We start from the raw sequence: 72,089 nt of genomic DNA, 5'->3' as shown, positions 1-72,089 counted from the left end.
TTGATGAGGGCAGTGAAGGTTTATACAAATTTTTTTCCTGCTTGAGCTTTGTTCTCTCTGTCTCTCTTCCTCCCCCTCCCTTCCCCCAACTTCTTTCCTCCTTCATCTTCTCCCCTCTCCCTTTTCCTTCCTCTCCTCATAAAACGCTGTTTGAGTTTTTGTGTCACCCTACAATTTCCCAGCGCGTGTGTGGAAAGAAAAATAGTAACATCAACAGATTATCCTGGTGCTTCTGTAATTTGAAAATTACATCTGCAGATGTGTCTCTGATCTGAAAGAAAAAAAAAAAAAAACCTAAATATTTGACCAAGTTTCTCGCAAAAGAAACCTGGAAAATATATGGGATGGCAGGTGGTGGGAGCCGAGACGTGACAGCCCAATGGAGGAAGCCACATCCTTACCTAGAGGGCACACTCAGCTTTCTGGTAGCCCAGCACCTCATCTGGGGTGGGAGAGAAGCTTTAACAACTCCTTGTTTGTGAAAACAGACCTCGTGCTTCTAAGAGTCTATCATATTTGCCGGAAGAACAAAAGGCTTTATTCCAGTCTGGGTCAGATTTTGGTATTTGGAAACCTCACAGCTCACATGGCTGGCCTGGGGCAGGCTGCCCTCCCCTGTGATTTACAAGAAGACCCAGTGAAAATGGTGTTAAAATGGCTAACTTCTGCCTTGAGGAGATCCTGCTTTTACGATTCTGTGGCTGGTCAGCTGAAAGTGCTCGGAGGATTAAGTTCTTTTATCCTTCATTATCCTTAGTTTTTGCTTGGCAAAGACGGATGTTGGCACTGGCAGTGGTCACTTACATCTTCTCATTTCACTGTTCCCTCAGGGTCAGAAGTCTAAATTAAGAGCCACCTCTGCAGATGCCAGTGAGGTCTCTGAGACCCTCCCTTCTCTGTTAAGGTCTTTCAGAGATCGGGCCTCCTTCGCTGAGTGAGTTAAGTCACAACCTTCTCCTTGCATAAAGTCTCTGCCTGCTGGGGATTTTTTGAGAGTGGGTTTTAATGAGTAACACAGTGTGGGGTTCTGTAACCTCTGCTCACGTTTTAGACCCAGTTTACTCTGACACGGGAGGCCTCATTCTAGAGTTTTTCTTTGGGTCTGGATATATGCGGTAGACTTCTACAGGTGGTCGTTGGGTGGATTTGGGGGCCGAGTGGACCAGTTCGGTACAGTTGGCCATCTCAGGCGTCCCCACTTGCCATCTGACCCTGGTGTATTGAGGTCCTGTATAAATATGTGAGTATGAAAGTCCTTCTGATAAACCGATTTATCAATACTAATTAGCACATTGCTTCAGAGATCCAAGTTCTGGAAAGCAAAGCAATTTTTATTGCTGAAGAATTCCATGACAACAAAATCTCTTTACCTTTGTCCTATAACTTGTCTTTATTACGGTTCCTTTTATTAGAGAAATTCTCAATTTCATTCTCTAGTTTTGATGGGTTTAGGACGATGTTTACTCAGCAACACATCAAACAGAAAACCTTCCTCTACCCTATCCTTAGGAAACCAGAGGGACTGCTGCTGACGTGGTCCTACCTACTGCAGAGCCTTTTTCTCTGCTTTCCTTCATGTACACGCTCTGTTCCATTCCTAGAGCCAACACCCATCATGAGGCGTGCTGGCCTCTGCTCCCACCGTCTTTCTCCCCCAAACTTACCTGCCCTTCGGGATTGAGCTCTCTTTCTTGTCTCTGGCATAAAAACTTACCTGATTGTTCTAGTTCCCTGGGCTTATTCTCACTCTGGACTCCTGTTGCCCTCCGTCAGTTCTGCATAGTTTAGTCTTTGTTCTCTAATAGCTTGATATTAGCTTTTTCAAACCTTTGTATTTAGTGACAGTAATGACAATACTTATCTTGAAACTTATCTTAAAACTGGAAGCTTGTACCCTTTCACCAGCATCTTGCCATATCTCCTACCCATCAGTTCCTGGAAACCCCTACTCTTTCCTGTTTCTATGAGCCTGGCTTTTTTTTTTGATTCTAAATATAAGTGATATCATACAGTATTTGTCTTTCTTTGCCTGATTTTATTTGACTTAGTATATTGCCTTCAAGTTTCATTCATGTTGTTGCAAATGCCAAGATTTCCTTCCTTCTCATGGCTGAGTATTATTCCAACTCACACACACACACACACATACACACACACACACACACACACACCCCACATCTTCTTTCTCCATCATCTGTTGATGGATACTTTGGTTGTTTCTATATCTTGGCTATGTGAAAAATGCTGCAATGAACACGGGAATGCAGATAGCTTTTAGAGATCCTGTTTCTGTTTCCCTGGGATATATGCCGGAAGTGAAGTTGCTGGGTCATATGGTACCTCTATTGTTAATTTTTTTTAAGATTGTATTAATTTATTTGACAGAGATCACAAGTAGGCAGAGAGGCAGACAGAGAGAGGGGGCAGCAGGCTCCCTGCTGAGCAGAGAGCCTGATGCGGGGCTCGATCCCAGAACCCTGAGATCATGACCTGAGCCGAAGGCAGAGGCTTTAACCCACTGAGCCACCCAGACACCCCTATTGTGAATATTTTGAGGAATCTCCACGCTGTTTTCTATAGTGGCTGCACCATTTATATTTATACCAGCCGTACTCAAGGATTCCCTGTTCTCCATCCTTCCAGCACTTCTTGTTTCTTGTCTTTTTGATAATAGCCACTGTAACAGGTGTGAGGTGGTACCTCCTTGTAGTTTTGATTAGGGCCTTTCTGATGATTAGTAACATCGAGCACCATTTCAAATACCTCTTCACTACTGATAACATCTTCTGTTCAATTCCTCTGCTGATGTTTAGATTGGATTGTTGATTTCTTTTTGCTCTTGAGTTGTACAAGTTCTTTGTGTATTTTGGATATGAATCCTTTATCAGATATATCATGTGCAAATGTTTTCTCCTTCGTACATTGCCTTTTCATTTTGCTGATGGTTTCCTTTGCTGTGCAGAAGCTTTTTAATTTGACGTAGTCCCACTTCTTAATTTTTGGTTTTGTTCCTCATGCTTTTGGTGTTACATCCAAAAATTCTTGCCAAGATCATTGCCAGGAAGATTTTCCCTCTTTTTTTGCTTTCTAGGGGTTTTACAATTTCAGTTCTTATGTTTAAGTTTTTAATCTGTTTCAAGGCAATTTTTGTGAGTGGTATAAGGTAGGGGTCTATCTCTTTCTTTTGTATGTGGCTATCCAGTTTCCCCAACACCATTTATTTATGAGGCTATCCTTTCCCCACTGAGTATTCTTAGCTCCCTTTAAAAATACTAAGTTGACCATATATGTGTGGGTTCGTTTCTGGGCTCTCAATTCTGTTTCAGTGGGAGACTATATGTTTTGAGTATAACATGGTACTCCTGTGAGTTCATGATATGTAAATGTATGTACAAATGTTTGTACAAATATGGAGTTAATTAAGAGACATGCTAAGTGGAAATATTTTAGTTTCTATCATTTCTGGATCATCACATGAGAATTTTGCATTATGATTTTGTTCACTCTATGCTCCTGGCTTGTAGCCAATAAGGTTTTCTTGCAAATTTACCTTCTTTTATTAAGGTGAAAGATTTGTCCCTCTTGCCTACCCTAGTCTGTGTCTTCCTAGAAGAAATTTGCCATCATTCCATGAAAAATGCCTGTAGCACAGACATATGCAAAGTATTACGACTTTGCTTTAATCACCAGAGCAGACTCACTCCATGAATAATTTGAGCCACAAACATCCTGCTGAAAATCAAGACCTCTGGGTTGAGTCATCTGTTCTTTCTGTGGCAGGTGTTAGGGTCAAAGCACTTTAGATCTTTACTAGGGTTTGGAGAAAGGACATTGAGCTGTACAAATCCCAAAGCTACTGCAGTCAGTGTGCTTTCATTAGACGAATACTCATTTAAGATGGACTACAGAGTGTGCCTTTTTCCCTGCAGACCTGGGGTTTTTTTAGGTTTTCTCTGTAGTATTTCATGTAGAAGCAACTGTTGATGGATTCTCATCTCTCAGAGCTGGACCTTTTATCTGACTCACTAAACCACAAAGCGTTTTAACATGCCTATAAATGTGTCAGTGTCTGTTTTACGGTGCGCTCGGTATGGACAAAGTTTGCAGAGACATGTACTGCCACCTAGATCCCACATTTGTGGTTGAATCTTGCTGATAATGACATGTAACAATTGCCGTATCAAAAGTGAGTGGGAGGGAAATCTATATAGTACTATATTTTTATTTGAGAGGATAGTATCAGTACATGAAATACTGATTAAAAACGATATAACTCTGGCTAGAAAATATCATTCATTAATACATTTCTTTTTTCATTCACTTGTTCATTCAAACTGTTCCTGATGGGTAGCTTCAGGAGGTTTATAAAATATGGTGCTAATTTGTAAGTGGCGTAATAATGAATTCTTATATGTGTAGAAACCCCAGGAATTCCTGAGAATGCTTCAAATTTCTCCCCAAAGATCTATAATACATATGAATATAATGGTAGATAATTTTTTGAAATGCCTTTGTTTTGGTTTTTGATTAAGAGACTGAAAAAAGGTAGAAAAGCCATTATTCTACCCTCTTGCAACCATGGACAGTGTCTGTTCTGGAATACCTTGTCTCTGGAGAACTAATTGCTTCCTTAGATTTTTATGGTCAGCTAGAGAAAGCCCCCAGCGTCTTTGTTTGGAAGCCTTAGGATTTCCAAAGGAGGAGGCTGGGATTTCCTGTGACATGGGGAACAAGAAGTGTGGCTCTCCTGTGCCTCAGGGACTCAGGGAGAATGGCAGTGTGAATTCCCAGGATAGAACACTAAGTAATGTTTGTCCCCGGGCAAAGGACCTGGGGGTTCAGACAGAGAAGGTGCTGTAAACGGACAGGTGCCACCTTCAAATGGGCTGTGCTTGCTTAAACCAGGATGATCTCAGGGTGCCCGCTGAGATGCTTTTCAAATAGCAGAGGACGTTCTCCAAGCTCCCGAGACTACGTAAACCCCAAGGTTGCCTAGGATCCCAGAGACAGAGGAAGTGTCCTCAACAAGTGAATAAAATGAGGTTTCTCGCTCACTCTGCTAAGAATGGGCCTAGCTAGCTTTAACTGGATTTAGAATAGTGCTTCGGTGGCTTTGCTGTGTGTGCACATTACTGGCGTCTTGTTGAAGTGCAGGTTCTGATTGAGTAGATCTGGGATGGGGCCTGAAATTCTGCAATTCTCACTCCCAGGTTGATAGAAATGCTATTGGTTTATGCATCACATTTTGAGCAGCAAGGTATAGAAAAATAATCATGGCATTTTCCACACTGGAATAATTAAGAACAGATTTGTATGTACACGTCCATATACATGTGTATGTATAGACGTATATAATAATAGATATGCACACACACTTTTTTTTTTCCAATTAAATTCAAATGGCAGACGGTGGACCACCTGCTCAGAACAAAACTTCCTAGAAGCGTGTGTTAAGGGTGCAGACCCCTGATCCCGCCCCAGGCTTGCTGCATCAGAGTCTGGTGGAGCCTCCTGGCAGTCAGAGCTGTAAATTGAGACCCTTTGGCTAGGCTTGCAGATTCTCAGTCTGGTTATACCTTAAACTTATGTGGGGAGGTTTTTGTTTTTTGTTTTTTTTTTTAAGAAGATGTGTCTTCATTGCCAGAGATTCTGATTTAATTGCTCTGGGTGCAGTCTGGGCTTTGGGATTTTTTTTTTGTTTTTTTTACAAGCTCCCCAGAAGATTGTAATCGGCCATCAGCATTGAGATCCTTAAAGAGGTTACAGGCTGTGCAGTGGGAGTTGGACTTGGCTTTGAGGCGAGGCAGGCGTCCTTCCTAGTAGGATGGCCTTCAAGAGTTTCTTATCCTTTGAGTCTCAGTTCCTCACTTGTAAAATGGGGGCATTGTAATGAGAACGTCACAGGTGAGAGAACACATGGTAAATATGTGACAATAGTGCTCTGCATGTGGTCATAAGAAGTGTTAGCTTGTGCATTTTCCTCTTATAGTTATACTTTTGCCGTTCATGTTTTCTGTCTCCTGTGAAAGGTTTACCAAACAAAGCCAAACTTTATTCTTTGTTCAGATTTCTACAGATCCAGAATTATGAAAACTTGAATTTGGATTATAAATATTATCAATATTGCTATTTTTTATGATAAGGTTAATTATGCCTTTATTTCTGTTACACTTGAAATTAATTGTCACTTAAAAAGTGATTCGTACTCACTATGAAACTGTTTGGAAGACTTAGGAGAATAAAAGAAAAGTAGAATTCACCTATGATCCTTTCACTTAAGGTTAACTCTTAATGATTTTCATATATTTCCTTCAGGTATTTTTGAATACATGTATAGGGTAATATGCATATATAATAAAATTTGATATATGTGTATATTACAAAATTGGAATCATTACCCTATATAATTTGTACCATGTGTTTTTAACATTAGTATTTTGTCATAAACATTTACTTATGCTATTAAGTGTTCTTCAAAAATATGACTTTTAATTTCTACCTAATATTCTATTACAGGGCACACTATAATTTACTGAATCTTTTCCCTTTTGTGGGGTTATAACTGAGTGATAAATAGTTTTGTACATAAATCTTTTACTACATTTCTCATTTACTTAGGATAGATTTCTAGAAGTGGTATTATTGATTCAGAAGTATGAGCACTTTTATGATTCTTAGTACATATTGCCAAATAGCTTTCCAAGTTAAACTTCCAATAGCAGTACATGGGAATACTTAAGCAATATATGAGAATAATTGGTTTTCTCACTAAATATTACCTTTAAAAGTATATTTCCATCTGCTCGGAATTTTAATTTGTATTTAAAGAAAGATCTGAACATGTTTCCCTTTTAGCACATGTTAATGTCGATTTTATTCTTTGATGAATTTTCTGCTCATTTTATTTCTTTTCTTTTTCTGTTGACATATGAGTGTTTTTCTTGTTGATTTGGAAGAATTTTTTCATTTAGTATAGATACTTCCCTTTTATCATATTTATAGTGAATAAATTTTCCTGATGAATCATTTAATATTTATTTAAATTCTTTTTCAGTCTTTGGAAGTTTAAAAAAATTATCGTATTTAAATATTGCCAATTTTACTTTGTGATTTGATTGTTTTATACTTTGAATGGCTTTCCTTAGCCTCAGATAAGTTTTCTCATGCTATATTTTAAAAAGTATGTGACTCTAACTTCTGTGAATGTTGTTTTGGCATGATAAGATAGAAGACAAGAGTTTAGGGTTTTTTTTTAAATTTTATTTTTTATCTTTTTTAAAAAAAAGATTTTATTTATTCATGAGTTGTGGTGGAGGGGGGCAGAGTAAGAAACAGACTCCCTCCTGAGGAGTCTGATGCAGGACTTGATCCCAGGACCTGGGATCATGACCCAAGCTGAAGGCAGGTGCTTAACCAACTGAGCCACCCAGGTGCCCAAGAGTCTAGGTTTATTTGAGTTGACTGGCAGAGACCCAAGCTCTGGAGCTGGAGGCTTGCATAGGTCTCAAAGGACAGGGTTCTAGAAACATTTTTCTTTCTTTCTTTCTTTCTTTTTTTTTTTTTTTTTTTTTTTTTGCTATTGTACTATTTTGCCCAGAACTAACCAAGAAGGGTTCATTTTGTGCTAACCTTGATGGAAGATTATTCTTGACATCTCTCCTTGCCCCCACCTTGATTGCTAGGTTGTTCATTTTTTAACACTGGTTGATTAATATCTAATTATTCTGTATTGTGTTTAAAGACATGGCCTCCGTTTTCCATTTGTTGAGATTTCCATTGTGTCTCATCGGGTAACCAAACAATTTTCTTACTTACCTTATTTTTAACCCATTTGAAAGAATCAAGTAGTTCTGTAGATCTTGTTACAAAGAGCAGTGGTCACTGCTGGTTCCAGCTTCCTGCTATCACTGCCTTCTCAGAGGCCGCCATGTCTGGCTTCTCACGAGATTCTTCTAGCACTTACCACGGTGGCTCCATGTGACATGTTTGTATGGTCACTCACTTCCCCACAGTGGAGCACGAGGATTTATCTTTCTGGTTTAGCCCGGTCCACCAGACACCCAGACATTCTCAGGGTCCTCCCTCCTCACACACAGACACACACTTTCCATTTTCCTCTGGGTATGTTTATATATTTATGGGATAATTTTGATTTCTCTTCAGCTTGTTTGTTCTCGCTACGGCATCAATACTGTTCATAGCCAAGGAACACTGATGGGGCTTATTGACTGTTGGTGTCACTGTTCTTTGAGCTGATGGGATTGTTTCCCTGGAGAACCCCTGTCATTCGTTGAAGGCTTTCTTTTTGTACTTTTCAGACACACTCTTCTCATTTCCTGCTTGGAGGGGCCATAAGACCTAGTGACCTGCGTTATGGCAACTGCTCGAGGAGGGAGGGCTGGTTGCATTCAAAATGTGTGCCTGGTCCCTTTATTTTCTGTAGGGCTCCGTACCCTCATCCTTACCCGTATCTAATAACTTCTTATGCAGGACTTTCTGTTGTATTTTGTCTGGAGATGAAACTTGCAGTGTTAGGCATGGGTTGGAGGGAAGCTTTGGGGGAGAGATGGGCAGTTGCCTGGCCACGTGAAGTAGGGGAGGGGATTTGGGGATCTCATTACTTGTTAAACAGACTTGCACAAATCCTTCTTTAGTCCGACCTTCACCTCCCACTTACAGAGGTACCTGGTGCTGCCAATTTCTGAGTCTTTAGGGTGTTCCTCAGGGTAAATTGGGTTTTTCATGGGTTTTCCCACTGTCAGCTTAGGACTCCGCTTTCTTGGGTCTGCTAAGTCAATTACCACGGGCCATCTGCTTTCCAGCTTCCACGATTTTGTTGCTGTTGTCTTTTCTTTTGTTCTCTTTATTCTAATGGGTTTATATCTTTATAAAAATCCCTTTATGTCATGTTAGTAGGGAGTGCTGGGGGTAGTATATTTAGGTAGACTATTTAAAAATCACCCATAATCTCACTTTCCAGACATACTCATTGTTAGTGTCATTTTGGTACAGAGCTTTCAAGATAGATAAATTTTTACTCTTGAATATATTTGTAAGGAAATGGGATTATTACATTCAGACTTTTGGTGACCTCATTCAAGATCATCCTAACTTGGGAATAAATATAAATTTACTTATATATTCATAGTACTATTATTTGAAACAAGTAAAAAAGATGGTCTAAATAATTCTGTAAATATGTTTGGAATGCTGATTGTAAATGTCAAACAATGTTCAAAGGTAAATAAGTTAAAAATAATTATCTCGTAACTATATTTTGGCTTGAAGCTAAACTAAAATAAATAAGACTAGGACATGGAGGTAAAGAGCATTATAGAGTACAACCTGCCAAATCCCTTGTTTAGACAATGGGATGTCAGGAAATTCCATTTTATTCTTGATTTTGATAATTAGAAAAATAGAGCTTAAAATATTTTGTTGTGTTTAATTTATGTAGTGAAGACACAGCAAAGACAATGTGGGGAAAAATGCAGTGAATCAAATACAAAGGAAAAACACAAAGACAAAATAAATGGCGAAATAATAATTTCTTAAGCAAAGTTTTCTTTTTCCATGTGTGTAATTTCCCGTCAGTCTCTTGCAAGTTAAGTGAGTTGATTGGACCCCGATGCCAACCATGGCAAAAACCATTTTTCTTATTCTAAAAGTATTTCATGGAGAAGTGACTCTGTCAATTGTTTTGTTTTGTTTTGTTTTTGAATGTCATTTCTCCGAGGCTCTCCGGTAGAAATGTGGATGGCTGGCGGCTCTAAGACCTTCATAAATCACAGGACAATAGATTAGAATGCATGTATTTTTCACTGTGGGTCAGCTATACTATGTTCTGTATTTTATTTTATTATTTTTTTAAAATATTTTATTTATTTGTTTGACAGACAGAGATCACAAGTAGGCAGAGAGGCAGGCAGAGAGAGAGGAGGAAGCAGGCTCCCCGCTGAGCCGAGAGCCCGATGTGGGGCTCGATCTCAGGACCCTGAGATCATGACCTGAGCTGAAGGCAGAGGCTTAACCCACTGAGCCACCCAGGCGCCTTTACGTTCTGTATTTTAAAATGGGCATCATTTAAGGTGCATTTGTCTGTCAGACATTTAACATTGTACGCACATGATCTCTAGCCTTCACAGTAAGTGCCAGGTGTGTGTCATCCAATTCATTGACTACATAAGGACGTGAAGACTCAAAGAGTTTAAGTGACCCGCTCAGGTTTACCTGGCTAGTGTGTGGCAGTTCATGGACTTCAACCAGGGTCTTCTGAGATCAAGTTCTCCACTTCTCAGTAAGGTGGTAACTTGAATTAAAGGCCCATCTCTTTCCCCCCAGTCAAAATAGTAATCTATTCCCTAGTGCAATTCTTCCTCTACATGCCAATATTTGGGAAGCTGTTCCAGTTGAATATTCCAATGCTTGAAAAAGTGTAGGGTGTCCTCCACTGAGCAGTGTTAAAGAAATTCTTCTGCGAGCCTTCAAAATGCCGGTATGTGTTGCGAATCATCGGAGTGGAATGCTGTGTACCCATTTTTGTGAGCTGGCTTGGCTGTGGAACCCCTCTTGTTCCCGATATGCCTGGAGACCTGGGGTTGACTCAGCTTGAATAGTCCTCTTTGATTTGGGACATGATATGGGACATTATGTTCCACTGATGGCTGTGCATTGCCCTATAGGATCACGTGTACTGAGTGCTGTAAACCTTTTCCTCCTGTTAAAGAAAGAAATGGAAGGAAGAAAGGGAAGAAGGTAAAAGAGAAAGAAGAAGGATTATCAAGCATAGGCAGTGTCCCCTTCTTGCCATGATTAGGTCATGTCATTCAAAGAGATTTTCTCTGATTTTGGAGATTCCATTAGACAAATGATACAAGCTTTCATGAGTTGGCGTAGGTGTTTTATTTGACTCTATGTCTGTGCTGCCTGACATGGAACCTGTCATGGGATTGCTGCTCAATGAATCAGTGAGCAAGTGAAGGGATGAGGGACCCAACTGCGAAGTCTGAGGTGTGGAAGCATGGGGTGGGCTTGGGCACCTCCCTTGAACTCCCTGCTCTTCCTGGGTAAAACGGAGATGAATTCTCTGTTGCAAGGTGTTGAGAGGGTAGCCCAGGTGCTAGAGTCCTTACCACAGTGTCTATAAGAGGAAGACCTGCTCTATCTCAGTCACCTTCCTGTTTTCTTCTTGGTGGCCATTTCACGCTTGATCCTGGCGTCTTACTTTGGGAGTCCCTCTTTCTTAGGGACATTAAGGTGAGGTAAACAGGCGTCTATAAATTAATGTGTATTCTTAGCACTCAGCCATCTTGTTAATATCTCAAGGATTTTTCCTTCAAACATGTAGTCTCCAGCCCATTCTGTTATCCTGTTTTTGGGCAAGATAATGAGCTATCTAAATCCATATGCTAAGTATTGATTGAAGCTACATAATGTACAAATTTCTCCTCAGTATAAATACGGGGATTGTCTTTGTGACCATCACTCAGCTGGTAACCAGCAGGGTAGCCCTGTGTGAGGCTTGGTTAGGAAAGTTAACACATAAAAAATAATGGGCTCTTCATTACACGAGGTACCCAAAGAACCCCTTGGGAAAAGACAGGCCAGAAGCAGTCGGGGGTAGGGCAGGTTTCATGGGCTAGCTCCTAATTATCATGGCTTCTGGCTAAAAACTGGCCGAGTCCATGCAGACACTGGGTGCAACATTCTCTTTCCACCGTGTGTTTGTTCTTTCTCACATGTCTGTTCCCAGCCATGGTTGTGCCACCAAGCATTGAAACATAACTTGTTTTTCCTCCTTACATCTGCTCAACATTTGCAAAAGAAACAGAGAGAAGCGGTCAAAAGATACCTAGTAATCCTTCAGTGAAAGCAGTGATTTTTTTTCCCCCCTCATCATCAGGTGGAACAATTCTGTACAACTTGCATTTGTGCCTGTGTCATGACACACACAAAAAGAAAATGCCTTTCAGGGCAGACCACAGAGTGTCTGATTACCCAACCCGATAAGGCCTACGAATGGAAAGAGGAGAAAGAGAGTTAATTTTCTGTGCCGAATGCAAATACTTTTTGTTGTCTCTGTGGTCCTGCATTCCGAAAGGGTGCCCAATTGGACCTTCTCAGATTTCCTTACACTTCACAGCTCGGTTTTTGAGCTGATGGTATGTTGACGTCTCTCTCACCAGCAAGGGCGAAACTTTCTGTATGTGTGCTTCTTTCATTTCCATGGATGGATTATTTTCTTCAAAAAGGCTTTAACTGCTACAGATGGATATCCTTTTGAGACAGTGTTTTCATTATTTTTCACAGGACGTTAAGGCTAGGGCCTTTGACTGAGAGTGTGTCTGTCCTTGAAGACCCAGCGGGCCATAGGGCACGCGTTTAGTACGTTTGGGATATCTCCACATGGTCAGTGCTCAGCAGATTAATTGCTTTCAGGATAAAGGCCAGATTCCCTTCATTCTGTTCTTAAGGCCTGCCATCACTTGGCCTCCCTTCCTTACTACCACACCTCCTTTTTGGGCCCAAAGACTTCCTTTCTTCCAACACTGTTCGCTGAGGTGTCTGTCTCAGGGACAAGCTTTGGAAGTCATGGAACGCAGTGCTAAGGCACATGAGGGACTCCGCAGGTTCTAGTCCTTCTTCAGGGATAAGTGTGGTAGAGAGACCTCTGGACTGAGTTAGAGACCTGATTCTCCCACTTACTGGCTCCGACCACAGAGGAAGCCAGAAGTCTCAGAACTAACATTTAGTTTTATAATCTCTACTGTGGGTATTAACATTCCATTTTCTTTTTTTTTTTCCAAAGATTTTTTTTTATTCATTAATTAGAGAGAAAGAGAGAGAGAGAGAGCATGCTTGAGCAGGGGGGAGGGCAGAGGAAGAGCATCCCCAGAAGACCCTGCACTGAGCACAGAGCCCAGCGTGGGGCTTGATCCCGTGACCCCGAGCCCAAATCGAGAGTTGGATGCTTGACTGACTGAGCCACCCAGGCGCCCCCTAGCAGTTTTCTAATCTGTAAGATGGGCTAGTAACATCTGGATATATGGTTTGGGGAGAATCAAAATAATAACAAAGGCTATGAAAGCACTTTGTACTTGGGAAAGCCTTGGGCTTTCATAACTCTCATGGCTTAAAACCAAAGATGTCCCTGCTGATGTTCTCCGCCCACTTCTCTGCAGTCCTCCCCTTTCCTCTCTGCCTGTAAAATTCTTTCTATCATCAGGGCCGTTCTTGGTTCGGTCGTCTTTATAACAATATATCCAGGCACTTTTCTCCTGTTGGTTTTTCATTGTTCGAATCACCTGTAACCTTTACTATAACAATATATTTTGTTGCTTAGATAAATAGAGCTCTGTGTTTAGTTTAACTTCTCAGCTTGTAACTCATATTACATTAATCCTACTTCTCATCAGAGTCAGAAGATCATATTCAGAAAATACATTGAACATCTATTAGATTTTTCCCTACAACCTTCCTGCAAACCCCAGAGGGCCTGGTATTGCATGACAAACCCAAGTGTCTCCTCCTCTGATGGCTTCTCAGCCTCTCCGCTCCCCCTTAGAACTCGTCGTGCGCCACAGCTTGGCACCTGACTCTCCAACTGATTTATTCTTTCCTTCCCATCTCTTTTCCTTTTTCTCAACAAGTGGCTCTCTGACATTTCCAATGCAGATGAAGTCCGACTGTTTGGCTCTTGGGTGACCAGGAAATAATGTTGACCTTACCTTTACCACCTGGCACCAGGTCAAGGCTCTCACCCTCTGTGGGGCCAGTGGTTGGTGGGGCTGTAGGAATGGGGCCCAGCCATCTTGGCCTGCTGTCTCCTCCTCCGTCTCAGCCAGCCTCCTGTGTAGGCTCCCCTGAGTTGACCAGATGACCAGGGCACACAGACTTGCTTCTTCCAGGGGGAGGAACTTTCAGAGCCCATCTCCCACAGTGTCATTTTACTACCCAGACAGACCCTTGGAATTCTCACCTCTGCACAGAACTCCTCGTTTTCAAACTGATTTCATGTGCATTGTTAGGATTTGATTCTCAAAACCACCATGGAAAACAGTGCAGAGTTCTGGATCTCCCCCTTTCATAGGTGAGAGGTGGCACACGGAAGAAGTAGGAGGCTTCCTTTCCCTCGCTGGCCACAGAACGTACGTCTGAGACCCTCTGCAGTCTACACCTACCCCAGTCCTCTGACTTAGTTTTATCTAGCCCTTCCCTATTATTTACTAGTTAAACGAATGCCATCGCCTATTTGTCCTCTACCTTTTAGGTCTATCAGCACTGGTCTGCCTGAGCTGTATATTTTCCTGAGGGCAGACTCCTATCCTCCTAGTCTCAGGGAAGGGGAGTCAGAAGACTATTTTGCTTCAGTTAGGGAAAATGCTTCTGTCTTAATGGTGTTGACAGTTGCATATGTGTTGGAAGCAGGATTTGGGGTCTCAGACGGTGACCAAAGGAATAAGGATCATGTGGAAAGAGTCTTCCTTGGCCTGTAACAAAGAGGAAGGTGCTCCTGGACTTTTATTTGGGGCGGTGGGGACGAAGGGGTAATGATCCCAGGAAAGATGCATCTCTAACCAGCTCCATGCACTTGATCTGGATTCACATTTCAACCTACGCCCTGCACCAGCCCCCCACATTTCTGTGAACTTCATCTGGTTAAGAGACACAGACCTGCTTTTTGATAAGTCAACCAAACCTGTCTCTGTTCGGGTTCCCACTGCAGGTCTGAGCTGTGAAAAAGTGGATGGTTCCTTGAGATCCACTACTACCAATCTGGTAGGCTTTGGGTCTCATTTAACCTGCCTGAAAGACACTCCGCCCCAGAACTCTCTTCTTTGAGCTCGGCATCAGGCAGCAGGGATGTGAGTTGTAGCTGAGGGAGGGAGGGTGGCAAAAGAGGAAGGGTTGCCCAGGAACTCTCTTTATGTGTCCTTTCACTTTTCTTTATTCATTCTTGCTCTCCTCTTTCATCGGTAGCTTGACTCAGACCAGAGTGTTGCAGCACAGGAACTTGGAGGAATGCTACTTTGGTCCTGCGCATGATAGGTCAGGACAGAGGTTCTGAATGCCGGCTTCACACTAAATCCTTTGCAAACAGTGAAAACACACCAGGGCTTGGGCTCTGCCGCAGACCAGTGGGATCGGAGTCTCTGAGAGCCTGGCTATCAGGAATATTTAAAGCTCCTTAAGCTTTCTATCCCTGGGTTGTCTTTGAAGAAGTTGACAGGGGACCATTCAGGTCTTCGAAATGAAGAATGCTCTACACTACCTCGCTAGGCAGACAAAGAGATGGGCCTTAGATAATAAACATCATTAATATCTGTGTGCATCAGCTTATCCTCCTGAATTAGGAGGTCACTCCCCTCACTACTCCTCCTTCTCAGCCATGGCTGGGAAGACCGAGGGCAGATTTCTTCCCCATCAAGAGAAGGGGTGCCGTCCAACATTTAATGTCCCACCACAGTGGAACCGATGTGTGGGGAAGCAAATGCCATTTACTTTCACTCTCCGTTGGCCAGATGCTCCAAGTTCATAAAACTTTTTCAAAGCACTAAGGATTTTTTAACTCACACACTGAACTGCTGGTAGAGTAGTAACAAGGATGTCTCCTTCCTCATCCCTAAATAAAGTATCGGAATAAAACAAAACATTCTTTTTAAGCTTCCAAACAGATCCCAGCAGTTCCAACCAGGAAGTTTTATAGCTAGATGTGGGCAAGTAGGATCAGTAGACAGCGCTTGTCTTCCTGGCACTAATTCTAGCTGGTTTTCAAATGCTGCTTGTCCCTACACACGTCAGAGCCACAGGTGTGAGTGATTCTCAGTATGATGTATAAGTGATATGTGGCTAATTGAGTACTGCCTATGTGGCTGGATGGTTACCTCAGAGGTTCCTAGTCCCGGCTAATCTTTCCATTTCTTTGGACACTTCAAACCTACTGCATCAGCATTTGCAAGAACATGGGGCCTGGGCATCTGTATCTGTATTTTTCTTTTGTTGTTGTTGTTATTTTTTCATCAGCCCTCTTCATCCTTAGGAGGTCTCTTCATGTGTGACTAAAAGGATTTTAAGTTGGCAGACCCTTATTTTAGAGGGCAATTTCATTCTATCAAAGTGTAAAATCCATTCCTCTTTGAAGCAGTGATTCATTTGCATCCTTTAAACATATTTGCATACAAATCAAACATGGTTGTAACTCTATGGTGACAAAAAACTGGAAACAACCTAAAGATTTGTTAATGGGGTTAATGAATGAGACATGTCCACGTACGGAATACTATACAGCTAGTAAGTTAGACCATCTGGGAAATCTATGTAGATAGAGAAAGATATGCATGTATATTTTAAGTGAAAGTGAAAGTGAGTTGCAGAATAATTTGATTCTGTGTGTGCATCTGTGTATGTGTAATACATACCAATACATGTTCAGACATATAAGCAAACACATACATGTGTGTACATGCATCTTAGCACACATATACATCATACATATATCTGGTTACCTTCTGGAAGGACCTATCATTTGTTAATCATTTGAATTGGTTAACTTTGAGCATGTTTCCTACATCTCTCAGTGCTACTCAGGCATGTCTGAGAACCAGTGGTTGAGTGGCCAATTTCATTCTTAGGTCAAGCCAGTGATCCTTGGAGTCTCCTAGGAGATACTCCTTCAATGTCCATTGTTAACTGAAGAAAGAGCCATGGCTCTGGGCATGTTAAAGCAGCAACGGAATTTGTTTAGGGCTCACCTTGAATGGTGGGGACCCCTTGCTAAAGTTTCAAAGGTAGTATCTATATTTATTTCCAGGCACATTTTTTTCCTCTCTCTCCTTTCATGGGTGAATCAAATTTGGATGTATGCTTTTAGAATCAAAAAGGTGATCCGGTTCTACCAGTAGAAATAACATTTAAATTTCTTTGATCCTATAAATCTTATCGTATAGATTATTTTACTTATTTTATTTTTTTTATTATGCTCAGTTAGCCACTCTGTAGTACCTCATTAGTTTTTGATGTAGTGTTCAATAGTTCTTCAGTTACATATAACACCCGGTATAGGTTTTTTTAAATTAAAATTTCCTTTTGCATTATCAGTATAAAGGGGAGGTTTATAATGATGATAATTCATTTGAATGACTTATTTAGTTTTAAGAAAGCAGGGCGAAGGGCGCCTGGGTGGCTCAGTTGCTTGAGCAACTGCCTTCAGCTCAGGTCATGATCCTGGATTCCCGGGATCGAGTCCCGCATCGCGCTCCCAGCTCCATAGGGAGTCTGCTTCTCCCTCTGACCTTCTCCTCACTCATACTCTCTCTCTCATTGTCTCTCTCTCAAATAAATAAATAAAATATTAAAAAAAAAGAAAGCAGGGCATATGGAAAGATCCTTCTTCTTGATGGTATTATGGGACATCAAATGAAGGGTCATAAACATTGTTTCTTATTGAAATGGAAGGACTTTTGTTTGCCTTGATCCTGCCACCCTCCTTTTCCTTCCCTTATTCATTTCCAGATAGCTAGATACCCAATGTACAGGATTTAAAGGAAGGAAGAAAAAAAAATGCTCAAATACTAGGCATTGCACTTCCTATAAATTGTTTTATTGTTTTCCTGAATAACCATGCAAGGAGGAGTTATTGTTCTCCTTTCACAAGTGAGAAAACACTGGAAGGGATTTCGTGTGGCCCAAAGTCCGTCTTGTCTAGTTAGCACATGTTGGAACTAGCACTGGGCCTCCCTAGGCCCATATATCTTTTCCACTGCCTCTACCAAGCAAGCCCCAATCTAATGATTTCTATAATAATATTATCTTGGGCATTAAAACAACTCGGGAGTCACTTTATCAAGATTGGAAAATGCTGATAGTGTCCTAAAGTGCTAACATTTTCCCAGTCGAATTCCAAAATAATCCTTTTCATACAGCTCTTTCTTAAATTATATGGAACAGTGGAAGGATAATATTCTTGACGTTTTCCCCAGTGCGTTTTGTCCCTTTGACCCTTCTCCGGTTCAGCCAAGTGGACTAGAAGTATTGATTGCCTTAGAGAAGGAATATTATGGTAGCAATAATAAAAACCTATATTAGTTTGCTAGGGCTGCTGTAATAAAGTACCACAGACTGAATGGCTTAAATAACAGATTTTTATTGTCTCACAGTTCTGGAGGCTGGGAGTTCAAGATCAAAGTGTTGGCAGGATTGGTTCCTTCTGTGGACTGGGAGTGAGAATCTGTTCCATGCCTCATGCCTAGCTTCTGGTGTTGGGCTGGCGATCTTTGATCTTCCTTGGCTTGTAGGTAAATCATCTTCACACGGTATTCTCCCTGTGTTTGTGTCTCTGTGTCCAAATCCCCCCTTTTCGCAAGAATGACTCATAATCAGTTAGGGGCCCAGCCACTTCGATATGAACTTAACCCATTATAACTGCAACAACCGTTTTTACAAATAAGGGCAGCTTATTTGTTGAGTAGGGTCAACCACTTAGTTGTTGAATAAGGTCTATAACTTATTTACAAATAAGGTCACATGCTGAGGTACCGGGGACTAAGATTTAAACACACAAAATTTTGGGAGGTACAGTTCAATCCATAAGATACTCCCTGACATGTCTGGGGGGACCTGAGAGCCAAGGAGACATGGGCCTTATTTCTTCACTAGATGATAAGACGTCAAGGTATAAATGATCAGGTATTGTGTCCATACAGAGAGGCCTCGGCTTAAAGGGGTGAGAGCAGCAAAATGGCTTCGTGTGGCTCAGTGGGACTGGGAAGAGACATGGTCTAGAGGACCACAAAGATTCCTGAAAGCCCATGATGATGGTGGAGCTGTAGAATGTGCTCATGAGTCAAGAATATCCCCCCTCAACTCAGAGCAAGGTCCAAACTGAAAGGGTCTTTGGGTAGGAATAAGTAAGATTGGAGCTCTCGTCTGCATGGAAAGATGGGGGAAGGAAAGCAACCTCGGTTATCTGTCTGGAGGAGGACCTGACACTTCCCTTTTCTTTTCAAAAGAGGAGTTGTGTCGGATTGTGCACTTGGTGCACATCACGTTTTCTAAAACTCACCTCCAGTGGTGGTGAATCCCACGACTGCTGATGCCATCAGCACTGACAGAGAAAAGTTTTGAGAGGGCAGGGGCAGCCAGGCCAACCTGACGTTCCAGGCCAACCTAGGTATTCCCAGACACTGCCAGAGGAAGGGAAAATGGGCGACTTCTCAGGATGGCTGTTGAGTGAAACAAATTGATCGGCCTATTAGCCAACGGTTCACGGCATGTTGGGGAAAAGCAAATATGAACTGTGTTCTTCCCTATTGCTATTTATAGGTTAAAACTCTTTCCTGATAAAATGCCATGAGACACTGGAAGCCAGGTAGATCATGAATTCTTCAAATAAAAGTAGGCTTTTCTAAACATTGGCAACAATTTCCTTTGTAAATAGGTTTAACCTAAGACTTGCTGTCATCTTGCAGTTTTACACAGGAAATTAATTTTCTCCATCCTCTTGGTGTTTGAGGGAAGAGGGGAAAAAATTGAGAAAGTCCCTGGGATTTCAAAAAGCTGCCATATAAACTTTAAAATTAAACAGATGTTCTGTGAGTCACATGTAAATCGGAGCCATGGGAACTGGGGTCATAAACTGAATGGGATGTTCTGAGGCAGGAGAAGAAGTAGATTTGGGGAGACAATTATTGGGGGCCTTGGGGATCAAAAGCATCAAACGAAGATGGATCTTTGTGTTTCAGCAAAAGCTAGAGAATATTCCACACCATAAATCTTTTCTAGGAGATTTTAAACTTCCTGAGGGCAGAGGCCATGTCTTTTTCCACTTTGTTTTCTCAGCGCCCAGCAGGTGCCTCCAATGGAGCAGACACCCGAGCCATTTACTGCATTCAGTCCCCTGGGAGCAAGCAGGTAGTCATAGGAGGTAGCTACTCAGTGCTGAGACCCCTGTGGCTGACCTCAGGTTCATTCTTCACTGTTTTAGTTTAGATTTTCCCAAAGTAGAGCCTCAGGTAAGGACTTGGGTGCAGGCAGTATGTTGTGGGGGTGATCCCAAGAAGTAAGAGTGAGAGAGGGGGGACAATAAGATGGGAAAGGAGGAAAAGAAAACATTAGGGATGATTATGAAGGCTCCTGCCATAGGCAGTGGTGGGGAGTTGACTTCACTGGAATCCCTTTGAAGGGTATAGAATGATTCCCAGAACTTTCCATTCTGATGGCACAGGCTGGGTTATTTGTCCACTCTTTCCTTTTCTTCACGTTGCCAGAAGTCTTCAAGGCAGAGGGAAGCACCTCCATGCCCTCGAAGCGGGACACTGTTGTCATGAGTTCATCACAGTGACGGATGGAATCAGAGGTGGGCCAGGAGGGTACAGTGTGGGGCACCAGGAGTCAGTTCCCCACTGACTGTAATAACTTTCCTTCTTTTTCTCCTCTTTTGATCTATCCTGGATGGTATTTATATATGCCTTTGAATACCTTTTAATATAAACACATTGGCCCTTTATTTCAAGTGATTAATTTTCCTATATGGATTAGTAGTGAGAGACTAAGGATATCATTAAGGACAATAAGCATGCTCTGCCTCTGTAATCCTTATGTACTGCCATGCCCTTCATGGGGAAAGATTCCTACAGGAGCGTTCCATCCTAAGCCGGGCCCATTCAACCTTGTCTCTCTCCCTGTCTCAGTGCTTCCCTACAGTGAGCATTGGCCCTCCCATTCCAATCTCATTTCTGCCTGTATCTTTGCTGATTTAAGTTACTCATCATTCAATTCACCTGAAAAGCTGTCTTTCCACTTTCATCCTCTTTGCTAGCTGTTATGGGTTGAATTGTGTCCTCCTTCCGCATTCATAGGATGAAGTCCAAACACTCCAGTACCTCAGAATGTGACCTTCTTTGTAAACAGGGTTAGTTAAGAGGAGGTTTAACTACTAGTAGGTTTAACCACTTACTAGAGTAGGGTGGCCCTAATCTAATTAGAATATTGTCTTTAAGAAAGGGGGAGATTTGCACCCAGAGGCAGACAAGTATAGAGGTAAAAATGTGAAGAAACACAGTGAGATGGTAACAGCCTGCAGGAGGAAGAGAAAGGCCTGGTACACATCCTTCCCTCACTACCCTCTGAGAACTGACCCTGCCAATACCTTGACTTTACACCTCTAGCCTCCAACACTTTGAGACAACAGATTTCTGGGTTCAGACCACTCAGTTAGTGGTGTTCTGTTATGGCAGCCCTAGCAAAAGCATACATGAGCCATTCTCCATGTGCATCTCAAAATTTTCCTCTTTTCTGAATTTCAGTGGATTATAAATAGTCCTGGACCTGGTGTTAGAAACTCTGGGTCTAGTCCTGGCAACGATCATTAATGAGTTGTATAAACATGGGCAAGTATCTTCACCTCTTTGGGTCTCTTCATAGTGCAAAATCAGGGTAATAACTATCCTGCCCCACTGTCTCAGAGTGGGGATTCTCCCGTCTGCATGAGAGGGTTCGTAATCTAGAGACCAGCATGCTGATGCACAGAGCAGGCGTAAAGAAAGGAACGTGTTAAATTTTGATCTGGACATCAAGAGGACTTTGCAATAGTTGTTTATCTCCTTTTAGCCTCAGTCCTGTCTTCAATTAATTGAGGTGACTTTTAAGGCCCCCTCTAAGCTCTCAAGCTCTGGGATTACATGGTATTATTATTCGTTATTTATTGATTCAACAAATATTGATTTTCTGCTCTGCCAGGTTGTGCATGAGGCACAAGGGAGTGAGTAACTTCAGTCTTGGTCTTCGAGGAACTTTGTTCCTCCAAACTTTTCCTTCTCAGTAAATCCCACAGTGGCCATCTCCACCCTTAGATGACATATTTTCCTCATCCTTAGAGGAACAAAATCTTGGAGAAACATAAAGATGGGATCAAGAAGGGATGGTTTGGAAAGAGACAGTTTCCAAAGCTGTGCTGTTTTGTCAACAGTTAGGGAAACGATTGGCTATGGATTCCTTTGTATAGGCCAACAGTGACATTTTATTAAAATTTCATCTTCCAAAATGTTCTAGCTCAGCCTGGCTTCATTTTGTTGGCATATCTCTGGGTTTACTAACAACACACAGCTGTTTAAGGTGTGGGGAGAGCCTATCTTCTCCTTGAATGGTTTCTGACAATTAGTATTTGTGTTGTCAGTTGTGTCTCCAGCTCCTCTTGAGGTTTTGTTTCATTTTGGTTGTATTTTGCATCACGGGTATTCCATTTACTAGAGGAGATGCTGTATGACCTTCTTTCATCTAGCTAAACCTCTCTGCATGTCTGTCTCTGTGGCAGACATCAGTCCAGATAGACATTGGATTTGAAATATTTCACTTAAGCAGCCAAAATGTTTTTGGAGGATCTATAACTATCTTGCTCAGAGTAGCTGGGATTATAGTAATCACAAGTCAAGAAAGCATATTATCCCCATAGAAAGTTCCAGTCTGCTGGGAAATAAGTATATAAAGAAAGATAACAGAAGAAACAAAACTGACCTGATTTTAAGCTATATTACAAAGTTATAGTAATCAATACCTTAGGGTATTGGCATAAAAACAGACACACAGATCAGTGGGACAGAGAGTCCAGAAATAAATCCAAGCAGGTTTGGTCAATTTCAACAAAGGAGACAAAAATATATGATGGATAAAGGAAGTCTCTTCAGTAAACCATGTTGAGAAAACTAGACCACCACTTTATGCCATTCACAAAAAACTCAAAATGGATTAACAACTTGAATGCGAGACCAGAAACTATAAAACTCCTGGAAGAAAATGCAGGTGGTAAGCTCTTTGACATCACTCTTGGCGATATTTTTTTTGGATCTGAGCCCAAAGACAATGGCAACAAAAGCAAAAATAAACAAATGAGACTATAACAGGCAAAGTTTCTGCTCAGTGAAGGAAACCATCAACCAGGTAAAAAGATGAGGTACTGAATGGGAGAAGTTATTTGCAAATCATGTCTGATAAGGGGTTAATATCCAAAATCTATAAGGAACTCCTATAGTTCATCATCATTATCAATAAAAAAAACAACTCAAGTAGGGAAAGCGGGCAGAAGACCTGAATAGACATTTTTTGTGAAGAAAACATACAGATGGACAACAGACGCATGAAAAGATGCTCCAAATTGTTATTCATTAAGGAAATGGAAGTCAGAACCACAATAAGATAACATGGCATACCTGTCAGATTGGCTCTTATCAAAGGGACAAGAAATAACAGGTATTGAAGAGAATAGGGAGAAAAGGGAACCCTGGAAAATTAAAAGTAGAACTACCACATGATACAGCTGTTCTGAGTTTTTATCCAAAGAGAACAAAACACTAATTTGGAAAGAGAGATGCACCCCTATGCTCATTGCAGGATTATTTTATAATAGCCAAGACAAGGAAACAACCAAAGTGTCCACTGACAGATGAATGGATAAATATGTGGTGCACACACACGCATACACAATGGAATACTTCTCAGCTATGAAAAGAATGAGATCTTCCCATTTGTGAGAACATGGATGGGCCTGGAGGGTGTTATGTTATCTGGGAGAAAGATGAATACTGTATGACTCCACTCATCTGTAGACTCTAAAAAAACAAAACAAATGAATGCAAAAAGGGAAACAAAACTCACAGATACAGAAACTAGATTGGCAGTTGCCAAAGTGGTAAGGGGTGGGGAGGTTAGGTGACATGGGTGAAGGGGGTCAAAAGGTTACAAGCATATAGTTTGTATATACAAACATATAACATATAGTAATAGAATAAGTCATGGGGGTATGACATCCAGCATGGCGACTGTAGTCAATAATACTGTATTGACATTGGAAAATTGCTGAGAAAGTAAATCTTAAAAGTTCTCATCAGAAGAGAGATGCCTGGGTGGTAGTCAGTTAAGCATCTGACTCTTGGTTTTGGCTCAGGTCCTGCTCTCAAGGTTGTGAGATCAAATCCTGGCCCCAAGCTCAGCCCAGAGTCTGATAACTCTCTTTTCCTTTTCCTTTGCCCCTCCCACTGCTCCCCCTGCTACCCTGCTACCCTGCTCCCCCCATCAAAGAACGAACGAACGAATGAATGAATAATAAATAAATAAATCTTTTTAAAAAGTTCTCATCATAAAAAAAAGACATTTTGTCATTTTGTGTAGTGACATGGTAACTAGACATACTGTGGTGATGATCTCACAATATTTGTAGTTAGCCAAATCATTGTGTTATACCTGAAACTACTGTAATACTGTATGTCAGTTACATTTCAGTAAAACAGAGATACAAATAAATATAAAAAGTGATGACTTAAGTTCAGAAAATAAGTGCCAAGGCCTTGGGCTAGGGACAGAGGGAAGTGGGGACCTTGGATGGTGTGGACAAAGGAGTCTGTTCTGGGAGGTAATATTTGAGCAGACACTTGAATGAAGAAGAATGAGATGTGGGGAGCTTTGGAGCACAAAATTTTTGCCATGCAGAAGAAACAGAAAATACAAAGACCTCAGGGAGGGGAAGGATTTGGCGTGCTAAGACAAGCAGGAGAGGGCATGGGTAGATTATAAAAGCAGGTGGCTTACCGGTATTATTACTGAGGGCACCCCATCCCCAGCCCCATTTCTCTATTTCTCTTGTGTTTGAATGACTTCTTCAGGCCAGTTGGTCACCCAACCAGTCTATCTGTTTAATACATCTTCTACATTGTCTGTAAACCTTGGTCCCTGGGAATTGGATTTATTAAGTCATGACCTAAGGGGAAGTGTTTGGGGGGATAGTTAGGTTTAGTTCTTTAACTATGGGAAGGGGGGATGACCTAATAGGTATCTCAGGCCAGAGTCATTCAGTGATAAGAAAGATGAACCCATTTGAAATCACACAAGAAAAGGAGGATTTCTCTTATAAATGGCGGGGATGTTCATGGAACCCGGGGGCAGGAGGTATGACTGGGCTTTGTTGTCTCAGGCAGCTCCCAGAAAGAGAACAAGCCCTCTTTCTGGAGGGCTTGTTCTTGCATGGCTGCATTTTTGCCTTTCTGCTCCATTCTGCTCTCTGCAGCATCTCGCTCTGCAAGGCATTTTGTTATCTCAGCCCTGTAACTTTGGGTTGCACTTAAGGATATCCTAACAGTAGCCAGGCAACTTGACCTTTTGTGCCTACCCTGGTCCCACTAACTATAGATTTTAGTCTCAACTACAAGATCTTGGAATAATGATGGCGTGGCCCAGTAGGGGTCCAGCATTCACCTTTGGTCAGTATAGATGTACCTGGTGTAGTCTTTCTTCTCTGGGGTCATAGGGATACTTCTTTGGGAGGGCAGCTTCTCTAGTGACGATGTATAGATGGAGATAGAATCAGGGCTGTCTTTAGAAAAGATGGTATAAGTAGAACGTCCTTGGGATGGAAGGATTCCCAGTGAAAGGATGAAATGGGGTCTGGAAAGAAGACCGGTAGGGAAAAGGAACAGCTTAGATATTGTGGGAAGAAGTACAGTGGCCGTGATGATGTAGGTTTAGATTTCATCTGATACTTTCTATAACATGTCCACGTGTGTATGTACATGCCCACACATATGAACACACACATACATGTCCACGTGTGTATGTACACATATGAACTTCATCTTCCACAAGCTTGTCATGCAACTTACAGGAAAATTAAATTAAAATTCAGAACGACTTAAAGCTAATTCATTCTGCTTCGTTGTTTACCTTCTATAAATAGGCTGGCTTAATTGTTACATATAGTTCTTTCATAATTAAGATTTAATTATTTGAGACTGCTATGTGGCACCAAACCCCACATTTTTTTTTAACTTCATCAGCATACAGGAAATCTACATTTCCCAGCCTTTTCTGCAGGTCCGTGTGACTAGGTTGTGGTCAGAGATACATTGGTAAATTTGCATCCCTGAAATCTTTCTACCCAAATCTCTATGCTCTGTCATTCTTCCCTTGCCTGCCATTTCAAGCCTGAGGACACACTAAAGCATTCCAAGTCTGAAGAGTTGGTTCAACCATGGGATGGAAAATTCTGGATTCTCAGATGACTCCATGGAGCAGAGACCCTTTATGGACTTGAATTAGTCTAAGATATGAGAGATAAATGAGCAACACCACTGATTTTTTAATGTTAATTATAATGACTCTTAGTTTTATCCTTATTAGTACATTGAGGATACTTCTTTTTTAGAGTTTCTGCCTTCTCCTCTAATGGGGTGGTAGAGATATATGCACATATTTTTTAAAGACTTTTGGGGGGGGGAGATAGTATGAGAAAGAGGAGGGAGTAAAGGATAGGGAAAATCTCAAGCAGACTCCCCACTGAGTGGGAGCCTGATATCGGGCTTGATCTCAAACCCTGAGATCATGACCTGAGCTGAGACCAAGAGTGGGACACTTAACTGACTGAGCCACCCAGGTGCTCTTAGATGTATGTACATTTTAACAAAAAGCTAATAAATCCATAAGACAGGGTATAAGGTTATAATAGAGTGAAAATTAACGGCAAAGAGGATATATAAATCTGACACTAAAGAGATTCTTTTATAAATGAACTATCACTTATTTGTGGAGCGTAACAAATAGCATGGAGGACATGGGGAGTTAGGAGAAGGGAGTTGGGGGAAATTGGAAGGGGAGGTGAACAATGAGAAACTATGGACTCTGAAAAACAATCTGAAGGGTTTGAAGAGGTGGGGGGGTGGGAGGTTGGGGGAACCAGGTGGTGGGTATTGGGGAGGGCACGGATTGCATGGAGCACTGGGTGTGGTACAAAAACAATGAATACTGTTATGCTGAAAATAAATTAAAAAATGATAAAAAAATAAATGAACTATCCAGTAATGAACTTAGATGTTTAATCTCCAGGGATGGCATGTAATTCATTTATTGATTTTTTTTTTTGACCACAGAAACTGTTTGCTTTACATGAGAAAATTTGAATTTCACGTTTCAAGTCCATCCCAGAATGCTAGCTACAGTGCAGTCTTTTATTTACTAATTAGCTATTGGTAATGGAAATGTAAATAGAAGCACAATTCGATAATGTTGAAGTATTCCCACTGCTCCCCACAGAGCTGACATAAACATACAGCACAGACGATATACGCAGGTCTATCAAGACACACACATGCGCACACACACACTCATGCTAACATGTCACACGTGCTGGTAATGGTATATGGTTTGTTTTATTTTTTATTTATTTATTTGTCTTATTTTTTATTTATTTGTTTGCTTTGGAGTTTCTGACAGTCTGGAACTAACCTATTTTGTTTTGTCATTAATTCTGAGTTTGCAAGTTAGTGAGCTCTCTGAAAGTTGTAGGAAAAGCACTGGACAGGCGTCAATGATTTTGGTCTCCTCTCTGCCACTACTTGGCCTGTGACCCTAGACATTACCTCAGCTCTTGGACTCTTATTTCCATAACAATAAGATGAAATGGGACTCATGGAATGGGCTTTGGAGTCAGAGGGACCTTAGTGACTTTGGACAAAGTTTCTTAGCCTCTCAGATCCTCAGTTCCCTAACGTATTGCATGGAGTCACCTGTCTAGGTCAAGGTGAACATTGATGGGGCATATCTCAAGTCCTGGTTCACTGTGGGTATTTACATATTTGCTTTGCTTGTCTTGTTCTATGGATGTTTGACTGCTGACCACTTTCTTCTTACAGGAATGGCACATATGGGAATCTACTCTGTTATCTTGGTGGTGGTCAGGGTGTGGTAGACAGACTGGACAGAACTGGACTTCTGTCCTCTTAGTGATCAAAGAAAAGATGCTTAGAAAAGGAGTGTGTTGGGGACATCACCTAGCACACATCACACTCATGATGAATACCCATAACAAGAGGACACCCATTTGGGTGCAAGAGCAGTGATGTGCATACACACACACACACACACACACACACACACACACACGTGCACTTTGAGCTCAGTGTCTGTGAGACCGAGTCAGACATCACACATGCCTTTCCTATCTTCTGTTCACTCCACTGTAAGACTGCAGATTGAGAGGAGAGGTGGGAAGGAGAGTGGGGTTTGTTGCCTGGTGTTTTTGGTGATGTCACAGTAAATCCACCAGAAAGTCACCAAAGAAAAACAAGAAATGTCATTAAAATCCATGACTTATAATCTGTTTTTAGGATGTTGGTTTCTCTCAGTAACTTGTGAAAGATCAAAAACAGCTCTGTCTCCTTCAGCACTGCTTTCGTGAGTGTGATTAAGAAGTGACCCAACTGACATGTGAGGTGACCAAGGTGAAAAATTGTTTCCTGTGTGGCTCTTGGCCTTGTTATATCCTGGAAAGGGAGAAATTACAGGTGGTCCACTCATTGTGCTTTCTATCATCATATGGATGGAGAACTAATCTAGAAGCAGAAAGCCTTATTTATTGTCCTGGCTTTGCTACTCAGCACCTTGTAACTTTGAGCTAGTATTTTCATTTTCCAGCCCTCAATTTCCCCATTTTTAAAATCAGGGAATTTTGGGTATCATTTAACTCAGATCTTTAGTTCTGTTATCATATGAAGTGAACATAGACTTTTTCTGAAGTATGCTGTAAAGCATAGGTCTCAAATTCACTAACTTTTATGTCTGCTTCATATTTTTATCTTTATTCATTATCTAGACAATCATATACTCAATATTTCTTCACTTTCTACCCTCTTCTGTAGTAGTAGTATTATTCATGAGTGTGCAAACTTGGACACACTCACGCATAGACACACAAAATCTCCAGCTATTATTATCTTTTGTTCTTCCCTGTAAAAACACCTTTTGTGACATTCTACTCTGGTCTATTTTTTGAGAGAGATTGATATACCACTACTCAAAAATTTAATTTGTCTGTCTTGACTAGCTTATCAGTTAGGCCAAAGTGATTGCTCTGTCATAGGCCCCTTCCCATTAGCCCAAAGACAAGCTGAAGTCATTTTGCTCTAAGCAGCTTCGAGAAAGTGGCAGCCTTCCTCTTGCCAGCAACACCTGTCAATCTCCACCTGGAATTCTGTGTACCACAGATGTAACATAGATTGTAAGATCGAAGAGCAGAGAAAGGGGTAGAGGATGGTTAGAAAAATCATTCAGATCAAGTTATGGGTAATAGAACTTTTATCTTTTTTAGTAAGAAAACATTGGATCCCATGACAGCGCACTGTGAATGTGTTCTGTCCTCTGTATTTGGGCACTGGAGCTGAGTTGCACATACATTGGAGCTGCGTGAAGCTCTGTTTTAGATAATTAAAAGATTTAAGGTGATTACACTTATGTAATTGACTTTGGAAAATGAGTTCCTTGTATGTCTTGGTTTTGAAAGAGTTCCATGAAGAATTGGGATTCTTGAAAAACACAGCAAGTCTAACCTAGCCTTCATCTTGAGATCACCTGATATCAATTAGCATTCCTCCAGTTTGGAGCTGATTTATGATGCCCTTGTAAGGCCCTGAAAATATGAAAGCAGAGAAGCAGTATTTCAAAATGCGGCATAAAATCAACAATAAAATGTATATTTATAACCTGAAAAGTATGATTTCATCCTGGAGAATTACCAACCCAATAGCAGTAATAACCATGATTTTCATTGTACCATATTGTACTTATTAAGCACTTCAGGGAACTTGTGAATAAATCAAATTGTGGGATCAGTTTTGGATATCTGAACATATTTTTAAATATTGTAAAAATGTGGAAAAGTATCACAACTGGTTATTATTTGTTCATGTTTTCCAAAAAGGTTTTAATCAGAAACTCATTCTTAACATCCTCCTACAAGCTGGACTGAGGCCGGAATGGCCTGTAAAGTGACATAGTTTTAATAAATGCAGATTTAATATGGTCATGAGATAAGATTAGACCCTTCTAAAACCCCACTCAAATACCACAGTTTCTGACTGATGCTCATAAAGGTCAGGGAGAACTAGGTGGTTTGGAGGATACAGCGTTATCAGAGAATTTAGGGTGATGTATATGCCTGCTTTTGATTTAAACATTTAATTAAAAAATCAGTCTGGGAAGTGAAGGCACTGGATTGAAATACCCAACTTACTCTGTTCATATTATATTGGCTTCCACAAGTCAAGGCAATTCAATCCAACCAACATTTATTGACAAGGTACGATGTGTCAGGCACTGTGATAGGCCTGGGGGCTACAAAGTCAAGAGAGTAGTAGTCTGGGAGAGTGAGAACATTGACATTAGAGCGTGACCTTCCCTGATCTTGTTAGTATTCTGAATTTAGAGCATTGATTCCAGTGGGACAGGAATGCACGGGTTGGCATAGGTCTGTAGAGGTCAGTATCCCCAATGAGTCATTTTAGTGCTGCTCTGGGTTAAGTCTCAAGTAGCAGCTGCATTAACCTGGACAGTCTCACTTAAGTAGCTTTAGATGGATGGTTCATCTAATGAGAAGTGGTTACTACTTCTTGGTGGGGACGGAGATGGTGACAGGGACATATCCAAGGGGTTTTATGATCAGGACAGACAAGATTTAAAAAAAAAAATCCCCTCTTGATGACATTCCTTTTCACAGGGTATTCGATCAGAGGTCTTGTAGCTGAAAGTAAAGCAGACCCGTTTTTGTCTCTGATGCATCCATGGCATGAGGCCCCCTCCATGTTCCCAAGGGAAGTGACAAACATGAATACGTCTCGGAGAATTGGCAGATGAGCCCTAAAGGGGCTGCTGGAAGGTGATTGATATTGATGATAGTGGAGGAGGGTTTCTCCTCGAAGTTGCCCAGTTGCTTGCTCATGCCCAGCTCGGTGATGGAGAAGACCATCGGCTCTGACCATCAGAATAGCATATTAGGCACCAGGTGTGACTTGGGCTAAGCCTGTATCACTCCAGGCTTCAAAATTGCTGACCCACAGTCTCTGCAAGCTATACAACAACACCAAGAGATACGGTCAGGGAGGTAGCTTCCATCCTATTCCTCGTCTCTTTATAGAGGGTGACAAATTCTAGGAGGTGATGAACAACAAAGGAAACCAGTGAAAGTGGAAGAGGTTATTTACAACACTTTTGATGTACTCTCCAAAGGGTTGCATTTTCAGTTCCCAACTTGCCTGGATACCAAACACTCACTCTGACTAAGCAAGAAAATGCTGTGATGGTTGGAGAAATAAATATAAAACCTGACGAGTCCCTTCCTACATGTAACTGTTGTTTCCTCCCTTGGTGACAAACAGCCTGGGACTCTCTTGCCAAGGAGGTGCAGACCACACACAGGAGCCAGAGTTCAATGGCACAGATGCCCGTTGCACAAATAGTTTCTTATAACAAACAGATCCTCCAAATATTACTTGCTTTTGTGACTAGTAATAACAGTATGCATGACCACCATGGGTTCGGTACTTACCTTGTAGGGAAATACTGTGCCATATATTTTATATAATATGCTATTTCACTAAATTTGAGCCTCCCAGTATTCCTGTGAATTAGCTATCCGTGTAGCGGTATACTTAAAAGTAAAGCTTAGAGAGGTTAGGAACGGAGTCAAAACAAGGATTTCAGTCTAGACATTTTTCATTCATAACCTATCCATTTTTCATTATTATACTCTATCGCTTACTTTGGGAGGATATTTTAAGTTTTTCTGATTGTAATTTTCATGGTTTGTGAGACTGGATGTATACTTCTCAGTAAAACCCCTCGATGGGCTTCCGGAACCTGGAAGGAGAGATCTTAAAGGAATGTTTTTTGGTCTGGGTGTTACGGACGGAATGTCTGCGTCTCCCCCAGATTCATATGTTGGAGCCCTAACACCAGTGCGGTGGTGTCTGGAGGTAGAATATTCCAAAGATGATTCAATTTAGATGAGGTCATGAGGGTGGGGCCCCTCTGGTAAGATTAGTGTCTCTCTCTCCCCACTGTGTGAGGACACAGGGAAGAATGCAGTCCTCTCCAAACCAGAAATAAAGCCCTCACTGGGGTCCTGGATTGGCTGGCACCTTGGTCTTGGGCTTCCCAGCTTCCAGGACTGTGAGAAATAAATTCCTGTCGTTGAAACCCCTCAGTGCATGGTATTTTGTTATGCCAGCCCAAGCTGACTACAGGAGGGGTTTTAACTGATTTGAGTCCTGAAATCAATTATTAGTACATTGTGATCAGTATGCTTTTAAAGAAGGAAATAGAGGGGGCACCTGGGTGGCTCAGTGGGTTAAAAAAGGAAATAGAGGAGAGTAGACCTGAAAATATCTGCATACACATTATTAGGGATAACTGTTGTTCAGTGAAAATTTTGGTGTTTTGTGTATGTACATACACATGCACTAGTACATACACACACATATGATTTAATTTGGGGTATATATGTATGACAGGTGTGTGCACACAGAAGTGTGTGTTTACAATATAAAATGTATCTTACACTATGAATTTCACTAAGAAGGTGGAAAACCACTTTAGGATATGGATATATTGGGGAAATAGGATTGAGAGATCTAACTTACCCTGCATAAGGAATAGAGAGGGGTTTGTGGTATTTGAGGGGGCTTAAGCCAGGGAGGATGGAGGAAGAGCAAGGGGGGTTCTAGCAGAATGTCAAGAGACTGACCCCTGAGTGGGGAAAAATGAGTATAGTTTTCTAGGAGAAGGAAATGGTTGAGGGATTTTTAATAATAGAAATGTCTTGTTCTTAAATTATATTGTTTACTGTGCAGTTCTCATTGTACCTTATTTCTACCCCCACCTTCCCCCTGTTGCTAGAAATCTTTAGTGCAGTCATCTAGGCAAACAACCAGGGGCCAGTGCTGAGCTATAGTGTAAAGAAATCAGTGAGGTATCCAACAATGCCATGTACAGAATGAAAGATTTGAGCAGAAACAAGAACCTGGGGCTTGAGGTGCCGTGCAGTTACTGGGGAGAATTCTGGGTTTCCTACTGCATCTGAGGACATGAGGGTTGAAGTCACCTTGACTTACATCTGGAAGTACAATGTGCTTCTAGTAAGTGGGTGCCTTAGAGACGTCCAAGAGGTTGGGACCCCGTGTTTTCCCCCATCCACTCATGCCTCCCTTTCTCCTGCCATTCCAGTGCCTCTCACAAAAGAGTAATAAGTAGGAGGGACGGGAGAATGTAGCTCTGACTGACAGATGCAATAATTCAGACTCAGTTGCAGACCAGAGCAAATCGTGTGCGTGCGCATTTGTCTGCTTTTGTGCAGGGCCAGGGGCTCACACCTAAGACTTAGAGCGTATGCGATGCATGGGCTTCGATGTCTCCGACACAGTTTTTTCCTGGGGAGATTTCATTTTCATTAGGTGGCAGTTTGGAATAGTGAAAGGCACATGGGCTTGGCCTTCAGACGCATGGATTATCATTTGCTTTTCCCCCTTCCAAACTGCTGTGAGCAGTCTATCACTTTGGCTCTCTTTCTGTCAAAGGGAGAGGTAAGATTTCATTTTCTTCTGGTCTATAACAGCTCTAATGTCTGTTCAGGGGAGCAATGGCGTTTAATGTGAATCCTTGGAGACTACGTGGAGACCCTTAAGCAGCTTCTGGATGGACTCGGGGGAAGGGGATCCCTCCCTTGGGGCTGTTTCCTCTCCTTCTCTGCTATGCTCCACATCTTCGCCAAGAGCAGCCCTGCATTTCTGTCTGTGTCATGTACTGAAATTCTGTTTGCAAAAAGAAAAAAAATGTACAAAACCACTCTACTGGACAATGCACAGGGAGGCTGTTCACTGTCAATGACTAAGAAGGGGCTAAAAACTGAAACCAATAGGAAAAGAAGCCATGGAGAAATATTTTCCATGGAAAAGCTTCAGAACTACAAAAGGCCATGAGAAAAACAGGACAGCCTATTTTATGGAAAGTGGAGCAATATTATTAGTGATCGTGTGTTCCAAGTATTTGGACAGTATTTGATGGGCTATCTCTATATATTCTAAATTTTTTCAGGGGTGACATGAATAAACTAGGAGGTGGCATTTGTAAGTGAATATAGAAAAAGTAAGAAATTATTTTATGCTGAAACTTGTCTTGTTCAGGCTGAACAATTTGGCCCAGGTCTCTTACAGATAGAAAATTGTCTGGCTCACCTTTGATGGGATTAAACTTCCTAGTTGAAAAGCTTGGGACCAGCCAGTTTTCCTCCAAATCCATTTTGGCATTGTCTAGATTGGAGGTGACTTGAAGAGATAGGAAATGGTCTACAAGTAAGTCATAAAAACCAACATCACCTAACATTTATTGAATACTTACTGTGTGTCAAAATCTGGCCCAGATATTCTTCTTATAACCCTTACCACAATTCTGTAAACTAAGTACAAAACAGGCTTAGCGAGGTTAAATCCTTTTCCCAAAGTCATTATAGCTAGCCAGTGACTGCCCATCGATGGCTCCAACTCCTCTTCTTTTGTAATAATGCCACATGTCTGTTCATAACAAAATACATCTTTAAGTTTTCTTCATTTTAAGCATTATTGGGCCACATTCTAATCCCTGGTCTTTAATCTCAACTTAAAATTTATTTGTTCATTGAGCCAATCAAAAATATTCATAGAGCATGTACTATGTTGAAGGCATTAAGTATGGCACTCAGAGGATAAAAGATAATTTAAATAGGCTTCTTTATCCATAAAATCTTCAAGTCTAGTAGAACAGATAAGCTACATACATAAAATGTTAAAATTCAAGAAAGCAACTGACAAGTGTCCTATGAGTTATGAGATTCAAAGGAGGGAGATAGAGATTTCTCTATATGCAGAGAGGTCTTGTGGAAGAGGTGGTTTTTGGATGGACTCTTGAAGAGGATATGATTGGTACATGTGGATTTATGGCCAGAAAGGACTTCTGGGAGAATGAAACAACATGAATAAGGGCACATCTTAAATGAGCAGTGGGGAATGGATGGAGGAAAAGCTGGCTAGAAAGCAGAGTCTAGAAAAAAAGAAGTTGGAAAGATAGGCTTGGTCAGATCAGGACATGGCAGGGGCAGGGAGTGGGGTCTTGACTCAGATGAGGAATGTGGTCTTCATGGTCTTGGAACAGATGGAAAGCCATCAAAAACTGTAGGGCAGCAATGTGACATGACCAAACAACGCCTCTGAAAGGCCAGGGAGGCCACAGTGCCTATGATAGATCTGCGGAGACCGGAAGAGGGTAGACGCTTGGGTAGGCTTTCCACATAATCTGGTCTGGGACAATGAGTGCCCTGAATAGGGAGTGGGACAAGCAAAGAGGAGGACAGAGTAAACATGGTTTTGAAAGTAGAGGCAAACAGCTGGGGAGATGGGCAGGGCCTTGGACTGAATAGGGAATGTGGAGGAAGGAGCAGAACTCGAGGGAACAAGGTTGCATCTGTGACAGGCCGACCTGGTTTTCAGGAGGACACGAAGAGCAAAGGATGATGAAAAAGGTGCACGTGCAAACATGAGGCCTGTGCCGTGTCCCTGAGTGAAGGCGCTAACACCCAGTGAGGCGGGGGACAATACGACCGTGTCCAGCCCGGCACTGAAGAGAATGTTTATGTTTTCATCCTCATTTCCCGGGCATCGCTGCTGAGAGCAGTGAGATGCTGCCCACTGGCCCACGAGATAGTCCAGACTGGGCATCTTAACAAGGAGTTAATATAAATATTTGGCTTTGATTGAATGACTATTATTTTAAAACATGGTTATGTTTGTCAAACATCTGTTTTGTTTTAGAGGAGAATCTTTCCTACTGAAATAACTGATGGTTTTAACATCCTTGGGACATAGTTGTGTTTGTCAGGAGCAGAGCCATCAGCCTCTAGCTGTCTTGGCATCAAGAACCAATTCTGGGACTTCTCCATGAAGGCCACCCTGAAAGTAAACATGATCAATGTCTTGTGATAGGATTAGGTCTGGGGGTAATGTCTCTTTTATTTGGGTTTGTTTTTGGATGGTGGCATAACTTTTATTGCTTCTAACTAAAGTTGAACTTTGCAGCCTAATTTACAAGCAGGAAACCACATGTTACTGAACGTTTACTTCCCTGACTTTGCCCTTTTTTTGGCTCTTCTGGACCAGGTTTACTCACAGAATTCAGTTCCTTTTCCCCTGTTAGATAGTGGTGCTGATGGCAAGTGCTTGAGATCAGAGACTGGGTCCAAGTTCTCCACCCGAGCACTGACTGGTCTCCATACCATGAATGTGAGCAGAAGGGTTGATTCTGAGATGTAGTTCTTGCTCTGGGTCAGTGGTGTGCAAAATGGTAAGGACCAGGCCCTGGAACTGGACCTAACTCTCTAAGCTTCAGCAGTGACATTTGAGGTGACTTGGTCTAGGAACATATTTTGGTAATTTGTGGGCTTGCAGCAGACTGAATTTCTTTTTCCCTTGTGTCTCTCCTGGTCTCACAGTCCTCGGACCCATGGCAGGAAACACAACAACCAAGCAGCTGAAAGCAAAGCCTTGGCAAGCTTCTCTGCCATTAAATGCATTCCCTAGGACAGCCCTTGTAATCAGTCCATCCCCACGATTGACAGATCCATTGGCACACCATAAAACCGTAACTTATTAGCTGGAGGAAAGTGTCATAAAAGTAAGGGAGCACATTTACATGAAAAGAGAAAATTCGGAACCATATGGATCATCTCTCTACATATTTGAAAGCCAATTATTTGTTATTTATGCTTTTAGAAATTTTAAATATATTGGTTGGGCATCACTTGTGAGATAAGGCAAGAGGGTAAACGTGTTCTTTGCATGCTTTATGTCAGTTGTCTTATTTCTTGAGTTAGTTTGTTTCCTATCAAAAGCCATTCATGGCCCCAGAGATTTAACTAAATCCTTAGGATCATATAGATTTCTAGGAATATGTGAGCAAATATGATCTTTGTGGGGCCTGAGACGTCAGAATGGGGGCTGGAGTGTAGGTGTGTGTACAGTGGGGGCCACACTGAGAGGGTGAGGGTCGTGGCCGAGGGAGTATGAGTGAGAGGATGCGGGCCCCCTTGAGGTAAAAGCAGCCCTTTTTGAGAAGTATGAAGAGCATTCTCTTAGCTCCAGAACACCAGTGAGGACCCAAGGGAGAAAATACCTGGAGAACCCCTGTGACAAAGTATAAATCTTACTTGTGTTGTCTGTACTATTTTTATTCCCATTTTTCAGATGAGAAAACAGAGGGTCCAGAGGTCATACAGCTAGAAAGTGAAGCTGAGTATCTTTTATTTCAGAGGCCATATTTTTGTCTGCAGAAAAAAATCTCTGAACCTTTTTTTTTTTAAAGGTTATTTATTTAATTAGTTAGATTCCTAAGGCAGCAATCCATTCTTACTGATTTCTAATACTGTGTGGCCCTCTATGAAGAATGAGGGTTTACTTGGTTTACTTAGTAGACGTGAAGACTGCTGGGAAGTCATGCACTAGACTTTTCTTTTTTCAACTTAAGAAAATGTGGCTTGAAATTTTGGGGCTTGGAAGCCTCAGACGTTTCCATTCTGGAAACTTCCGACACCCATCCATTGGTCTGGTCTCAGATTATGGTCCCACATAGGGTCGTGTGGTGTAAATCCTACAGACACCATTCACGTGTCGTCTGTGTAAATGCCTCTCAGTGGAGTTGTGTGATATCAGGTCCTGGTCCCAGTGGCCCCATTCTGTAGAGCTGCCTTCCTGGGTCAGAGCTGCCATATGTTCTATCCTCTCTCTGTGGGCACAGTCTGGCTCATTCCAGTGTGAAGTCCAGGTGTGGATGGACCAAATTCTGCACGGTTCCTGAGGCATGGCTCTTAGAGCTCTCTAGATTTTGAGGTGGAGCACTCAGGAACAGGTCAGGGGCCATCCAAAGGTCAGGATCAGCTTTCAGTCCCACAGATGTTGTGCTTCCCCTGGTGATTCTACCAGAATGTGCCATCAGGGGGCACATAGACCTCCACCATTGGGTGACCATTTTTTCTACAGTCTCTCAGAAAAGCGGGAATTTAAGAGGGGGTTGTAATGTACTAATATGACATCAGATGTTTTCATTGTTGATGGATGGTGATGGAGAAAGGGGGCAGAGCAGCAATTTACCAGGGGATGTTCCGTGTTTTGGTCCTATTACAATAAATAGATTCCTATACGGATGTTGCGATTCTTCTCAACTTGACTTCCACAGCCATTTTTGCACGGCCTGTTGTCTGACCAGAAGGTGGTCAGTTTCCTGCCTTCTAGGAATTTCAGGTCCATTTGTCTGCCACTGGGTAACATTTATTCCAAGGAATAATTTCTTGAAATTTTATTTATTTATACTGATTATGTGTGTGTTACTTAACACTTCAGTGTACCTAGAAGGTTAGACAATAGGATAATATAAAAGACTTCTTAAATGGGGAAACGAGAAATTGTGACTATTTTAAAATCTCCCAAAATTGCAGGATGGATTTTCACCTGAAGTCTTCATCTATCTGATCTTGGTTCTCTTACTCCCCATTTCTCGGGTAGGACAATTCCTCTAGGGATCTCTCTTCTATGGCAGTAGGACTTCGGGACTTTTCATTTTCCTCTAATCAACCAGGAGCTAGTCCAGAATACATCTTTTAACTACCCCCAGAACTTAGCTCTGTTCACTTAATCTGTTGAATGTTTTGTAGCTGAGGGGCCTTGCTTGGTGCCCCGTCTCCTCCTGCAGAATTTTCTGGACAAGTGGAGGCAAAGTCTGTGACCTGCTCCTCCCCTTAAGTAGGATACTCCCCCTGAAGTGTTCTATCCATCACCTGCATAAAGGTGCACAGGCATGGTGATGGCAGGTCTCATGGCCCTAGTGCCCATGCTAGCCCCTGGTAGCATTTGTTGTCTTCAGCAAACATCGGTAGCAGATTTCAAAACCTCTGTGGGTTCCTCTTCTTATTCAGGATGCCCTGAACTATTGCCCTTTAGGCAAATGGTGTATATTCACAGATACCAAAATGAACCCAGCATATGAATTGTAGGCACAGTTGATTTAAAATATATTTAACCTAAAAATTTAAAAGTTGGAACAATTTTCTGCACTCTTTTTTAAATAGGAAAGATATAAAATGCAAGCTGAATTTTTGAGATGACCTTGGTGCCCCTTCTCACTGGGGGTGTTTGACCTCTTTAATTAAATTGGGCCAGAGGGTTCAAAGACAGGTGCTGAAGTCATGGACTCAGTTGGCTTCTGGTATATGTTCTGTTCAGATTCCTGTAATTCTGCTGTGGTTCCCTAGCTTACCTTCACTGGATTGGAGTTAGCCAAGCTCTCACTCTTGTCTCTGAGGTCTCCAATTTGCCTCGGCTTCCTATGTCATTATCTGTTCTTACCCTGGAATCCCAGTTCTTCTCCCATTCTCCCTATGCTTTAGGCATGAATAAGTAGATTCTGTTTTTGTTGTTGTTGTTTTATTTTTTGTTTTTGTTGCTGCTGTTTTTGCTTTTTTAGGCCCAGACTGCTACAAATCTCTCACAACTATGGGAAAAAAATGGGAGTTATTTGGCTGGAATAAAAACACTTTAATTTTATTTGTCAAGGATCAATAAGTGATTTATTCATTCATACATTTGGCAGTTGTGGGGTTACTGAGTACCTTCTGTGTCCCCAAGAATGTTCTAGAAATTAGGAGCATGGGGTTGACAGTCTCAGTCAAGATCAGATAGAATCTGGACTGTTTTGTCATTGTTTTCCAGGTGTGTATACGTCTAATGTCCCAGCAAAACAGACTTGAAGGCATAGGCAACTGAATTCACAATTATGACTTCTTCCCCCCTCCTGTAGGGTTGTTCAGCCTGATGGTGATTTTGAGGTGTGAGAAAGACTTGGGTTCCTTGTCCACCCTAAGTGTGGCAGTGAACTTGCAGAGTAACTGCTCTCTGAAGTCACATGCAAGTAGCATGTACCTGAGGTAGCATATTTAGGGTGTCACTTTCTAGGATTGGGCCAGTGACAATTTCATGTAAGTTTTTTTGGGGGGGGGTTGGGGGAGATCAATCCATTAAACAGATAACTAAATATGATTTTATTTTAAAATCTTTTGTCTTCCCCCAAATCAAAATATGTTCTAGTGAAATTAGGAATCCTGAATTTTGGTTTAGAAAAATATGCAGGGGCAGAGTATAAATGTATTTTGGTAGTTTTCAGTACTATTTTGGCACAACTGCCATTTCCTTTGACCAACAATTGACTTTTGACAGAAGTTTCCAACTTTTTTTTTTTAAGATTTATTTATTTTAGAGAGAGAGAGAGGAAGAGAGCAATTGAGCAGGGCAGGGGCAGAGGAAGAGCATCTCAAGCAGACTCCCTGCTGAGCGGGGAGCTCAACCTGGGGCTCCATCTTACAGCCCTGAGATCATGACCTGAGTCAAAACTATGAGTCCGGTGCTTAACCACAGACACTTAATCACCTGGGCAACCCAGCTGCTCCACAGCAGTTTCCAACTTTTAAAGTTTGTGTGGCCAAGTATACCTAAAGGATAGTAGGGCAAAGTCCCAACCATGAGCTTGCTTTCTGTTAAATAGTGTGTTTTTATGGATCTCATTAAAGCTCACACTCACAAAAAGAATTGGATGCATTATTTGCCATAAAAGAACCTCTTCCCTTCCTGGTCCCATTCTGTATGGACCTGAGTGACAACAAATGTGATGGTGAACTAGTTAATGAATGGTGGGCAAGGGGTACCTGGGTGGCTCAGTGGGTTAAGCCTCTGCCTTTGGCTCAGGTCATGGTCCCAGGGTCCTGGGATCAAGTCCTGCATCGGGCTCTCTGCCTGGCGGGGAGCCTGCTTCAAACCAAAGCAGGCCAAGGCTTGGCCGTGGATTTCACTACCCCCTGCAGACACATCCAGAGTCCTCCCAAAGGGACTAGAGGCATGGTGTCTCTAATCTGCCTTTTCACTGCATCTTCTCTGGCTGCTCTCATTTTTCCTGTGAGAGAAGGAAAGTCCAAACTCTTTTTTTTGGCCCCTCAGGAAAGGCGTAGTTCCTCTCTGTCCTCAGTTTCTTACAGCAGACAATGTCCCAGGCTTAGAAAGAAAAGTGAAACCATGAAGCAAAGTGATGTTCGCTGGAGTGTTTATGCCCACATTTAATGCCTGACTTGGGTTAGCATAAATTAAAATATAAAGTTATTTAATTTTCTCATGAAAATTTCTCTTTCTTAAATTTGTTTTTGGTGGTGGGGTGGGGGGGAGGAGAGGATGGACTAGGGGTAGGGAATCCCAGTCGGAGTATGTACAATACGGTTTGTAAGTTAATAAATAGGAGACATAGGGGCACGTGGATGGCTCAGTGGGTTAAAGCCTCTGCCTTCGGCTTGGGTCGTGATCCCGGGGTCCTTGGATTGGGCCCCACATTGGGCTTTCTGCTCTGAGGGGAGCCTGCTTCCTCCTCTCTCTGCCTGACTCTCTGCCTACTTGTAATCTCTGTCTGTCAAATGAATGGATAAAATCTTTAAAAAAAATAGACATAGGCTGGTAACAGAGGTCCTACACCTCCTCTTAGGCATCTAACGAATTGTAAGGCATCAAAATAAAGCTTGAGATATTCCAGATAGGACTCACCTGGACTGTGATGGAGGTCACTAGCCTTGATGGAACTATTGCTAGGTACCAGGGACTGTAGAGCTCTTCTCTCCATCTCAGAGAATCTTTACAACAACCCTGTGATATATGTACCATTAGTGCCATTTTCAGATGAAGAAAATGAAGTTCTGGACAATCAAATGACTTGCCAAGATCACACAACTGGTAAGTGACTGAACTGGGCTTTTGTCTTCCTTAAAGCCTCTGGGTTTCTCCCAGTGAGGGTCTCATAACCCTATAGAAAGAAATGCCGGGAAACCCTCGAGTGTACTGGTTGCAAGAGTCCAGTGACATGTCCCAAAGTCAGATGACACTTGACATTGGTGAGAGGAATGGCTTCAACACAGGTGGAGGAAATAAGACAAGTATGTGAGGAGTGTTTATGGTGGAATTAAAAACAGGCAGGGCTCAGCACAAGGTCTTGGACAATATCCCTTTCTACCTGGGGCCCCAGCCTTCTTTTGAAGGGAAGAGCAGCTACTTTTCATTTCACTAAAACCTCTAGATCCTCAGGAGGCAAGGCCCTGACCACGGTCGGTATGTGAAACGCTGATACTCAGGTGTGGGGGTGGTGTGTGTTTGAGTGTGTAAGGACACTAGTGCTGGATCTTTTCCCCCATAGGACCCTCAGAAAACCTCAGAGAAGGAGGCTTTTGGGCCAAAGTCTGTTTCTCAGAAGACTCAGACATGGATGGCCACTGGCAGAAGATGCTAAGATACTCATCAGGAGGGGCGCCTGGGTGGCTCGGTCATTTGGCAGCTGCCTTTGGCTTGGGTCATGATCGCGGGGTGCTGGGATCGAGCCCTGCATCGGGCTCCCTGTTCAGTGGAGAGCCTGCTTCTCTCTCTCCCTCTGCCTGCCACTCCCCCTGCTTGTGTTCCCTCTCTCACTGTGTCTCCCTCTATCAAATAAATAAATGAAATCTTAAAAAAAAGACTCATTAGGAAACCCAGCTTCATGTGCTCACTTATTTCTCAAACCCAGAAAATGATGTCATGTATAATATGGGTCAAAAAACAGACAGGGCATGACCTCTGGTAATAACCACAGCACCTGGACAAAGGCTGAGTGTCTTTCAGAAAATATTTTGAATAAGGTGTCAGATTTAGGCTGAAAAGTTATTTTATTGAGCATGTTCACATGTCATGTAGTTCAGGCTGTCCAACAGTGAACTTGGTGTTCCGTCTGAGTAAGGGTCCCTTTTCTCTTGCTATGCAGAATGTAGGTCATGGCCACAGTGTCAGCTGGGATCTCATAGGCAATGCAGAACCTCAGGTCCCGTCCCAGACCTACTGAAGGAAAGTCTGCATCTTAAAAAGATCCCCACGTGGTTGGTGTGCATAGTGAAATTTGAGAGCTACTGTGCTTTCGAAACATGTGAGACACAGCACAGTGCATCAGGGGTCTTGATCAGTAGACTTAATTCTGGCTGTGTGTTCGAATCACTTGGGCAGTCCAATATTTAGCTCAAGGGCTAAAATGTTAAGCTACTGTGACAAGAGCGGAGAAAGTGCGGGTGTATGTCCCAGTCCTGCTAGGCGCAGAGAACCTCCATCCTCACACATCAGAAAGGTACCCAGAAGTCCAAGTGAGGTGCCTGTGAGCAGTGATTCAGCAGAGGAGAGCCTTGATTCAAAGGCACAGAAGAACTGGAGAATGGGAAATGCGGGAGCAAGAAACCCTGGTCCTCCCTTTCCTGGGTACTCGGTGTGGATAGGACAGTCTCTAGGTTTGCCCTAGTTAGGAAGCTGGTGCTCAAGGGCAGTTACGATGAACTTCAGGGATGTTCAGGGGACACGAATAAACACCAGGCAAGGAGTAAAGTAAAAAAGGTTGATCTTATCTAGTATGTTGAAAAGAAGACAAAGGGGAGAGCTTAGCATTTTTCAGTTATACAAAAAGTGCTTTTGTATGAAAGTTGGTGATGAGCGGATCTCTTTCATCAGCAGGAGAGTAGAATAGAGAATGACTTTAGAAAGAACTTTCTGATAAAATGTAAGAGTGTGAAGAAGGGGTATGAGGAAAGGAAGCTATACATGCTAATGTTGTTTTGGGGCCCAGGAGACAAACATGAAACTTCATAATATATCTGGAATGCAAGGCCCCCCAGAAAGGGTAAATAAGACACTTCTGTAACTTCTCCCTCATAGGGAGTGAGACATGGTCCTGGAATTCCATAGCTAGTCACACGCCGACAGAGTGGGTATTCCTTGGGTTTGCTGAACACCTACCTGAGCTAACTTTGATTTCGGCACACTCAGTCTTAGCCTATGAGGTCTAATGGAAAACGTATTTATTCTGATAAAGGGCATTTACAAATTACTTTCAGTAAGCATCTTCTTGATGGAAAACATGTGTAAACATTAAGATTGCACATAAGACAGTGGTGCCCTCTATCACCGCTTTGATTTAACATTAGTTTGGAAGTTTCCAACCAACATATGAGACAAGGAGAGGTTAGTCATATGTAAATGTTAGAGTGGAAGAAACGAAGCCGTAATTACAGATGATACAAATAATTAGGATTTATTAGAAAACTCTAGCGAGCATTAAAGTATTCATAAAAGAAAAACTCTAGCGAATCTATAAGTAAATGGCTAGAATTACTCAGAATTTGGTGACACTGCTGGATATAAATATCAGTTTGGTAAAACTGGTTCCATTTCTGTACAACAACTATAGTTGAAAATTAGTTTTCAAAAGATAGCATTTTTGGGGGAGGGGGTTAAATGTTCTAAGGTTCCTGTCTAAGGAAAACAGTAACAGTATGAATGTATGTTATTTTTTTTTACTTATTTATTTATTCTTCCTATACTATTTTTTTTTTAATTTTCCAAGTTTTTTTATTATGTTCAGTTAGCCAGCATGTAGTACATTATTAGTTATTGATGTAGTGTTCAATGATTCATTAGTTGTGTATAACACTCTGTGCTCATTCCAACATATGCCCTCCTTGATGCCCATCACCTGGTTACCCCATTCTCCTACCCCCCTTCCTGTTACTGTTTTCCAGACACAATAAACCTTAGAACATTTAACCCCCCCAAAACAAGATGAATGAAAATGTCCAAAGACAAAAATAAAGTATGTGTATACAGAAAGGCCAGTACCCACCTCTGTATTCCCATAAAAGACAACTTCCTATGATATTTATAGTTGTAAAAGAATTTCACTCAAGTCCTATTGGAGCTATAGTCTTCTGGTGTTTAAATTCTACTAGGTTGTGTGTCTTAATAAAGTAATTTAAATAACTATTCATATCCCTTGTTTAATGGATTAAGCAATATTCGACTATTTGTAACCATTGAAAGTTTGGAGCTGAGAGATCTTGGGGAAAATATTTAGCATTTGTATCTCTCATCGTTTTACACATAAGGAAACTGAGGCCCAGCAAGGGCACCAAATGAACAATAACACAGATGAGGTTTTCCTGACACCTGGTTCAGGATCCTAGCTCACTGAGGAAGAGTGAAGAAGCCCCTCCCTCCAGGGTTAATGGACTTTCATTCAAATGTGTCATATTTAAGGAAAAGTGAAATTCAGTCACAAATAGAAAGATATAAAATAACATCATTTTAAAGCCAGTCCACTGTGATCTTCTGCCCTCTTTCTTATGTTCCACGTAAGAGTGAAACTATACGGTAATCATAGGAGAAGGGAGGGAAAACTCAATGGGAAGTCATTAGAGATGGGGAAAAACCATGAGAGACACTTAACTACAGAAAACAAAAGGAGGGGGTGCCTGGGTGGCTCATTCAGTTGAGTGTCTATTATCTCCATCTGTAACTAATGAATGTACTGTATGTAGGCTAGATGATTTTAAATAAAAAATAAAGAAAAATAAAAGATAAGATTTGTAATAGGATCAAAAAAGACAATACCAGTTTCACTCTCAGTGATGGTGGACCAGGGTATTTCAGACCAACCTTCAGAGAAAAGCTACACACAAAATATATATATATAAAATTAACGTTGGAAGGTACAGACAGCTATGTAGGCAGTGAGAATTTTCAGGTCGCAAATCTAGATTATGAAGGAAGCTGCTAGAAAAGTGAGCACAGCCCTTGGAGGTTGTTTTTAGGTTGCCTTCAGATGACTATAGATTCTTGAAAACAGAATTCATGGCCAAGAGATCTAGAAGCTGACCAGAGCTTTCAGCAGTTTTCCAGAGTTGGAGGGACAAGTAATAAAGTTCAGGGCCTAGTAAGAAGAGGTTGCCATGATAAACATCCCCAAGCCTTCAGTTAGGACCCCGAGAAGCTGCACAGTGGGAGTAAGAGTGAACCAGAGCCGGGCAAATCCTCATAGGACTAAAGATCAAATCAGCTTAATCCTGGCTGGACCTTGGCTGCCTGTAAGATTAACTACAGTTCAAGTCCCTTTGGAGGATAATAACAACAGCCAGAGCTGCACAAAAAAATGTCTTGTGCGCTATCAGAAAAATTAAATATACAGCAGGACAGGACTTGACTAAAAAAAAAAAAAAAGAAAAAAAGAAAGAAAAAACTACATTGAAAGCAGACCCTGCGGAGAGGTAGTTGTTTAAATTATCAGGTATAGGCTTTAAGATAATTGTGCTTAGTGCATTAAAATAGTTGAAAGAAAATATGGAGAATGTTGACAAAGAATGAGGAAGTAAAAAAAGATTAAATGGATATTGTAAAATGGAAAAAATGCAATACTAAAATTAAGAACTCAAAAGATGTATTTTAACTTCAGATTAGACACAGAAGATAAGAGAATGAGTAAATAATAAATCCAAATAAAGTGTCTATACTGAAGAATGAAATGGAAAGTGATGGCCAGTTTAGAAAGAGAACAGATGTATGGGACAGAGTGAAAACATCAAAAAATAAAAGTGGATGAGAAGGAACCTGGCAGGAGGAGTTATGGAATAGTAATGGCTGGAATTTTATGTAACAGATGTAAGATTGCAAGCCACAGGTTCAAGGAGTGCTGTAATTTTTCCAAACAAGAAAAATACAAAGAAGACCATATGTGGACATAATATTTCCCCTTGTTTCCTTGCTTCTGGTGTTTCTTTTAGGTTAGCTATCAGTCTTGGCCTGTGAAGGTCATGCATCTCTTTTCTTATGACTTGCTCTACCCAGTAGGTGGTTTTTGGAAGAGGAGTAGAAAATAGATCACTTGAGTATAAAATGGACCCATGAATATAAAGACGTTTATTATAATTACTTAGGAGAGTGAAAGAAAAAGATTGTTTTTTTGTTCAAAGTTTTTTTTTAAGTTTTTTATTTTGATGTCAACGTAGTGTTGTATTAGTTTTAGCTGTACACCGTAGTAATTCAACAGTTCTATACATTCCTCAGTTCTCCTCATGATACACGCCTTCCTTAATCCCCTTCATCTATTTAACTCAACCCCTCACTCTTCTTCCCTCTATCAGTCTGTTCTCTATAGTTAAGAGTCTGGGGACGCCTGGGTGGCTCAGTTGGTTAAGTAGCTGCCTTCGGCTCAGGTCATGATCCCAGCGTCCCGGGATCGAGTCCCACAACGGGCTCGTTGTTCTGTGGGGAGCCTGCTTCTCCCTATGCCTCTGCCTGCCACTCTGTCTTCCTGTGCTCGCTCGCTCTCTCTCTGACAAATAAATAAATAAAATCTTAAAAAAAAAAGAGTCTGTTCCTTAGTTTGTCTCTCTCTCTTTTCCCCATTGTTTGTTTTGCAAATTCCACATATAAGTGAAATCATGTGGCATTTGTCTTTCTCTGACTGGCTTATCTCACATAGAATTATACCCTCTAGATCCATCCATGTTGTTGTAAATGGCAAGATTTCATTCTTTTTTATGGGTATGTACTATTCCATAATATAATTATAGTACGTGTGTGTGTGTGTGTGTGTGTGTGTGTGTGTATACACACCACATCTTCTTTATTCTTTATTCATTTATCTATCAGTGGACACTTGGCCTGCTTCCATAAATTGGCTATTGTAAGTAATGCTACAACAAACATAGGGGTGCGTCTATCCCTTTGAATTCATGTTTTGTATTTCTTCGGTAAATACCAAATTCCTGAATCGTAGGGTGGTTCTGTTTTTATTTATTTATTTATTTAAATATTTTGATTTTTTTATTAACATATAATGTATTATTAGCCCCAGGGGTACAGGTCTGTGAATCGTCAGGCTCACTCACCATAGCACATACCCTCCCCAGTGTCTATAACCCTACCACCCTCTCCCATAACCACCCGCCTCCCCCAGCAACCCTCAGTTTGTTTTGTGAGATTAAGAGTCTCTTATGGTTTGTCTCCCTCCCGATCCCATCTTGTTTCATTTTCTCCTTCCTTACCCCCCAACCTCCCCCAACCTTGCCTCTCAAATTCTTCATATCAGGGAGATCAAATGATAATTGTCTTTCTCGATTGACTTATTTTGCTCAGTATAATACCCTCTAGTTCCATCCATGTCATTGCAAAAGCAAGATTTTGTTTCTTTTCATGGCTTCACAGTATTCCATTATATCTATCTATCTATCTATCTGTCTATCTCACATCTTCTTTATCCATTCATCTGGTGATGGACATCTAGGTTCTTTCCATAGTTTGGCTATTGTGGACATTGCTGCTATAAACATTCGGGTGCACATGCCCCTTCGGACCACTATGTTTGTATCTTTAGGGTAAATATCCCATAGTGCAATTGCTGGGTCATGGGGTAGCTCTATTTTCAACTTTTTGAGGAACCTCCATGCTGTTTTCCAGAGTGGCTGCACCAGCTTGCATTCCCACCAACAGCTTAGGAGGGTTCCCCTTTCTCCGCATCCTTGCCAACACCTGCCATTTCCTGCCTAGTTAATTTTAGCCATTCTGACTGGTGTGAGGTGGTATCTCACTGTGGTTTTGATTTGTATTTCCCTGATGCTGAGGGATGTGGAGCACTTTTTCATGTGTCTGTTGGCCATCTGGATGTCTTCTTTGCAGAAATGTCTGTTCGTGTCCTCTGCCCATTTTTTGACTGGATTATTTGTTCTTTGGGTGTTGAGTTTGGTAAGTTCTTTATAGATTTTGGATACTAGCCCTATATCTGATATGTCATTTGCAAATATCTTCTCCCTTACTCTCAGTTGTCTTTTGGTTTTGTTGACCATTTCCTTTGCTATGCAAAAGCTTTTGATCTTGATGAAGTCCCAATAGTTCATTTTTGCCCTTGCTTTCCTTGCTTTTGGTGATGTTTCTAGGAAGAAGTTGCTGAGGCTGAAGTCGAAGAAGGTGCTCTCTGTGTTCTCCTCAAGGATTTTGATGGATTGCTTTCTCACATTGGGGTTCTTCATCCATTTTGAGTCTGTTTTTGTGCGTGGTATAAGGAAATGGTCCAGTTTCATTATTCTGCATGCGGCTGTCCAATTTTCCCAACACCATTTGTTGAAGAGACTGTCTTTTTTCTTTTTTTCCTTTTTTAAAAAAGATTTTATTTATTTATTTGACAGAGATCACAAGTAGGCAGAGAGGCAGGCAGAGAGAGAGGAAGGCCAGCAGTCTCCCTGCTGAGCAGAGAGCCTGATGCAGGGCTCGATCCCAGGACCCTGAGATCCAAACCTGAGCCGAAGGCAGAGGCTTTAACCCACTGAGCCACCAGGCACCCCATAGACTGTCTTTTTTCCATTAGACATTCTTTCCTGTGTTGTCAAAGATTAGTTGACCATAGAGTTGAGGGTCCATTTCTGGGCTCTCTATTCTGTTCCACTTATCTATGTGTCTGTTTTTGTGCCAGTACCATTCTGTCTTGATGATGAGAGCTTTGTAATAGAGCTTAAAGTCTGGAATTGTGATGCCACCAACTTTGGTTTTCTTTTTCAACATTCCTCTGGCTATTTGAGGTCTTTTATGGTTCCATATAAATTTTAGGATTATTTGTTCCATTTCTTTGAAAAAAATGGATGGTATTTTGATAGGGATTGCATTCAATGTGTAGATTGCTTTAGGTAGCATAGACATTTTCATAATTGTTGTTCTTCCAATCCATGATCATGGAACATTTTTCCATTTCTTTGTGTCTTCCTCAATTTCTTTCATGAGTACTTTATAGTTTTCTGAGTACAGATTCTTTGTCTCTTTGGTTAGGTTTATTCCTAGGTATCTTATGGTTTTGGATACAATTGTAAATAGGATTGACTCCTTAATTTCTCTTTCTTCTGTCTTGCTGTTGGTGTATAGAAATGCAACTGATTTCTGTGCATTGATTTTATATCCTTATACTTTACTGAATTCTAGCAGTTTGGGTGTGGAGTCTTTTGGGTTCTCCACATAAAGTATCATATCATCTGCAGAGAATGAGAGTTTGACTTCTTCTTTGCCAATTCAGATGCCTTTTATTTATTTCCATTGTCTGATTGCTGAGGCTAGGACTTCTAGTACCAAGTTTAGTAGCAGTGGCAATAATGGACATCCCTGCCGTATTCCTGACATTAGTGGAAAAGCTCAGTTTTTCCCCATTGAGAATGATATTCGCTGTGGGTTTTTCATAGATGGCTTTGATGATATTGAGGTGTGTACCCTCTATCCCTACATTTTGAAGAGTTTTGATGAATAAAGGATGCTGTACTTTGTCAAATGCTTTTTCAGCATCTATTGAGAGTATCATATGGTTCTTTTTCTTTCTTTTGTTAATGTATTGAATCACGTTGATGGATTTGCAGATGTTGAACAAACCTTGCAGCCCAGGAATAAATCCCACTTGTTTGTGGTGAATAATCCTTTTAATATACTGTTGGATCCTATTGGCTAGTATTTTGGTGAGAATTTTCACATCTGTGTTCATTAAGAATATTGGTCTATAACTGTCCTTTTTGATGGGGTCTTTGTCTGGTTTTGGGATCAAGGTAATGCTGGCCTCATCAAATGAGTTTGGAAGTTTTCCTTCCATTCCTATTTTTTGGAACAGTTTCAGGAGAGTAGGAATTAATTCTTCTTTAAATGTTTGGTAGAATTCCCTTGGGAAGCCATCTAGCCCTGGGCTCTTGTTTGTTGGGAGGTTTTTGATGAGTGCTTCAACATCCTTACTGATTATGGGTCTGTTAGGTTTCCTCTTTCTTCCTGGTTTAGTTTTGGTAGTTTATACATCTCTAGGAATGCATCCATTTCTTCCAGATTGTCAGACTTGCTGGCGTATAGTTGCTCATAATATGTTCTTATAATTGCTTGTATTTCTTTGGTGTTGGTTGTGATCTCTCCTCTTTCATTCATGATTTTATTAGTTTGGGTCCTTTCTCTTTTCATTTTGATAAGTCTGGCCAAGTGTTTATCAATCTTATTAATTCTTTTTTTTTTTTTTTTTGTCAGAGACAGAGGGAGAGAGAGTGAGCAAGCACAGGCAGACAGAGAGGCAGGCAGAAGCAGAGGGAGAAGCAGGCTCCCTGCCGAGCAAGGAGCCTGATGTGGGACTTGATCCCAGGATGCTGGGATCATGACCTGAGCCGAAGGCAGCCGCTTAACCAACTGAGCCACCCAGGCGTCCCAATCTTATTAATTCTTTCAAAGAACCAACTCCTAGTTTCATTGATGTTTTCTGGTTTTTTTTTTTGTTTTGTTTTTGTTTTTGTTTTTTGTTTTTGGTTTCTAATTCATTGATTTCTGCTCTGATCTTTGTTATTTCTCTTCTCCTGCTGGGTTTAGGTTTTCTTTGCTGTTCTTCCTCCAGCTCCTTTAGGTGCAGGGTTGGGTTCTGTATTTGAGAACTTTCTTGTTTCTTGAGAAAGGCTTGTATCGCCATATATTTTCCTCTCAGGACTGCCTTTGCTGCGTCCCAAAGATTTTGAAGAGTGTGTTTTCATTTTCATGAATTTTTAAAATTCTTCTTTAATTTCCTAGTTGACCCATTCATTCATTCATTCATTCATTCATTCTTTAGGATGCTCTTCAGCCTCCATGTATTTGCATTCTTTCCAACTTTCCTCTTGTAGTTGAGTTCTAGTTTCAAAGCATTGTGGTCAGAAAATATGTAGGGAATGATACTGATCTTTTGGAACTGGTTGAGACCCATTTTGTGACCCAGGAGATGATCTATTCTGGAGAATGTTCCATATGTACTAGAGAAGAATGTGTATTCTATTGCTTTGGGATGGAATGTTCTGAATAGATCTGTGATGTCCATCTGGTCCAGTATGTCATTTAAAGCCTTTATTTCCTTGTTGATATTTTGCCTGGATGATCTGTCCCTGTCAGTGAGGGGGGTGTTAAAATCCCCTGCTATTATTGTATTATTGTCAATGTATTTCTTTGATTTTGTTATTAATTGGTTTATATAATAGACTGCTCCCATGTTAGGGGCATAGATGTTTAAAATTGTTAGACCTCCTTTGTTGGACAGACCCTTTGAGTATGATATAGTGTCCTTCCTCATCTCTTATTATAGTCTTTGGCTTAAAATCTTATTTATCTGATATAAGTATTGCCACCGCAGCTTTCTTTTGATGTCCATTAGCATGGTATATTGTTTTGCACCCCCTCACTTTAAATCTGGAGGTGTCTTTGGGTGTAAAATGAGTTTCTTATAGAAGGCATATTGATGGGTTTTGTTTTTTTATCCACTTTGATACCCTGTGTATTTTGATTGGGGTATTTAGCCCATTTACATTCAGGGTAACTATTGAGAGAGATGAATTTAGTGCCATTGTATTGCCTGTAAGGTGACTGTTACTGTTTATTGTCTCTGTTCCTTTCTGGTCTACTACTTTTAGGCTCTCAGTTTGCTTAGAGGACCCCTTTCAATATTTCCTGTAGAGCTGGTTTGGTGTTTGCAAATTCTTTCAGTTTTTGTTTGTCATGGAAGCTTTTTATCTCTCCTTCTACTTTCAATGACAGCCTAGCTGGATATAGTATTCTTGGCTGCATGTTTTTCTCAGTTAGTGCTCTGAATATATCATGCCAGTCCTTTTTGGCCTGCCAGGTCTCTGTGGATAAGTCCGCTGCCAATCGAATACTTTTACCATTGTATGTTACAGACTTCTTGTCCTGGGCTGCTTTCAGGATTTTCTCTTTGTCGCTAAGACTTGTAAGTTTTACTATTAGATGGTGGGGTGTGGACCTATTTTTATTGATTTTGAGGGGGGTTCTCTGTGCCTCCTGGATTTTGATGCTTGTTCCCTTTGCCATATTAGGGAAATTCTCTCTTATAATTTGCTGCAATATACCTCTGCCCCCCTCTCTCTTTCTTCTTCTTCTGGAATCCCAATTATTCTAATATTGTTTCATCTTATGGTATCACTTATCTCTCAAATTCTTCCTTCATGGTCCAGTAGTTTTTTGTCTCTCTTTTGCTCAGCTTCGTTATTCTCCATCATTTGGTCTTCTATATCACTAATTCTCTCTTCTGCCTCATTTATCCTAGCAGTTAGAGCCTCCATTTTTTATTGCACCCCATTAATAGCTTTTTTGATTTCAGCTTGGTTAGATTTTAGTTCTTTTATTTCTCCAGAATAGGTTTCTCTAATATCTTCCATGCCTTTTTTGAGCCCAGCTAGCACATTGAGAATCGTCATTCCGAACTCTAGATCTGACATGTTACCGATGTCTGTATTGATTAGGCCCCTAACCTTTGGTACTGCCACTTGTTTTTTTTTTTTTTTTTTTTTTGGTGGTGAGTTATTCCACCTTGTCATTTTATCCAGATAAGAATAGATGGATGAGAGAATAAAATACAAAAAGAGTGGCAAAGATCTCAGAAAAATGTGCATTAACCAAATCAGAAGAGTCCCCAAATTGTGGGGAGAAGAAAGGGGGTAGAAAGAAGTTAAATTTTTTAAAAAAAATTAAAATTATATATACATATATATATATATATATATTGCTATTCTTTTTTTTTTTTTTTTAGACTGGTGAATAGAACAGAGCCACCCACTTGATTTTGGGTGTATTTTGGTCTCTTAGAAGAGACTACCTCCCAAAATTTTAAAGAAAGAAAAAATACACACACACACACACACATATATACATATATGTATACACAGACACATATACACAAAAATAAGGGTAAACATGAGGAAGGGATGGAATATGACTGTAAAGATGAAAATTTAAAAAAAATTCTAAAAAAGCAGTAGATAAGATAAGTTGGTTGAGAAAAGAAAGAAAAAGAAAGTGGAGAGAATTTTCTCAAGCTGGAGACTAGAACAAAGCCCTCTGCTAGATTCAGGGTATATTTTGATCTATTAGAAGAAGTTGTATCCCAAAATTTTTTCAAAGAAAAAAACCCTATATGTATACAAAAAATAAAGTTAGATAAAATGAAGGATAAAATATGACTATCATAATGAAGGTTCAAAAAGATTTTTTTTTAAAGAAAGGCATTGTTAAGATTAACTAGTAAAAAAAAAACGTTGAAAGAGGAAAGAGTAAAAGTTAAAAAAATTAGAATAAGAAAAAAATAAAATTAAAAAAATTTAATTACCTTTGCAAGACTAAAGGATCATGGGGAGAAAGCCATGAATTCCATGCTTTGCTTTCTCCTCCGCTGGAATTCCGCTGTTCTCCTAGATGGGTGAGCTTGGTCTTGTCTGGATTTCCTGTCTGGATTTCCGCTTCTGTGGAGTGGCCTGTTGTAGTGATTCTCAAGTGTCTTTGCACAAGGCAGAGGCAGAATTGTGCTGCCCTTGCCAGGGGCCGGGCTAAGTAATCTGCTCGTGTTCGCTCTTGGGAGCTTTTGTTCCCTGAGCGCTTTCTGTTGAGCTCTGGAGGATGGGAATGAAGATGGCAGCCTCTTACTCTCCAGCCCGGAGGAGCCTAGAGCTTGGGGCCCCACTCCTCAGTGTGCCTTCAGAGAAAAGCAGTCAATCCCTCCCTGTCTCCCTGGTCTCTGGCCGCACTCCAAGCTCACCCGGCCTATGACCGAGCATTTCTGTCTCTGGCACACAGCCCCATTTGGAGTCTTCAAATCCAGCAGACTCCTGGCTTCAGGGAAGGAAGGTGAGTCTCCCTGAAACTGCCAATTGTGGGGTCCCTGCTCAAAGAGCAGTGGTCTGACTGTGCCATGGATCACAGTTTAAGGTAACCCTGAGCTGAGAGCTCACTCTTGGCTCTGTCTCTGTAGTTGGCATCCCTGCTGTAATAACTGTGAGCTCTGCTGCACTCAGATACCCCCGACCCTTCAGTGACCCTGTGGGTCCTGAGACCACACTGTCCCTGTAAGGAATCCACCCATGCTTAGCTTCTGGAGCGATGTCCCTCAGTGGAGCAGACTTTTAAAAAAGTTCGAATTTTGTGCTCTGTTGCTCTGCCGCTTGCCGGGATCTGGCCCCTCCCCCCCCACGGTCTATCTTTTTGTTGCTTCGGATTCACTTCTCCGCACATCCTATCTTTCAGAAAGTGGTCGATTTTCTGTTTCTAGAATTGCTGCTCTTCTTCTCTTCGATCACCTGTTGGATTTGTGGGTGGTTCTGTTTTGAAGTTTTGAACAGCTTCTATACTGTTTTTCACAGTGGCTGCACTAGTTTGTATTCCCACCACAATGCATGAAGTTTCATATTTTTGCATATCTTTACCAATATCTGCTTTTCTTGTATTGTTGATTTTAGACATTCTGACACATGTGAGGTGATAATTCATTGTAGTTTTGATGTGCATTTCCTGGATGATGAGTGATGTTGAACATCTTTTCATGTGTTTGTTGGCCATCTGTATGTCTTTGCGGAAATATCTGATCATGTTTTGTGCCTGTTTTTTCATTGGATTATTTGTGATTTTTTTTGTGTGTATATTTTTGATTTTTTTATGTGTATGTATTGAGTTGTATAAGTTCTTTATATAGTTTGGATACTAACCCTTTATCAGATATGTTGTTTGCAAATATCTTCTTCCATTCAGTAGGCTGTCTTTTAGTTTCATTGCTTGTTTCCTTCACTGTGCAGAAGCTTTTTATTTTGAAATAGTTCTAGTAGTTTATTTTTGTTTTTATTTCCCTTCCCCCGGAGACCTATCAAGAAAGATACTGGTATGACTGATGCCAGAGAAATTACTGTCTGTACTTTCTTCTGGGCTTTTTATGATTCTGTGTCTCACATTTAGGTCCTTAATCCTTTTTGAGTTTATTTTTGTGTATGGTGTAGGTGGGCCAGTTTCATTCCATTACATGGAGGGTTCCACTTCTCCTAACACCATTTATCAAAGAGACTGTCTTTTTCCCATTGGATATTCTTCCCAGCTTTGTTGAAGAATAAGTGAGTATATAATTGTGGGTTTATTCCTGCATTTTCTATTCTGTTTTATGGATTTGTTTTTGTGCCAATACCATACTGTTTTGATTACTGCAGCTTTGTAATTTAACTTGAAGTCTGAATTGTGATGTTTCCAGGTTGGCTTTTCTTTTCAAGATTGCTTTGGCTATTTGACATCTTTTGTGGTTCCATACAAATTTTAGGATTGTTTATTCTAGTTCTTTGAAAAATGCTGTTGGTATTTTGATAGGGATTTCATTGTATGTGTAGATAGCTTTGGATAATATAAACATTTTAACAATATTGGTTATTCCAATCCATGAGCATGGAATGTCTTTCCATATCTTTGTGTTGGCTTCAGTTTCTTACATCAATGTTTTATAGCTTTCAGGATATAGGTCTTTCACCTTTTTGGTTGAGTTTAGTGCTAGGTATTTTGTTATTCTTGGGGCAGTTGTAAATGGGATATTTTTCCCCTTAATTTCTTAATTTCCATTAATAGTGTAAAGAAATGCAACAGATTTCTATATATTGATTATGTATCTTGTGACTTTACTGAATTCATGTGTCAATTCTAGTAATTTTTTTGGTGGTCTTTAGGGGTTTTTATGTGTAGTATCATATCTTCTGTAAATGGTGGTAGTTTTACTTCTACCTTACTAATTCAGAAGTCTTTTTTTTTTTCTGTTATCTGATTGCAGTGGCTAGGACTTACAGTATTATGTTGAATAAAAGTGGTGAGAGTAGACATCTTTGTGTTGTTCCTGAACTTCATGGAAAAGCTCTTAGTTTTCCCCCATTGAATATGATGTTAGCTTGGGTTTTTCATATAAAGGCTTTATTCTGTTGAGGTGCATTCCCTCTGAACCTACTTTGTTGAGGGTTGTTATCGTGAATGGGTGTTGTACGTTGTCACATGCTTTCCAAATTCATTGTATGAGATTGGCATTACCTGGAAGGCAAAATCAGATAAAGACACCACAAAAAAGGAGAACTATAGGTCAATATGTCTGATGAGCATAGATGCAAAAACTCTCAACAAAATATTAGTAAACCAAATCTGAAAAAAATAATTCACCATGATCAAGTGAGATTTTTTTCCCTCAGGTTACAAACAAGGGTAATTCAATATTCATAGATCAACCAATGTGATATATCACATCAATAAGAGAAAGGATAAAAATCGTAAGATCATTTCAATAAATGCAGAGAAAGGATGCATTTTTAATAGATAATGCTGAGACAATTAGTTATAAATTTGGAAAATAAATGACATTTGATTCCTACCTCACATGATACTTGAAGATTAATTTCATGTACACCAAAACTCCTATGTAAAAAAAAAACCCTATTTTTTGAAATTAATAAGGAGAGTATCATTGTGACATTAAGGTAGGGAAAGATTACTTAACATAGAAAAGCATAACTAATAAAGGAAATACTGATTAAAATATTCTAAAATAAAGTTAAGAATTCCTGTTCATTAAAAGATATTACAATTATATAAAATATTATTCACAGTATATAAATTCCTACTAATGAATAAAAAGGGAAACAATAAAAATATGGGCAAATGAAACCTAGAAACCTTACAGAATTATTTTCACCTGACAAATGGATAAATGGTTAGTTTCATTACTAGTCAGGGAAATGCAAATTGAAATAACAGTAAGCTTCATTTCATACTGTATTGGTGGACAATGGCAAGTATTAACCAGGATAAGGAGATACAGGAATTCTCATCCACTGTTATTAGAAGTAGAAATGGATGTAACTATTTTGGACACGAGTTTGATAATGTTGAACCATGAATGAGCTTGTCCTCTGACCTGTGAATTACACGACCAGGTATGTATTTTAGAGAAAATCTTATATATGTCATCCAGGAAATATGCACAGAGATATTTAGGATGAAATTTGTATAAGCAAAAATATATATAACATATATATTTATATAAATGGTGTACATAAATAAAACATATAATAACATATAAATAACCCAATAGTTTAGTGTGATGGTTAATCTTGAGACTGCACTATGGGGTCCCAAGATTACACATTGTTTCTGGGCATTTCTATGAGGGTGTTTCTAGATAAGATTAGCATTTGAATCACTGGACTCAGTCATATAGATTGCTCTCCCCAGTGTAGGTGAGCATTGTCCAATTCATTCAAAGCCTAACTAGAACAAGAGGGAAGGGAAGGAGGAATTGACCCTTTTTGTTTCCTGCCTGCCTGTTTGAGCTGTGGATACAGGATTTCTCCTGTTTTTGGACTGGACTTACATGATTAGCTCCCCTGGTTTTTAGGCCTTCAAACTTGGTCTCTAGTTATACCAGTAGATTGCCACCATAACGGCATGAGCCAATTCCTCATTTTATATTTAGTATTATCTATCTGTCAATCACAGAACCCGTAGGATATATACTGGTTCGTTTTGTCCAGAAAATCCTATAGATTTATCTAAAGAAAGATGTACACTTACAGAGTGGGTTACTGTACACCAGAGAGTGTGAAGTACATTTATATGCATCAACAGTGATAATCTCACAAACACGATATTGAATAAAAACAGATCACTAAAGAAGAATATATTGGTATAATTCCATGATCGTAAACTTTGAATATAGATGACTAAACGATATACCGTTTTAGAATACATAGGTGGAAAACACTATAAATGACCAACATGGTTATGGGTGCAGTCTGTGATGTATAGAAGTGGGTTCTGGGGTGCTGGTGGTCTTGAAATGGATGGTGGATGTTCATTTAGGAAAATCACTGCAGTAACGTCTCTACCTTGTGCGGGGATGGATGGTATCGCCCAGGGTGTCTGTAGTCACCCACATCCTGATAAATGATGAGTGAGCTCAACACATTAGTTGTAAATTTCCTTTGAGTGCTCTCTTCTTAAAAGCTACCAACTCATGATCATTTGAAAACAAACCCAACCCACCACATTCAAATAATTTGTGACCAAATTGCCAACATAGCATTTGGGTGCACCTCCTTGTTTTCACAAGTCCTTTGGAGACTATTTGAGACACCATTTAAAGGTTACTCTCCTTCTGCCCTGCCCAACAAACTGAGAAGGTTGGGGTGATTCAGTTTTCCTAAGCCAGAGGCCTCCATGCAAGGTGAGATGAGGATTCTCTCTCTGTCCTGATGGCATGAGCGTTAGGGTCTCGCTCTCCTGCACCGGGGGTGTTCGTCAATTCTTCTGAGTCCAGGGGCAGGACTTTGTGTTCAGCAGCAGGAGGTCAGTCCCAACCCAGAGCTTTGGAAATCTCCCTCTGAAAGAACAGCGTGGTGTCACACAGTAGCTTTCAGTTCAAAGGTGACACTTTATTCCTCACCCACCAACATCATCCATTGTTTGTACAGGCTACTGGGTCTTCCTTTGTTTTGAGTAGGAGGAGGGCTCAGAGAAGGGGGAGGAGGGAGGCTGAGCTTTCAAGAAGAAGACTGCTTCTCCCTCTAATTCTTTACCTACCCCAGTGTTAATCCTTTCAAACCTTTTCTCAACCTGGCAAAACACAGTTGCTAGCAGCCTGGCTCACCTTTCCGGTCTTTTGGTGCCAGAATTTACCTTGAGCTCCCTAAATCGTAAGATCCCTAAAACAATGTGTCCCCCTCAAAAATGGGGGGAGGAGAGAAGGGGAATTACAGCCCCTTTGGGTGAGGGAGGACTGTTTGTGTTTTCCAAGGAGAGTCGCGTCAGGCTTTCAGTCTGCTGGCCTTTGCTGGCTGAACATGTTTGGCAATAACCCTTGCTGATTGCCTTCTGCATATTTGTGAATTACCAGGAGGTCTTTTATTAAGCTCGCAGTACTGGTTGCTCGGTTTTCTAATAAAGGAAGAAGATGTTGCCTCATGGCCTTAGGCATTTGAGGAGGACAAACAGCATAAACTGCTAAAGCTCATGTCCCAACCTCAGATCCCATCATTGCTTAACCGCTGGAAAAAACATAGGAAGGAATTAAAATGCTCTGAATTATCAGAAAAAAACCCACAAACAAACACAAAAAAACAAAACAAAACTCCGCAGACAGTGTGACAGGCTTTGTGGAAGGAGAAAGTCTGCGAAAGAAGACAAAGCATCAGTGAGCGGGGTGGGGGGGCAGTTGTATGCGGCTTTTTGAGTTTTTGAGACTTTGTGGTTGTGTATGCTTCTGGATTCCCTTGGGGTTATTTATGTATTTAGACTGTGTAAAAATGGGAAGAGCGGCCCAAGTGCTTATCCAAGTCCTTTACCACTTGTCTGATTGAAAATACTTTGTGAATGCTTCAGTTAAAGGCTGTGCATGGATGTGGCTCTGGTAGGGGAACAGCAGTTCCTTAATTCAGAAACAGTGGGGTTGGGGGTGGGCTGGAGCTGAGCGTGCACCCCGGGAGAACCTGCATCGTGTGGACCTCTGGGTGCCTCCTGTCTCCTTGCCTGAGGGGCTCCTTTGCTAGAACCGCTGGAGGGCAGAGAGCTTATGACAGCTAAATCACTGGACACAGGTCGGGGGACGGCCCTTGTGTCTGCTCGGGCCTGCTTCTGTTTTACAGCCTGGTGGATTTGGGTCCTCTCTTTCCCTCTGCAGAGGCCTACAATCCGCACCAAATGTTTCACATTACTCAGTGTGAAAAACCTCCTATTCTTTCAGATTTTTTACAAGTTCATACATCCGTGGAAACCTGATATTCCATATTTCATTCTGCTTCGTGGATGTCATTGTGAGGGATGCGGGTTCACATGCAACAGGCCTCTTCTGGCTTTGATCAGCTTGACCGCAACTAATTGTAAATGGAGAACAAATGAAAGAAATATTTACAAATTTCATGGGAATTCAGGCGGGGCCTAAGCCGATTCTAATGCCTCCATTCACAGTAAATGTTTATTGAATACTTTGACTTTACTGTGCACTTCAATATTTATACAGTATTAGGTTTTAGCTTGTTCTGAAGGGATCCAAAGAGTTAGTAAAATGACCTTCCCCTTCTTCCCTGTTTTGCCCCCTTCCCTTCTGCAAACTTCCTTTCTTTTGCATCACAAAATCTGCTGCTGGAAAGAAAACCAACTCAAATTCCAAAGCTCCAGCTGTAAGAAAGGGAAGGAGAAAAAGGGAGAGAGATAGGGGGGAAAAAAGAACCGTAAAATTTAAAACAAATTTTGAATCGCATAGTCGAGTTGGGAAAAGTCAAATGAAAATGTTCGAGATTTGTTCAAAATAAAGTCATAAATGCCTGGAGCCAAGTTAAGCAGCTGTTGGGTCAGGCAGGCTAAAGCCTGAAAGGCAGCACCAACGAAGAACTAAATATTATGCTATTCATCAGCAGTTATAAAGCAACATGCATAGTCCTGCTGGAGGGTTTCGCATTTAGGCCTTTCCATTCCTAGGCATACTTTTCCAGAACAATTTTTGTTTACTCCAGAACCAAAATAATCTCTGTGACTTTTGGAGGTTATGGAGAGGAGGCACTCTGGGGCTTGGAAAGGGTCCGCTGACACCCCCCTCCAGCTCGCCTGCCTCATGGCATAAACTGGGAGCTCAATCAGACCCTGGCTTTCTCCCACTGCTGTCCTGAGCTGCTGGCATCTGCAGGGCGGCTTAGACTAATGATGGTCCAGGTGCCGAAAGGAGAAGTGGAGGTGCCCTTTCTCCAGGGGTTCCTTTGGCTTCCAGCTTGGATGGCAAGTGCTTCTCAGATTGGCCAGCATCTTCCTAATGAAAGCTCTAACAACTGCTCATTTAATTAGGAGCATTTCCCATCTATGTCTGCTGTGCCGGAGGGCCTGTTCCACTCCAGGGATTGGAAAAGTCAGGCTAGATCTTGTTATCCTTGGAGGCTGGCTTGACCTTTCATTCTCTATCTTTCCAGCCAGGCATGAAAGACAGGATTCAAGAATCACACAAAGTAGAGGGTGAATGACCCCATACAACTCAGAGCAACTTCGCTCAGAAGTCTGAGAGAGGGGCATGCCGAGGAGGTGGTTGGAAGTGACTCAGGAGAGAGTAGCTGAAGGCTGACAGGAGAGATGGGACGTTGGAGAAGGAAGTCAGCTCCAAAGGTGACCAAAAAAATGAAAATGGGAATGGGATGTCAAAGGAGTGTTTTCAGAGCAATTTACTACTAGTACACATTTATTTTATAAGATCGGACTTTCACTTTTACACAGTGGGAAGACATGCAGTGACAGCAAAGCTGTTATTTTAGGGGCACAAGAACTGGAAATCAGGGTTATAGATTTTAAACCATGCCTCTTTGTGTTTTGATTGTGTAGCACTGAGTAAAACCTTACTTGGAAAGATAAGTAGCTTCAAATGTCATGATTTTAAATGGTTTACATTGCCATTTCCAGTCTCTTTTCAAATTAAACCAACCTAGAACTCTGCGGGAGGACGGTTCAGTAGTTTTGTTTCAAAAATCAGTGATGAAATTTCTTTACATAATTATAAAATTCAGATAAACAGCCCAAAAGTATACATGGCAAAAGCATGTACATACAAATTCACGGTGAACCGCATATAATGCCGGCCGGCTGTTGTAGAACTTTACCATTGTGTTTTCGCGAAAGAGTGGCAGACATTAATTAAGCACAGCACACGCATTGTGTGTGAAGGATGGACTGATCTGTCCAGTTTTCCGCGAGTAGAGCTCCAAAGGTCTGAGTTAGAGAAGAACAGAACTGCGCCCAGTTACACAGAATTCTTCCATGATTTCCTGAACTGTAATGTGCAGGTGTGGACCTTGAGATGCTTTTGTGAGCATGCCAAGCCTTTGGGAACAACTTCTACCAGGGATAGCTGTCAAGGTGGAATGGAAAAACGAAGAGCATCCATCCTTGTGGTCTTTCTAGCCCTAGACCCAAACTTCCAGAACTGGGGAAGGGCAGGAAAAAGATCTGGCAAAGGAAAATGTAGGTGTAGTTTTGTGGACCCTTTCTGCAGGGAGCAGGTCTGTCTCTCTGACGCTGTCCGAGAAGAGTAGACCATGAAGACAACCTTGGCGTGTTACCTCCTAGATAAGACCATTCTGGAGCAAAAGTCTTCCTATTCTCAGCTCCCAGCTGCCCTCCTGAAGACCCTTCTTCTTTCGTTCTGGAGATTTTCGGAGGCTATGGCATTGGGTGATGCTTGTTCTAGGCTCAATGGAGGAGTGCCATGCTCCAGCTTTGCCCCTCGTACCCCTGGGTTTCAGTGAGGAGCTCCCTAGTCCCTCTGAGCAGGATTTAACAGCCACCAGTAGATGAGTTACTGAAGTTGTGTTAAACTTGGAGGCGTCAGTCCCTGAAAATCACAAGTCAGCCTAAACTGGCCATGTGATGTTTCCTGTTCTCCTCTTGCCTCTGGAGCTGCCACATTTCATCCCTAGGAATCCTCTTTGTCTCCCCCCCGCCAAATACTCTCTTCCCATCAAAATTTGCTCTTCTAGCCTTGTTTAGTGTTAAAGGTAAATGAATAGTAATACCCAGCAGTTTGCATTTTAGAAGATTATTTGCAGGAAACTGGATTAACAGAGCTGGAATAATGGAATTTCTTAGCACGGAGCCAGCTGGAACCCAACTAAGCACATCCAAACAGCCTGATCTCGCATGTGGTTAGTTAGTAGAGGACAGCGGTCTGGGCAGGTCAGGTAGGTAGTGCTCTGTAGGTTCACAAGGCAGGACAGCATGGTGTTGAAGAACTTTGATTTGGGGGCCGCATCGCATCTGACCTCTGCCGCTTACTAGCTGGGTGATGGGCGGGTTTCTCAACCTCTACCTACCTCAGATTCCTCGTCTATAAAATAGAGCCAATAATAGTGACAACTTCATCGCATTTTTTGAGAAGTGAATGAGTATAGATAGTACAGTATGTGATGTGGAACATTAATATTAGCAGTTTGGATTATTTCCGGAGCCAAGAGGTGTTTTCTTTATCAGAGAAGTCATAAAATTCCCACTTCCATCTTAGCAATAGAAATGTTTATTTAAGTCTTTTTTTTTTTTTAAACTTTTCTGGGAAGATTGTCTATTTCAGGGCCTTTCTGACACTAACAGTCCTATCACTCATTCTCAGGAGTGCAGTAACTCCTGAGAATGACTTGATGGTTTCATGTAAATGTTTTAATTACTTCTCATGACTTTCCTATTCAATACTGTACCTATTTTAAACCATATATGTATTTTAAGAATATGTTAAACATTCTTAAATATTTAATACACTAAATGTAAATAAATTAAATATTAAATATATTCTCCATCTTAAGAACCAAAGGGAGAAAATGCACCTACAATGTCCTTGTAGGAGAATGCTCACCCAGAAAGGTCCTCATTTTTGCCTTAGTAGCACGAGCATGCATGAAACAATTTTCTTTGGTGGATCTTAAGCAAAAAAAAAAAAAAAAAAAATGGGCTTTTCCCTAATTACCTATTCTAAAGATGCCGATCATAATTTTCCCGTGGCCTCATATCAGATGAACTGTTCGGAAACAAAAGGCAGGCGTTTGTTAATCAATGAAGCCAAAGGCAGGGGCCCCGGACCATCCTGAGTAAGTGATATTTATTTTTGCTATTAAGAACTTGTCTGGACTTCCCCAACACGGTGCGGGAGACATTTATTCTGCCTGCAACTTGAGCTATGAAAATTGTCCCGTGTCTGAGTGTTCTTAATGCCACTGACATTTTTTCAAAAACCACAGTTTAACGTTAAACAAACAAACAAAAAAAGCAGCTTGTGAATAGCGCCTCTCTGCACAACGGACAACATTCCAGATGGGGTTTTGTGGGGCTCCACCTGCATTAAGAGGACCCAAATGGGGTGACCCAATGACAATAGAGCCCTTTTTCATATTGTTCTGATGCAGAACAAGTGACATTCCTCAGGCCCTCTTTCCTGCAACCATCTGCCACAAAATATGTCAGGACTCTCTTTACCTGCAGAACTAGGTTATATCAAGTCCAGCACTTTCAGACAGATCTGATGGCCAATGAAAGCTGATACTAGTGGGGAGGGTGGTGACAACCTGGTGACCAGACTACCCGTCCCCTCTGGTTTTCTAGTTCTCTGAGCAGTTTCAGTTTAAATCTGGGACAGTGTTTATAAGTAGTGACCCACCCATGTATCCATGAATATATATCTGTGATAAGTAATGATATGCCCATGTATCCATGAATATAGCCTTACAAGAAAAATACCCCTAAGTGTTTTTTCAAATGATGTATATTCACAGATGCTGAGATAAGACATTATCTCATAGCTAGGTGTGCACACAGGTTTGTGTGTGTAGCTGTCAAGGGTACAAAGCCCCAGAGTCATTCACTGTGTGAACACTAGTCATGTAGTAGATAAATCCTGCAGTACTCCTAAATACTAGGATTGCTGGAAAAGGGAGGCATTCTTGAAATATCTTTGACAACATTACTCTTGATATCATGATTTAATTGTCCTGGAATGTAGCATGAGATACATTTGTACCTTTTACCCCCTTGAGCAATGAGAACATTACAGGCTCTGCCAAAGGGACAAGGAGACACAGATCTGTTGAAGATGAACAATCTATTTTACTTATTTGTGATGACACAAACTTTATAATTATCTAGTAATTACTAGATTTTTCTGGACTTACAATGGGGTAAGTCCCAGTAAACTCATTGTAGGTTGAAAGTCTCTAAGTTGGAAATGCATTTAATACACCAAACCTGGTGAACACCGTAGCTTAGCCCAGCCTACCTTGAATATATCCAGAACACTTACATTAACCTACACTTGGTCAACATCATGTAACACAAAACCCATTTTATATTGAAGTATTGAATTTTTTACTTTTTACTTTCATTTCAGTATTCAATAAACTACATGAGATGATGTAGTTTATTGAATACTGAAATGAAAGTAAAAAGCAGAATCATTGTATGGGTACAGAATGATTGTGGGTATACGGGTTATTTTCCCATATTTGTGGAGCTGACTGGGAGCTCTGGCTTGCCGTGGCTGCCCAGCATCATGAGAGAGGATGCTACTGCATTTGGCTGACCTGGGAAAAGATCAAAAGTCAAAGTACGGTTTCTACTGAATGCATATAGCTTTCACACCGTCATAAAGTCAAAGAACCATTAAGTCAAACCTTCATTGAGAACTTTCTTGCTTATGCTAATAGACACATTCAGTATATCTAAATTGTCAACTGCAAATATTTCCTAGAATGATTTTCTACAGTCATATGTATTGTCTATGGAAATTATATCCTAGCTGCAACCTCGAGTAAATTTCAGAGAATCACAGATCACTGGAAGTGATTCCAGATGTCATTGAATATGAAAACTGTTAGCCAGCACACCCGATTTTGCCTGCAGTTGGGTTTTGTTTGGCCACTCAGTGTGTGTGTAACAGTCTTACTGAGGCCTAACTGCCACACCATGAACTGCACATATTTATGCAATTTGATACGCTTAGGTGGAGGTATATACCTGTTAGACCATCATGACAATACAGATAACGGACACAATCGTCACCACTTAAAGGTTCCTTATCCCTAGCCCCTCCAGGCAATCCTGGATCTGCTTTTGGTCACTGTAGACTAGTTGGCATTTTCTAGATTTTTTTTAAAGATTTATTTATTTGAGAGAGAGAGAGAGAGAGAGAGAGAGAGAATGCACCTTTGGAGGCAGGGGAGGAGCAGAGGGAGAGAATCTCAAGCAGACTCCGGGCTGACTGTGGACCCTGATGTGGGGCTTGATCTCACGACCCTGAGATCATGACGTGAACCAAAACCAGGATTCTCAGCTGCCTTCCTAACCCAGGAGCCTTGCATTTTCTAGAATTTTTATTCAATGGTTTCAGTAGTGTTTGCAGTGTGTGCTCTTTTTCTGTCTTTGGCTCAGCATAATTATTTTGAGCTTCATTCAAGAATCCAAATTTAGGTTTTATATTAAGGTCCAAATTCATTGAAAGTGAATTTTATAGATGGTCTGAAGTTTACATGGCAGTTTATTATTTTTTATATGGATATCAAATTGTTCCAACATCATTTTTTTTTTTTTAAAAACTACCCTTTTTGCATTGAATTACTATAGCACTCTCTCACGCTGGGGCAGTTGTAGCGCTCACGTCATTTTCCACTTCTCAGAAGTTACTGTCCCTCACTGACTGATGCTCAGAATCTTGAAATCATTGTTTCACACTTTTTGTCAGTTTTTGTTTATTTCAGATGGGAGGGTATGTCCAATTCCTGCTACTCCATCTGGACCAGAATCATGAGTGTCCCACTCAGTGGGGTTTTGTTTTGTTTTTTTGTTTTTGTTTTTTTTTTTTTGCAGTAATTTGCTTCCAACAGATACAAATTAGGAGGTTTCCTATTCACATACAGATTCCTGCCTTTTCATGAGGAATCTACAGATTTGGCAAAGCAAGATGTATATTCCACACAGCAAGAATAGACTCTGGAAAACCACAGCTCCCCAGTTTTTGAGGCAGGTGATCCCTAGTTCCCCTTCACGGAGCTTGCTTCACTTGTTGAAATGAACTACTCAACCCCTGTAAGCCTGGTTAGTCCACACCTTTCATTTTATTCAGGAAGAAAGAGAGAGAGGCATAATGAGACAGAATTAGGCTCTGGCCATCTGGTTCCAAATCCAGTAGCATGTCCACAGGGATTTGACAAGTATACTGTATTGTTGGTGTGGAGATGAGCAAATTAATGGTCCACACGATTACTGACAGAGTTAGATGCTCAATGTCTGCATTTCAAGCTCTTCTTACATCTCTTGATACTAACCTGTGAAGTGTATTGTAATTTATCTGCTGCCATGTTTGGAAGCTCTCTAGGTCATGGGATTTAACCAGCACTTAATTAAAGGAATCACTCATTCCACAAAAACCCCTTTTGAGGATTATGTTCCTTTTTTGTCCATTAAATGTGTTGCTTGTACACCAGTTAGACTCCCTGAAGTCCAGAACTGACGACACCTGTGCTGGCAAGGATTTGGAACAATAAGAACTCTCATTCGTAGCTGTTGGGAATGCAAAATGGTACGGATGCTTTGGAAGACAGTTTGGTGGTTTCGTAAAAACGAAAATTCTCTCACTCTCTCTCCGATCTGGCAGTTGTACTCCGTGGTATTGACTCAGAGGTGCTGAGAACTTATTTCCACACAAAAGGCTGCACTCAGATGTTCATAACAACTTTACTCACATTGCCGAAACTTGGAAGCAACCAAGATCTCCTTCAGTAGGTGATGGAAGAAACTGAAACAGGGGTACATCCAGAGAATGAAATATCATTCGGCACCAAAAAGAAATGAGCTGTCAAGCCGTGAAAAGACATGGGGGAGACTCAAATGCATAATACTAAGTGAAAGAAGTCAGTTTGAAAAGACTACATAAGGAATGATTCTAACTCTATGGCATTCTTACTCCAAAACTAGGGAGACAGTAAAAAGATGGGTGGTTGCTAGGGGTTGTTTGGAGGGGGTTTGGGGGGGAATGAATAGACAGAGCACAGAGGATTTTTAGGGCAGTGAAGATACTCTGTAGGAATCATAATAATAAATACATGTCATTATACGTTTGTCAAAACACGTAGGATGTACATCATTAAGAGTGAAACCTAACGTAAACTCTGGACTTTGGGTGATCATGAAACACCATTGTAGGTTCAGGGATGGTAACAAATGTATCACTCTGGTGGGGGTGGTGCTGTTGATAATGGGTGGGGCTATGTCTATTTAGGGGTGAGGCATATGGGAAATCCCTCTACCACCCCCTCAATTTTGCTGTGAACTTTAAACTGCTTTAAAAATAGTCTTAATAAAAGCAGAACTAAGTTGCCTATTGCATTTATATTGTTTCAAAGCCTTACGCATTCCCAACATTAAGTATTATTGAAATGACCACAGAGAAGAGAATATGTTTTCAGTATTTCTCATCTATTCATAACTTTCTCTTATATTATCAAAGATATTTATGTCAATTTAAATGGAGAAATTTAATCTGTTACCTTGGGAGACTATGTGATAAAAAACTATTCCTACCCCTTTCCTTTCCCAACTGATTAGCCAAAATATTATTAAACTTGTGTAGCGTAGAGGAAGAAAGTTCAAGAAACAAACCACAAAACCACAAGGAATCATGTGAAGTCAATATTTTCTTAGTAGACATGTCACAAAAATGCATATGATACATATTTGGAAAGAAGTCCAAAATCTTGTAAAAATCTGTCTCCTTGCTCTCAGATGTTAGACGGGCTAGAGATAGAGTCTGTGTAGAAGAGTTTATTGATTTCAGATTCTAGCTTTACCCAAATAGGCCCTGTACAAAAAGTAGAACTGAAAGCATAATAAGGAATTATTTGGGATTTATTTTGACTGAGTTATCACAGATGACTCTTTCTGATTTAAAAATACTGTGGGACTGTTGAACTGTCTTACTTTCATGTTGAGAATTGTATTAGATACCTATCAGGAACTGCTGAACATGCTAGAAAGAGCTTCTAACACTGCCCATGCAAGAAAGAACACAATAGGCCATCCCAGAAGGAAAGTGGGGAGATGCCTTTACTGAGCCAGCGGGTCACGGCAGGGCTCAGGTTTCTGGGGAACATGCCCCCTGCCACCCAGCCCTGTGCTGCTGGTGGGACAGAGAGAGAAGCTTGAGGCACGGGTTTCTGCCTCCTAAAGCTGGAGGTATTTGAAAGTGGAGGGTGATTTATTTAAGTTCCCAGCTGAGAAATTCTGCTCTTCTAACAGGTTTTCAAAGGAGTTTTGGTTCAAACCACTAGGCTCATTTTTTTCTTTCTTTCATGTATCCTCTGTCTCCCCATTCTCATTTTTTCTCTTTTTCTCTCTGCTTTTTCTGTTCCTCCTTTGCATCCCCTTAGCGTTTCTTTCCATATTCAAGCCTGTCTCTCTTTCTCTTCTTAAGAATCTGCACTTAAAGTCTGTGTATGTGTGAAATCAAGTGGTATTTGTCTTTCTTTGACTGAGTGATTTTGCTTCGCATAATACCGTCTAGCTCCATCCACATCATTGTAAATGGCAAGATTTCATTGTTTTTGATGTCTGAGTAATATTCCATTGTATAAATACTACATCTTCGTTATCCATCCATCAGTTGATGGACATCTGGGCTCTTTCCATAGTTTGGTGAACATCAGGATGGAGGGGAAAAGAAGAGACAGGGCAACAAACCGTAAGAGACTCTTACTGATAGAGTAAACTGAGGGTTGATGGAGGGAGGGGGTGGGGGGATGGGTTAACTGGGTGATGGGCATTAAGGGGGACACTTGTGATGAACACTGGGTGTCGTATGTACATGATAAGTCACTGAATTCTCCTGAAACCAACATTGTACTCTATGTTAACCAAAATTTAAATAAAAATTAAAAATAAAACAAACAAAAGAATCCTCACTTAGCTATACCTCCTGATGACCCTTGTCCTCAGCAGGTCTCTCTGGTCAGCCTGAAGTAGAGACTTACACCTGTCCTTGTCCCCTGGCTGGCTTCTCCCAGGGCCTCCTTGCATGGGGACAAGAACCCATCAGACTGTGAATGGTGACAGCAGTCACGTGCCTCCTGGGTAGACTTTGTTCTTCTCCTCTCTTAGCCTCTCCAGTGGGAATACCGGAGACCTTGTCCTCATTTTATTTTTTTCCTTACTACTTAATTGGTCTTAGGTTTTCTCGACCTTCTCCCTCTGGTCTCCTCTTACCTGCTTGCCAGTCATTTTGGGCTCTTTACTCAACACCAGTTTCCTCCCAGAGCGTAGCTCCTCTTCCGGCATTTCCTACATCTTCCCAGAGAGTCTGAAAGTTTTATTTCTGTCGTGGCCCCCAAGCCTGGAACTGTGCTGGTCAGTTTTTTAAATGTTGGGTTCTCTCACCATCTCCCTTCACACCCCGTCACTCTTGTATTTCCTTAAGTAAAACTCAAATTGTTATCCTTGCCACCAGGAGAGATCATTTACGCGGAGACGACTTTCTCCCACAAAGACACTCTGCTGTTGACGTGCGGCTGTACAAATCCCTTCTTTGTTGCTACTCTTGGTGCCCATTCAGTTAAGAGACGATTCTTTCTTGGTTCAGTTAGGAGTGTTCGTGCCTCTTTTCCATGTTCTCCCTGGTCTCTTCTTCCCCCAAATCCATTCTTAGCCTGACTTTCACTTCTTTGCATTGAGGAAGGTTGTGGGTGGGTCTGGAGATGAAGTATTTGAAGGGGCTCCCTTCCCTCCTCATCCTGGCTTGGGCTCTCAGAGAGCAGAAACTCCAGCGAGGATTATGCTGTGGGGAGGACATGGGAGGGGAGTAGAAGGTGGGTGAGGTGGAAAGTGATGATGGAGAGAGACCCCCACCCGTGACAGGAGTAGAGACAGAGGCTCATGGCATATGGCTTCCAGGAGAAGTGGTGGCCTTTGACTCACTTCTCATGTGTCTTCAGGGAGTGACAGGGCAAGGACAAGGGTGGGGCAGATGGGGCGTTTGACTCAGGCTCAAAATTGGAGAGGACTCCAAAAATCTCAGTAACCCACATAAATGGTATTTTAGTGCCGTATTTAAAAAAGTAAATATCAATGCTAAAAATCCGTGATGAACTAAATATCACAGTTTTATTTTATTTTATTTTTTAAAAACATTTTATTTATTTATTTGACAGACAGAGATCACAAGTAGGCAGAGAGGTAGGAGGAAGCAGGCTCCCCGCTGAGCAGAGAGCCCGACGTGGGGCCTGATCCCAGGACCCCGGGATCACGTCCTGAGTGGAAGGCAGAGGCTTTAACCCACTGAGCCACCCAGGCACCCCTAAATATCACAGTTTTAAATACAGACAAGATTTAGTAGGGGCTGGAACTCCCAGGGGATGGTGGGTGGTGTGTCCTGGGTGTTGACTCTGGGCAGCTCAGCAGTGTTTCCTGGGCTCCAGGGGTATAGATGGAACCGTGCCCCTCAATTCCTCGGGATCCTGTGGGGTTGGGTAGAAGGCCGCTCAACAGTACCCAGTGGGGAGGGAGGGACAGAGGGTCATCTACAAACATTTTTTTGATGCAGAAAAACTTCTAGAGACCTGAGTCTAGCTATGGGTGAGAGCCCCAATAATGGTAAAAATTGGGACCTTGCATTTAGATTGACTTGACTATGATTTTTGACTATGAATAAATAGAAATGAGGTGCTTCTTGCACTCACAGCTTTATTGTGATGACTTTATACTGAATACACTGCTTCAGTCTGGAACTTTGCCACTATCTCAAGTGAAGAATGAGAAGGGGAGATTTCTTCCCCCTGATTCCATGTTACTTTCCCTTCCCTTTCACAGGGGTCTGATCCTCTGATGGATGTCAGTGACTCACAGACCTGGCTTCCACACAGTGAAAGACCTGGAAAATAAAGCTAAAAACCAAAGACATCTTCCACCTTTTGCTTTATTTACATCCTTAAGATCTGACATCTTCAGTGTTGGAAGCAGTGCCTGAATGTG

This window comes from Lontra canadensis, unplaced genomic scaffold (assembly GCF_010015895.1).
Source record: "Lontra canadensis isolate GAN:19392208 unplaced genomic scaffold, GSC_riverotter_1.0 scaffold31, whole genome shotgun sequence".
Classification (NCBI taxonomy): Eukaryota; Metazoa; Chordata; class Mammalia; order Carnivora; family Mustelidae; genus Lontra; species Lontra canadensis.
This window is presented reverse-complemented; position numbering follows the sequence as displayed.